Source organism: Vicia villosa, linkage group LG1 (assembly GCF_029867415.1).
Source record: "Vicia villosa cultivar HV-30 ecotype Madison, WI linkage group LG1, Vvil1.0, whole genome shotgun sequence".
Lineage (NCBI taxonomy): Eukaryota > Viridiplantae > Streptophyta > Magnoliopsida > Fabales > Fabaceae > Vicia > Vicia villosa.
This window is the reverse complement of record NC_081180.1, coordinates 26,608,641-26,668,915: the sequence shown is the minus strand read 5'-3', so window position 1 is coordinate 26,668,915 and position 60,275 is coordinate 26,608,641. Positions and strand designations below refer to the sequence as shown.

The window sequence follows — 60,275 nt, the reverse complement described above, 5'->3', positions numbered from 1 at the left end:
AAATATATGAACATATCTGAAATACGTCCTAGGACTTGAAGTTTCTAGACCAAAGACAGACATTCATCTTTGTAAAAGGAAGCACACCTTAGACCTTTTAGTAACCATAGGTCTTCTAGACTCCAAGCCCTCCACCACTCTTATGCAAAAAAAGCACTAGATTAAGTACAACCTCTGGTTTACTTTTCCAAATCCCACACCATACCTCAAACTCATTGAGAAATTAATTTATTTAACAAATACAAAACTTGACATTAGCTACTCAGTTTAATAGCTCAATTAACATATGATTGCTCTTACCACTAGTTATCATGCAACAATAATCAGAGTCTTCCAATACTTAAAAGTTGCTTCTACCTTTGGCCTTTTCCTACCTTGTGATTCCTCACTTCAAATGAAATCCTTTTGTGACTCAGATTGGGCTACCTATCTTGACACAGGAAGAGGAGTATCTGGTTTCTGCACATTCTTTGGCAGCTAACTAATCTCATGGAAATCCAGGAAACACGCAACAATATCTAGAATATCATCTAATGTATGGTATATGAGTATGAGATCAACTATTTGTTAAATGAAATGGTTGTCTTTCCTAATTGTAGACTTTAAAGTACACCTTTCGGTCTCACCTCTGTTGTATTGTTATAGTTAGTTTGCAAGACATATTTCTACCAACTCCTCATTCCATGAGAGGATAAAACACATTGAATTAGACTACCATTATGCCAGAGAATAATTATTGCACAAGTTTTTCCACTCCCTCTATATATTGTTCATCATAACAACTAGCTGACATTTTCAAAATGCCTCTTAATCCTACACCTTTCCACTAGTTCGTGTCCAAGCTTGACCTACTTGACATCAGCGGTCCAACTTGAGGGAGCCTATTAGTGTTAATTATTATTTAGTTTGTTATTTGTTTTTCTTTATTTTAGAAACGTTTTTTAGACTTTTGTATATTAGTTTATATGGACCCTTTTATACATTTCAATTAAATTTAATATAGAATGAATTCTTTATTTTTCAATATTGTGCTTTCAATAATATTTTTATTTAGAGTGTGTTTGTTTTAAGTTACGAAATTATATTCCTTATAATCATATTTCTAGGATTTTTTTAGGGATAATACTTTTATTCATGTGTTTGGCAAAAAGTTATATTTTCAAGAATGTTTATAAATTTATTTAAATTTAAAATTATAAAATAAAAATAAAAATAAATGGGAATAGTAGTGAGAGATTGTGATTAGTTGAACTTTATTTTCATGAAAAAACACATTCTTACCCTCTAAACACGTGAATAAAATTGTGTAACAACATTTTTGAAAATAAAAAATACATGAAAACAATTTTTAAAAACTTGAAAACAAACACAAAATTATTACATTATTATCACATTCTTAAAAATATATTTTTAATCCTTGAAACAAACATTCTCGGGTGAAAATAACATAAACCATTATTAAAAGTGACCGAGTTTAATTATTAATTAAATTTTCAAATGATGAGGTGCTAATATTTATTTAGACTAATAAAGCAATTACCTTTAACTCTTTTTTTTTAATTTCTTATATTGATAGTTCTCTAAGCCGATTTTGTTTCATATTCATAATTTTGTTAAACACAAATTTATTTTACACTCATGATATTACATTGTGTCTGTTTTTTATACGATAGAATGTCAGAAGAATTTACTTTCTTCGTGTCATTTTAAGCATTATATGTGGATTTTTCACAATTTTTAAATAAATAAAAATTTAATGAGTTTCAGTGATAAAATAATTATTATTTTATTAAAATATTTTTATTAATAAAACTTAGTGAAATAGCTAAAGAAATTGACGTACAATAAAAAATATTGTATTAAAAAAAGAATAAATATTGATTTTTTATTTTAAAGTTATAGTAAATAATATAAGATAATAATATTTTTCTAATAACACTCCTTAAAAATCAGGTAAAGAAAGTATTGTATGGTCTGAAACAAGAGTATTGATTAATTTTTAAAGGAGTTAGAATTCAACAAGTGTGTATTTGAACATGGAATGTATGTAAAGAAAGATACAAACAAATCAGTGATTATCCTATATTGTATGTTGATGACCAATTCATCACAGGAAGTAATGATGACTACATTGGATAATTGACGAGGAGCCTAATGATGGCGTTTGGGATGAATCATATTTCCTTGGTATTGAATTTTAGAAGACAAGAAAATGATGGTTTTTGCATCAAAGGAGGTATGAATTTGAAATTCTAAAGATGTTTGAAATGGAACATTATAATCCTGTCACAACACCCCATCTGGAAAAAAAGCTGCAAATATAAAAAAATAAAAATGAGAAAGGGGTTGCTCCAACAAAATTTAGGAGGCTCATTGAATCACTGAGATACTTGTGAAATACAAGGATATATTTAACATATAGTTTGGGAATAGTGGATAGGTTTATGGAGAAACCAAAATTGTCTCACTTAGCTACAACAAGGAGGATCCTACAAGGGAAGAAGCTGCAAATTACTTGGAGAAACACCAATCTCTTGGTGCTCAAAGAATGAACCGGATGTAGCCCTATCATCAAGTGAAGTTGAGTACATTTGCATCATCATTGCGTTTGAGGGGGTGTGTTGTAAAACTTGTAATTCAAAATATATGGTATTCGAATACAGGAGGTGGTATTCAAATACAGGAGGGTTTAATAAAGTGGCTCTCTCTTTCAAACATATTCTCTCTTCTCTCCATTATCAAATTCTTGTTAGTGTGTTTGATAATATCATTATCTGATGGTGTAGAAAATAGTGATACCCGTTGTAATCACTTTGGCTAATCAAAAGAAATTGATGTAAAAAAAGACAACCCAATAAATGAGAGAAATATTGATTTTGAAATTGATAGAATGAAATTTCATTGTCTAGAATGCATTTTATAGAGTAATTCCAAAGTAACTAACATAACCAGCTTCCACCTAATCATAACTGCCTTCGTAACTTCCTTATAACTACCTTAAACCAACTCTAACAAATCTAGAACTATATCAAAGAGCCTCTCCGCCAACCAACAGTCTCCTTATGCTGCAACCTGAGCTGCTGCAAGTCTAGCAATTGGAATTCTGCACACAAAAAAAACACAATTATTCAGTTTGGGATTGTAAAATAAAAATATCTAATTTCATAAAATTTTGAACCAAAAATCGAACCTAAAAGGAGAACACGAGACACGGTCAAGACCAATTTTAGCAAAGAATGCAACAAAAGAAGGCTCCCCACCATACTCTCCACATATTCCAAGCTGATTATCAACAGATATGAGAGATGAATTTTAACATCATAATTGACATATTGAAAATAACCAAGATGTGCAACAACTTTTTAATTTGTTTAAACTTGTATTACAAGTTACCTTCAACTTTGGTCTAGCAGCGACCTTCTCTATGCACATTTTTATTAGCTGAACCACACCTTTTTTTTTGGGAAAAAGAGGGCCAGAAGCCCAAGAAACAAAAAAACAACTACACAGACACAAGTCTGGCGGTCGGAAGACCCTTACTGTTGTCATCTAACAGACTCAATAAGTTATCTGGAGCCGAAGAGAAAAAGGTAAAAAAAATGGCCCGATACTACAACCCATATTTGCAAGCAAGTGTGCACATCTGTTCGCCTCCCTGTAGGAGTGGCATAAACTGACATCCTCAAAGTTTTGCAATAAAATCTGTATTTGACTAATGATCGTCAAACTTTCCCGAAAGTTGGAACTCCCTCTCTCAATAGCCTGAACCACCTGCATGGAATCCACATGAATTTCTACTTTTCGAAAACCCAAACGACGGAGCAGCTTGATACCTTCGAAAAGACCCCAAAGTTCTGCCATAAAACAATTACACTCTCTAAGGAATTTGGCAAAACCACCAGGCCATTCGCTAATGGTAAAATTTTAAAGGACATCTAGCTGAATTAAACTCTCATTTAATGCTTAGATAAAAAAAGAAAAAAGAAAAACACAAAATTAATGATTAAAAATAAAATAGAAAATTATTAATTTAGGTATAAGAATGATTCATAATCCAATTTTTAGTTATTAGTTGAATTTGCCAATAACAAGTAATAACCTATAAATGATAGTAATAACAAAGCAAATAAGGTATATGTATGAAGCATTTAAATTATAGCAAAGTCACTTCCATAATTTTATCCAAATTTATTTAAAATAGGTTAGGTTTTAATTGGTTGTTAGTAAATGCTGATGTGTAAAAGTTCTGCCATAAAACAATTACACTCTCCAAAGAATTTGGCAAAACCACCGAGCCATTCGCTAATGGTAAAATTTTAAAGGACATCTAGCTGAATTAAACTCTCATTTAATGCTTAAATAAAAAAAGAAAAAAGAAAAACACAAAAATTAATGATTAAAAATAAAATAAAAAATTATTAATTTAGGTATAAGAATGATTCATAATCCAATTTTTAGTTATTAGTTGAATTTGCCAATAACAAAGTAAGAACCTATAAATGATAGTAATAACAAAGCAAATAAGGTATATGTATGGACCATTTAAATTATAGCAAAGTCACTTCCATCATCTCTAATGGTGCAACTTACATTTGAGTTATTTATGGAACCCACTAAGCCACATCATATTAGAAGAATTTATTTAATTTTAACTTTAATAAAAATTTGATATGAGTCTCACTACTTTACCTCATAACTTGATTTGATTGGGTACTACAATCTTTTAGTTGTAGTACTTTACCTCATAACTTGACAATTTTTTTAAATATTTAATTATTAAATTAATGGTATAGGTGGAGAACTCAATAGAAGAAACTACCATTGGAGATGGTCTTAGTCATAGATAAATTTTTATCTACCCATTTAAAAATGCCCAACTTAATTATCAAAAACTAAGAGGTCCATTTGTCTACTATTTTATAATTACAAATTTACTTAAATATATTGAATGCATACAGTATTATTTTTTTCAATTTAGTTGAATGTTCACTCTTCCCAAATTTATATCTCTTTTCACTTGCTTGCCATAATCATTATATTATGAAATGCCAACGTTTTATTATTTTATAATAAATTTACAAAAAAATATTTTTGATATGTTTAAATGCATACAAAATATATTAAAATAAATTATTAATATATTTATCATATTTGAAATTTATTATATTTAAAAAATAAATATATATTATGAAATTATTTTATTATAAAATTGCATTATCTTTAAATTTAATATTTTTTGTAAAAAAATTAATTTAATTGAAAATAAATTAAAGACTTGAATTGATCTAAAATTTTGATTAATTAAAGATCATTAATCGATTTCATATTCATATTTATTCGAGCTAGATCGAGTATTTACATGAAACTCTAGTTTTTTTTTTAAAAAAAATAAATAAAGTAAAAATTATAATTAATAATAATAATAATAATAAAATTTATGACTATTTTAGAATTCTTCAAGGTGAAATTTGCACAACACGTTTTGAAGTTACAAAGCTAAAATTTAACACTAAATTGACATACATAATTAAGTAAATATTATAAGTTAACAAAAGAATAAATATTTTTTAATTCATATTTTTCTCAAATACAATGCTAATAGATTTACAATATCTTATGAAATAAATTATCACGATCACATATCATTAAAATTATGTTTTTTTATTTAAAAATTATTTAAAAAATATAAAAAGAAAGTATCAATCCTCTAGTTTTTTAATAAAAAAATCAAAATTTATATTTAGAAGAAATTATAAAAAAAATTAAATTATCATCATTGTCCCCACATACTGACTTGAGCATTGAAGTATTAACCTTGCTAGTCAGCCCATCTCTCATTGCATCGGAAGCACAAGTCCATTGTTACATCTCACAACCTCTAAATTCGACCAATTTTAGTTCCCCTGACGGAACACATAAGACGTTTGTGGGAAACGAAATATGATTCTAGCACTTTCCAATATTTAATACTCATCTTTCGATTCACCGAATCGAAGCTCTTAACCTAGCAAACCAGATTTCATGATATCTAACCACAAATCCTCTATTGTTCGATCTACTCTAGTATGATGTTGAAAATTGGAGTCAGTGTTCGTTCAGGGTTGGAAAGAGTTATTAAAAAGAACTTTTTTCTAGTATGATACTTGTGAATTGCGATATGGAAAGGTGGCGGTGGATCCTTGGGTGTTTGATTATTTAATTTTTGGAATTTCTATGTTTATTAGTTTATTTTACACGGCTTGGACAGTTTAATGTTAAAAATTTGAGTCGATGTTTGTCTAGAGTTGGAAAGAGTCAATTGAGAAGGGCCCTTTCTAGTGTGAAACTTGTGAATTATAATCTTGGAAGGTGATGGTGGACCTCTAGAAATACGATTGCTTGAATTTTTGAATTTATATGTTTGCTAGTCTGTTTTAAACATTGTCACTACTACAAAATAGATTTTTCGTAACACGATACTACGACGACCTTCATGTTAATTGTGGTAATAAGTCATTTTGGGCGCCTTTTTTTATGGTATTTACTAAAAGATATTTCACTACGGTCAAAGTTAAAAACCGTAGTGAAATGTACCAGGAGTAACAGGGTTTGAATCCTAGTTCCAATAATTTCATCACCACGGTTCTTTTAATCAATCGTGGTGTAAAGTTCAATCATTTCATCATGGTCTGTCTTACCAACCGTGGTTAAAGGTGATACTTATTCATATATAAGCGAAATTATCTCTCGCTTAGTACATATATAATTGTCGTTTCTCTCAAAAGAAAACACTAACATCTATTTCACTCTTCTCTCTCAAATCAAAACCCTAACATCAATGTCACTCGTCTCACCCATATTTATACCCCAAACTTATGCAACAATTTCGTCTTCTTCAAACCTATCGCAACCTTACAGGTTTGTCTTCTCCAAACTTATGTAGCGATTTCGTTTATGTTTCAAAGTCTTTTTATCTAGTACTCCCTTTGTTCCTTTTTAAGTGTCGCTTTAGAAGAAATATTTTGTTTTCATTTAAGTGTCGTTTTTATAGTTTATTGTTATAATTTATCAATTATACCCTTACTTTCTCAATAACTCCACTTCACACTTTCCATAAAATTAATTATTTTCTCAATTAGTTATAGAGAGTGTATGATTAAATTTATTTGGAAAGAGAAAATAAATAAGGGTATAATAGGAAAAATAACTCTAACGATTCACTATCTTGGTTGAAGAGCTTTTTGCTAAAACGACATTTAAAAAGAAATGGAGGGGGTATAGTTTAGGTTTTAATAGGTTGTAAGAACAAGATTGGTTCTGCATCTGGCCTTGAGTATTGATGATAACTTTACATGGCATCTTAGAGAATAATTGTATAATCTAAGGGTTTGTGTCTAGTGTGTAGCTTTTACTAAATAGGTTCTGAATCTGGTAAGAAGGTGTATGACGTCATCAGATTATGAACTAAACACTCTAGAAGAATACCTATGATTAGGGGTGACAAAACGGGCCGTGGCCCGCCGGGTCGGCCCGCGCACCCGCCTAAAAATGGAGGGTTGGGTTGGGATTTTAGGCCCGCCGCTCGCCAAAGCCCGCCCCGCCAAATCCCGCTGCCCACCTTAGCCCGCCCCGCTAATGTCCGCCACCCGCCAAAGCCCGCCCCTCCTCCAAAATTCCCTATTTTTTAGTTAATTTTAGTAATTCCAATTCTTGATGGTTTATTTTAGGGTTAATACCACTTTACCCTCTGCCATATAGGCGTGTTTTGCTTTACCCCCCTCTAAAAAAAAACTTATTGGACAAACCTTGCCAAATAAAGATTCCATCAAATTTGACCCTGATCAATTTTTTTGGCCAAGATTCTTAGAATCTTGCCTATGTGGCATTTTTGGTAGTGCTGACTGTACAACACATAAGCGATGTGGCACAGTCAACACTGCCACATGGAAATTATTTTTTTTGATTTTTTTAAATTTTTTTTTTAAAATTTTTAAATTTTTTTTTTTGTTTTTTTAATTTTTTTTAAATTTTTTTTTTACGTTTTTAAAAAATATTTGACAATACTTGCGGATTTACCTACAAATTTGATAATACCTGCGGATTTACCTACGAATTTGACAATACCTATGGATTTAAAAATACCAGCGGATTTACCTACGGATTTGACAATACCTGCGGATTTACCTACGGATTTAAAAATACCTGGGGATTTACCTTTAAAAATACTTGCGAATTTGACAATACCTGCGGATTTACCTACGAATTTAAAAATACCTGCGGATTTACCTACGGATTTGACAATACCTACGGATTTACCTACGGATTTACTTGCGGATTTACCTACGGATTTAAAATTACCTGCGGATTTACCTTTAAAAATACCTGCGGATTTACCTGCGAATTTGATAATACCTGCGGATTTAAAAATACCTGCGGATTTGTCAATACTTGCGGATTTACCTACGGATTTATATATAATAAAAATAAATTTTAAAACTAATAAAAAAACAATAAAAAAATTTTGGAAAAAATAATTAAAAAAAATTGGAAAAAATTAAAAATAAAAATTAAAAAAATAAAAAATAATAATAAAAAAAATTTGAAAAAAAAACAAAATTCCACATGGAAATTAAAAATAAAAAAAAATGCCACATGTGCATGCCACGTATGCAGATTCTCTTGGAATTTTGATCCAGGGTCAAATTTTTTGAATCTTTATTTGGCAAGGTCTGTCTAATAAGTTTTTTTTAGAGGGGAATAAAGCAAAACACGCCTATATGGCAGGGGATAAAGTGGTATTAACCCTTTATTTTATATATTTATTTGTAAATATATGTAATATTTTTTAAGTAAAATTTGTTAAAATGTTGCTTTTATAAATAATTGTTTTAAAAAATAAGTGAAAAATTTAATTAAAAGGTAAAAAAAACTTATTAATCTATTAAAAAAATGAAAAAATATAAATAAAAATAGGCGGGCAAGCCCGCCGCCCGCAAACTCGCCATTTTGGCGGGGCGGGCATAATTTTTATGCCCATTTCATTTGACGGGCATGCACACCCGGCTCGTTTTTTGGCGGGCTTAAGGCGGGGCGGGCGACGTGTAACACCCCTTACTAACCCCGCGGCAATTTAATTAAATTCATTCAGAGTACATGAAAATAAGGGTGCCAAAATTCATAATAAAATAAACATCATTCAGTCATGTCATGCATTCACTGAGGCAATCATCATCGATTAAGACTTTTCATGTTAACACAGCGGAAATTAAATCAACGGACTAAGTTCAACATCTTTAAAACTTATCCTTCAAAACATCAAACATGACTAGAGTTATAAAACATAAACTCTAAGCATCGCGTCCCCAGTGTTACAAATATCAGAGCATGACACCTGACGCTAACTAAATAACTGACTCATGAGCTAATCCTCACCGAGTCGAACAGCCGCTATCCTCAATCTGAAAATGACAACATGTAAGGGTGAGTCTCATCATAATTAACAAATGTTATAAGGTTATAAAGCAATAACACATCATAGTTGCATCGTTCACCCAATTGTTTCATAAACAGACATTCAGACAAGCTTCATCATCACAAACAATCAACCAACACATCATCAATATTTACAACACCGGAATACATCCAATCATGTTATAAAAATATGCATATGTATGAACTGACACTATGCATGTGGTACCAACATCATCAAATGGGAATAACCCATGACCGATCCAACATCATCAAGATACGGCCCTGCCAGCACAGATTCCACACAATGGGAATCATGCCCTTCACTGATCCAACACATAATCATGGATACAACATCATCAATGAATATGAATGAATGCAACATACATGAACATACTTATACCATCGTCAAGTCTAATGAGTAACATTATCAAAATACTCATTTCATCATACTTACCATCATCATCAAGCATGTTTATATGTATATGCATCATTCAATCACAATCACATCATTAATCATCAAATAGATTATTTTATAAGGTTCGTTTAGCTCGAAACGGCACATCAAACGGACCAACGGTTAAAAAGTTATGCATCTTTAAACTTTTTAAAATGTTCCAATCACTAACAGCACGCGGCGCCAACTTGGTTCGCGGCGCGAACTGAGCGTCTCAAAAATCAATGGCTCTCTGCCAAGCAGTTCGCGGCGCAAACATATGCTCGCGGCGCGAAACGAGGAAAAAGTACGCCTTCGCGGCGCCAACACTGGGACGCGACGCGAACTGAGCGTGTCAAGACTTCCTGGCTTTCTGCCCAACCGTTCGCGGCGCCAACCATGGGATGCGGCGCCAACCGGTAAATTTGAGAATCCCAAATCGCAGAAAACAACATTCTACACATCCCAATTGCCCTCAAATCATACCAGCACGAATTTCAGGAAATAGATCACACATCAACTATCTACCAAATACTATAATGTTGCCCAATCTTACTAATATACCCTTCCTTCAAATATTTTTTACACTAACAAAAGGCTATCTAAGTAATTAACAAAATAAATATTGCTCAATGCCATTTGTGTGCTTCTCATTGGACAAACTCAAAAAGTTTTGTACTTCCATTCAATCAGTTCAAATTCTACATCCCTTTCTCTCTTCTCTCTCCCGTTTTCGATCTTCTATTCTTCTCAAACCCTACAACATCGTCGTCCCCTTTCTCCTTCCATCTTCGTTTCTCATTCCTCTGCCACTCTCAAAAAGGTATGTTTTTCTCTCTTTTATTGTTATTTCGATCTTCTTATGCATTTTTCTGTGCTAGATGTTCATACCACTGACATGTAATTTGATTCGAAAAAATTAGGGTTTCTAAAAAGAAAATGATGAAGGTACACCACTTAGAGATCAAAGACATAGAACAAGAGCATGAGTTGGAAGATCAAAGTGATGGAGCACAGGGAAGAATCGAAGAAAATTTATTTTCTCTGTCTCTAGCATTTTCCAGTCTTCCCTTTTTATGTTCTTTTGATTTGAATGAATTTTCTCTAACTTTATTTTGATTGTGTTCTATCAATAGGTTTTGAATCTTATATTGGAGTAAATTTCTTGACTCAAATTTCACCAATACTGTATTATATACCCACTAGATGTTTTTTTTATAATCCAGTTTCTTCCCTTTTGATCTATAATCTGACAGTGCAAATGTTACACTTACTGGTGAGCCTTCAAGTGTTACATGAACCATGATTTTCTGTTGGTTGTGTTATATAATTGCTAGACATTAAGTTGGTGATCTCTATTTTGGGTTTTTTGTTTTAGGTTAACTTTTATGCTATGAGGTTTATTATAGGTTAACTTTGATGCAAAATCCAGAATTACTAAGTTCTACAAGAGGTTTTCAACAAACTAATAAGATCCAGAAGGTAAGTGTATTTTATGTTTTCAGCAACAGGTGGATTTTCATATTTTCATCAACACTATCAATGTTTGTTCTTTCCATCATGGTTTTAGAAAACATTCAATTCCTATTCTTTTTCATAATCAAATATTTACTGTTATGAATTTACCATTAATTTGATTTTATTGCAGTTTGAAAAAGCACTTAATCAAATTAAAGACGATTCCAAATCAAATCCTGATGCAGCCCCTCAGTATTGTAGATGTTGCAACTTTCTTAGTACATGGAAGAAGTGCAGCAGCTGCTAAAGCCTCATCAAGTGATAAAACTGCTGCCATATTAGCTATACATGTGGTTGGTGACAGGGCTTCAGTGAATGCAAAGCTGGTGAGCTTCATAAATACATACATAAACTAAAGGAGTTGACGTGGGGCCAATTATTGAAACAAATACCAAAAAGGAGTTCACTTTCTCTAACATTGCCTTGCAGCTCCAAGATGAAGTCATTGTCTTTTATGCAGAGAGATTAAGCAGCATACTGCATTTTTATTCTTCATGATATTCACTTTGTATTGCAGATCAATGGATGTTTGCGGAAACACCATTTTTCTCCCTCAATGGATGGTCAACTGGATTGCGAAGCTGATTGCAAAAATTCCAATTTGAAATAACTAGGATGTTTGCGGCGATTGCAGACCCGTTGGATCTTATGGCTATAATTAATGGCTTCTACTATGCATATAATAAGAAGTGAGATTGTGCATGGATCAGTACTACACACCTTCATGACTTACCTATTGTTATTTTCTTGTATCTCAGGATTCTAATCATGCGCAGGAACTCGAATATATGAAAGTTGTGACAAAGCAAGTAACAATATGCTAAATGGAATCAAGTTAGAGTTTGTTGGAGATTGAAGGGCTGAGATCAAATCGAAAGTGAGGTTAGTTAAATTCTGATTCTGTTAAGCTCTTTTCTAATTCTGTTATAATGGTTATGCTTTTTTCTAATTTTCTGTTAGATTTTCTCTGTTAGCAATTTTTGTTGTGATAGCAGTAGGAGTTCTGGTGTGGTGATATTTGTTGAGCCGAAATTGGGTTGGTTTTTAAATTATGCAGGGAGTTTATGGTGTGATGGTGCATGGTTTTCTTGCTGGGTGCATCAGATTTGCAGTTTGGTGCACTTCGGTTTATGCTGCGATTCTGGTGTGGAGTTATGTTGAGTTGTTCTTTTTTGTATTTACGGTGCAGGTTTGCCTTTGGTTTAATGATGCTGAACCAGATCACTTTTATGCACTATCCTTTTTCGGTTAGTTTCGTTGTGGGTCTGTTCTGTCTGCATAATTTAATTAGACGATTGGTTTGAATGAAGGGCGGTCTTGCTGCAAAATTATGCAGGTGGGCCAATTTCATTGTCCTTTTTCTGTCTGTCAAGAGATGGAAACTTATTTGTATGTTTAGGTTTGAAGTAAGAAAATTGTTCTCATACAAGATTACTTTTTTATTAGAAATAAATGAATCATATCAGTAGTGTAAAACAAAATTTAATAGAATACTTTTGCATGTTCCCCATTTTGATTTCATTGATTTTTACTTTTTATAAATTTTTTTTCAGGTAAATAGAAATAAAAATAAGAGCTGATCTAATGGATGCCCACTTGTATGCATTCAAAAGGTATATTCATCTACTATTTTACTGCTTTATATCTATATTCTAAATCTTATATTAGTTTTGATTGTATCCTGAAACATAATTTTCTTGCAGATCAGTTTTACTAGAAGTTCTAGACTAGGAGTGTGAATTTCATAGCTTAAAACATGATGTATTTCAAAAGTTTTAGATCAGTTCTTGCAGATCAGTTCTACTAGAAGTTATGGATCCGAAGTGTGAGTTTCATAGTTTAAAAACACTAGATGGTACCTTTGATAGGTTCTGCATATAATTTTAACTATTTACTCTTTCAGTGTAAAAATTTACTGTAAAACCTCTCCTCACTTTCACTTTTATTTAGATGCTGAAAGTTTACATCTGTTTTGATTTGTTCTTTTGACTTTTTAGTATGAAGTGCTATGAACTATTAGTGATTACGAGTTATTTGAATTTTTAGGTTTGGAAAATGATAAATAGTTCGAGTTTATTTTCGTAAAATGGATGCGAATGGTTTCTACTAATATATTAAGAGGCACGAAGACAATTTTTGAATCAGCAACAGTCATGTCATCGTCAAATACAACTTTGATTTATAATTTTTATAATTTTATTTGTAACATTTTTATCTCTTCAAATTTTTCATTTGAAAATAAATTGTTATCTTACAATTATCCATTTAAAAGTAAAGAGCATACAAGTGCAATAAAACTACTTTCGTGAAATTTCGTGAGAATATTGTTCGCACCATATAGCATCCCTCTTTAGGTTTTTCCATTTTTATTAAAAAAGTTATTATATGCTTTTTTGCAAATTAATTCTATAATAAATTCAATAAATATTTTGAAATTTAATTCTATAATAAATTAGTTCTAACTTTAACTATCTCACTATCATTTCAATATTATTCTTTTTCTATTATTTGTCATGATATGAATTCTGTAATGTATAAAAACAATATCTTAGTAAAATAATTTTTTTTAAAGTTCTTACTTTGTGTAAATTATTTAAATAATTTAGTTAATTTGTCAAATATTTAATCATGCTTTGCCTTTTTTAATGGAAATTCACATCTCAGTTTTTTATCACACAATTTTATCATCTTGGTTTTGTATAAATTTAATGTGTCATAAACCACCAAAATTAAAACAAATAACTCCTCATTCATTGTTATAATTAAATGTTTTAGTATAAAAATAAAAACAATATATCGTAATAAATTCAAAGGTTTATTGTGTTTTTTAATTAAATGATAATATGATTAATAAAATATATCTTGATTTTTGTCAAAATTATTTTAAAATTTTTATTGTTTATACATTTTATCATCTATTATGAACTAACAACCTTGAAATAAATACTCCTGCATTTGTGTGTAATTTAGCACTAATCAAAAACATATATTTTTAATTTATTTAATTTTTATCTAATCATATCAATTCTATTAGTTAAATATCACTAAAAAATTAATTTTTTTTTTAATTTTAATAATATTAAAATTTTATTTTATCTTATTAAATTAAATTAAATAAAACTCAATAGTCATACAAACAATTAACTTTTTATTTTACGGGTCATTATGAATTCAATATTTATTTTATTTTAATCAAATAATACATATATTTTATTGTATCGAGTAAATTTACCCGTACAAAGTGCTTCAACTTTTTTGATAGCACAAAAAATACATAATTTTTCAAGTAATGCATCTAAAACTAACTAAAATATATACTGCTAAAGAGAATTTCATCATCAATTCGATCACGGGTCATTATCGCCACAATATCTTTTTTATTTAATCATCAAAATATTTGTAAATAGTTAATGTTATTAAATATATTGAATTTATCACGTTGTTGATTTGTTACATATTTATTTTTAAATATTTCTAATTATTAGTGATTTTATAATAACAATTATATATCACCAACAAATGAACTTACCCGTGTTGACCTATCTTAAACTTTTTTTGTGGATCATTTTTCATACTACTAATATCTTATTAGTAAAAAAAAAAATTTAAATGGTTAATTTCTATTTTATATATGCAATTTGATCAAACTTCTTTAGTTCATATTTTTCGTATCGTTCAAAAAATATTACATCACAAATAATACACCCGGGCGACAGCACGGGTCTCTGACTAGTACCACACAAAATGCACATCAGAATACACTAACTAAGCATCAATTAAGACCATAACAACACACATCATAGATTCAACAAAGGGATCACACATCACCCAATTGACTCAATCCCTAAACCTATCATATGACTCAATTGATTACGAATCCCACATCTATTATATGTTACTAACCCCTAACCCGATAATAGATGCTAATTAGATAAGTCCCCCCTTACCTTAGCCAAATTCTTGAATTCTTCCTCTTTCTCTGCTTCTGCACTTTCACGTTCTTGCTCTCTTCTCCTCTTTTGCTCTTTTCTGTTCTATTTCCAATTTTCCTCTTTTCCTTCTTTCTATGAAAACAACATAATTTTAGTAAAAAAGGCCTCATGACTAACACCCCTCCTTTTACTAAACACTACCTCGGCCCAATTCTATTATTTTCCATAATTTTCAGAGAAATGCCAAATAATTCCAATAAAATAATTTAAATTCTAATTAAATTAATTTAAGGAAAATTACGGATGTTAAACGACGGGCAGGGCGGGCGGCCCGTTTTGCCACCCTTACCTATGATGTGTTACAAAGGAAGTCAAGATTTTGGAATGCTTCTTCTGCAACAGTGCTAAGGAACGTTAGTACAAGAGCTTCTGATCATGACTTTTGCAAGGAAGCTTTGGAGGCCTTCTAAAGCTTTGGATGCTGAACACAAGGTTTAGTAGAGCAGGTTCTGAAGACCAAGTGTTGAAGACTCTGAAGACAAGGTTATGCTGAACAAGTTCTGAAGACTCAAAGACTTCTATTAAAAAGACTCAAGTTGTGATCCTTCTACAACATGCTTCAATCAACATACAATCAGAAGCCTCTAAAGACATAGAAGACAAAGATCAAGAATGGCTTGCGTGTGTTGGTGAGCATAAAAGTACAAACCTAAATTGTGACCTCTACTCTCATAGGGTGGCGTAATGACAGTCCTATCTGTACTTGTTATATACCATTCCCACCTATGAGTTGTGATATGAAAAGGTGATGTGGACCTCCAAAAGTTTGATTGTTGAAATTTTCGAACTTCTATGTTAATTAGTTTGTGTTACAAGTTATGGACGGTCTGATGTTGAAAATTCGAGTCGATGTTCGTCCATGGTTGAAAATAGTTAGTTAAAAGGACCTTTTTGTAAGTGCATGCATACCTCACAAAAGTGTTTTGAATGATGGAAAATACTCAAAGATGGGAAGCCTCACACAAAACAATTGAAGAAATCACAAAGTCATTGTTTGGTACCTTTTGGTCAGCTTAGGTTGACTCACAACAAGCACATGTCATCGCATAGAGTCAAGAATGGCAATCTTGCTTCTCTAGCTAGTTTAGGTCGACTCACAGAAAGCATAGATCGACACATAAAGTGAAGAAAAGCAAGCCTACATCTCTGCCTAGTTTAGATCGACTCACTGGTTTCACCAGGTCGACCTCCAATGGGTTGAACAGCCAGTCTACCTCACTGCATGATTTAGGTCGACTCAAGGTTTCCACCAGGTTGGCCTATCAAACTTTGTATGACGCATAATATGTATGGTTCGACGCACACTGAACCATGAACCAGTTGAAACTCACTGCATATGAACCTCAACTATTCAGCTATAACTCCATGCATCATTTAGGTTGACACATCACTCGCATCAAATAAAATTTTGGGCATCTGATTGTGGTTTCAGCTCATCAACTCACACACTCACATATATATACTTGTTTTTTCATAATTTATGAAGCAACATTTGAAAGATACACAAGTCTTCTCATCTTCATTCTTTTTCCTACTCATAACACAACTACACATAATCATTTTTGTGTTGCAGGTACATATTCAAGTCTGATAACGTCCATGGATAGGAATTGAGTATTCCTTTGAGTAAAGATTGTGGGAGTTTCTTTGTATAAAATCTTTAGGATTTTGTCCTCCAAGATTAAGGTGATTTGGAGGTTTTTTACAAGAGGCTTTGCTAAGGATTCAGCCGAGTGAAGGTCTTGAAGAACAGGGGTTCGTTCAAGTAAGTCACAGTAACCGGAGGATCAAAGAAAGCTCTTGGGTATTGAGTCGACTGGATCTTGCTTAAGATCAAGGCGAGAGAAGATAAAGAATCAACATATATTGAATTTGTTTTGTTCATTGCTTTAATCATCTCTTGTAAGAACATTTGCAAAGTAATAATAAAAACTATCCCAATTCCTGTTTGAAATTGGGGGAAGACGTAATCGTAGCGAGGACGAATGACGAACTGTCTAAACAAATCCTTGTGTTCCTTTTTCTCTATTTTCTCTATTGCTTGCTACTAATCTTGGTTCATAATTGTTAATTTGAAAATTGATCCAAGAGTAAAATTATGATACGAAATCATTTGACATAAGAGAATTGTAATAGTTGATTGCAATTGGGTTTCTCAATTTACGACTCTTGGATTGCTTTAACAAGTTAATAGCTCACACCACGTGTTTGTTGTTTTTTTTAGTTCAATAAAATTGATGCACAGTAACTGTTTGATAAATTGCCTTAGCCAATTTATCCCACTATCCTCTAATTGGAAGTAGCCAATCAAGCATATCATATTCAAACGCACAAAGTTTTTTAAAATTATTTGATTCCTCCTAACTCTTAAGCATATCAATATTCTTCACATTTTATAGCATATCAGATCCTACCAATAGCGGTTTGGAATAGATGAGAGTAGATTCCAAGACGCTTCCGATAATAAGAAGTTTTAAAAACACTGTAGAAAATTCTGTTGATCTATTCACCCCTCATGATCACTAGCTTATCGTCTAAAAAGTGGAATTAAGAGTTTTGGTTTATCCTACCAATAGAGGTTTGGAATAGACGAGAGTCAATTCTAAGACGCTTCCGATAATCATAAGTTTTAAAAACACCGCAGAAAATTCTCGTGATCTATTCACCCCCTCTAGATCACTAGCATATCGTCTAACAAGTGGTGTAATACGGTGAACTGACTTTTTTAATAATGTCGCGGTAAGCAAGAGTCGCCACCGACTTTTATTTTATCCAATTTAAAGAAAGGCTAAAAGAACAGGAAAGACCTTTTGAAAGATTTTGAGTTCGGGGGGTAAGTTATACAAAGGGAAGGTGTAAGGCACCCTTTGCATCCATGGTTATCCATGGGCTCTTAATTGCTTAGCTCACTTTGTTTGTTTGATTTGTTTGAAAAGCGGTGTGCGAATAGTAAAAGGTTTCGTTAAGGACTTTAGCTTATAAATAAGCGTAGCCTTGTTTGAAATTATTTTGAAATATGAGGTGTGAAAAGTAAACTTTGAAGAAGAACTTTAGCTTGTAAATAAGCGTAGTCTTTTTGAAAAGTATTTGAAAATTAATGGGAAAATAGTTTGATTTTGAATTTTGAATTTGAATGGAGCAAGCAATTACTAGCAACTTACCCTAAGTTTAAAAATTTGTTCTTTTAGCTTTTCGAGGCGAAAGGATCTATCCATGCCATAAGAGGGCAGGAAGCCTTTCAATTGGATGTTTAAGGGTCATCGAGTAATCGTTCGCCATAAGACTGTCCCATGCCATAAAGAGGGCAGGTAGTCTAAGGGAAGGATATAATAGTCATTAATCTTTTTAGGCATCATGCGAGGATACCTTAGCAATTGGGACAATCATCATATAAGGCAACATCGAGGGACAAACTTGATGATGATAATGAACTTAGGGCAACATTTGTTTTGCTTTAGGTATCCTCGGAATCGAGGGACTTGACTATTTAGTACACTTAGAGGCAGCAAGGCAACAGGCAACAGAAGAGGTTACCCTAAAGGTGAGTGTGTGCAGCAATCACGTGGTTAACTTCGATTACATTTATCTTGTAATTAGGTGATCTATGTTCAGTTCATGGTTTGCACTCCCTAAATTACTAACCACGCAGTAAATATAATATAACAGTTTTAAGTGCCTTCAAGGCCAAACAATACAACCAGGGAACAGTTACATAATAATACGGGGAAGGGAACAATGAAACCAGCGGATCCCTTAATAGGGTTTGACATAAGTAATAATAAAGACAGAGTTTAGGGTTACCAACGTAGCTTTGGCAGTCTGACAAACTTTTATCTTTGATGGATGAAGGTTGATGGGCAGAGGCTAGCCTTGAGGCATGAAGCATTGACACTGACCAGATTGTGATGAATCCTAAAAGATGGGCATAAAGAAAAAGGATGCAGTGAGTGTATGGCTGACTCATTGATATTTAAAAGTAAATCATAATTTATTTTATAGGACAAAAATAATATTTAAAATAATAATCAAATTAGGGACTTAGCTTTTGATCTGGCGTGGCGCGTAGGCGGACGAACCCTGATGGTAACCCTGAAAAGAATTGACATGAAGAAGAGAAATGTTAGTGCATTAACTGATTTAAACGTTAATTGATTATAAACCCTAAAAAGTTTACGAACCCTAAAGGGTTATTTAAGAAAACTTATTGTGACCCAAAAGGTTTATAAGGCCTAACAATGCGTTAGTGGAGAACACCTGCCTGAAGATTTTAAGGTTTATAAATGAATCAAGGTTAACAAAAACTTTAATTATTAATTTTCAATTAATTAATTAATTAAAAATATATACAAAAATAAATTTTTTTATTGTTTTAAAAATAATTATTGATAAAATTAAAAAACGAGTTTTCGATTAAAATAAATAACTATGAAATTATTATATATAAAAACTAATTTGGTTAAATAAATAAAAATAAATAAAACAAAAAAATTATACTAATAATAAAAAAAGAAAGGAATATATATAAAAAATTTCATGCAATTAAAATAAAAACAAAAAAAGAAACTTAGCTCAGATTGGGTGTTGTGCGCTCTTGAGAGTACATGGTGAAAAAGTGGCCAGCAAAATTGTTTGGCCAAAACAAGGTTAATGGCCAAAGGAAGTACCTGCAAACAAGGATAGTAATAATGTTAATAATAATGATAATAATAATAATAATAATAATAATAATAATAATAATAATAATAATAATAATAATAATAAGGGTTAGTAATGATAATAGTTACAATAATAAAATAAAAAATATTATAAAATAGGTTTGACCTCATATAATCTAAATTTTCCCAAAAAATAAAGAAAGGTTCAGAAAGTTAGATTATGGCTAAAAGGGCAAAAATTCTCAAAAGTAAAAAAAATAATTATGATTGTAAAAACATAAATTTAAACTAAAATGTAGCAACAATGACCAAAACAATGATTAAAAAAAAACAAGCATCATGTATCATCGTTGGCCAAAAAAATTGTAATTCTAGATAAAGTATTTGAAAAAGGTTTTTTAAAAAAAGAGAGTTGAAAGAAAATGTTTCGAAACATAAAGAGGATGTCAAAAACATAAGAATTTTGATAAAAGGTGGCCTCAAGTATCATCATTAGCCAAAAACTAAAGTTAGTATAAAAACATACATCAAGGGCCTCATATGATAATCATTGGCCAAAAGGTTTTGAAAACAAAAGGTTTATTTTTAGTTTTGATAAAAAGATTTAGAAAAAGATTTTTTCTTTAAAAAAGAAGAAGATGAGGCCTCATACGAAATCATTGGCCAAGAACTAAGCAAAAGAAGAACAAAAGATATTGAAGAAACTTGGTGAATTGTTTTGTAGGTAGGAATTAGGAATGAAGAATAAGGTTGAAGGTGTTAAAAAAAATAAGGGTTTAGTTGTGAGAGAGTAAATTGAGAAATTTGTAATTGTTAGTTTTATTTATATATCATGAATTAGGTTAGAAAAAATAATTATAGTAAAACTATGGACCAAATCAAAGCCCAAAAATCAATTTGTTTTAATTTTAATAAAAAATTAAATCAAACTAATTTAATAAAATTGACTTGTTCTCTAAAAAAGTGCTAAAAATAGGACAAATAAGATTAAAAACTTTTTTTTTTGGATTTTTTTGAATATTTTATGATTTTTGATGATTTTTGACTAGAAAATACATAAAAGTGAAAATTTGACTATTTTAAAAAATGCATATTTAAATAGTGCGAAAATTAAAAATAAAATGATAAAAAAAATGATTTTTTGTGATTTTTTTAATAAAAATAAAATTAAAACTATAGTTAGAAAAAAAAGAAAAAAAAGTGTTAGAAGTGGGATTTGAACCCGAGACTTTGTACTTGCAAGCCTTACCTCCTTACCAACTATGTTATATTATTTGTTTGAAATAAAAGTCAATTGGAAGTGTATGAAGCATGAGAAAGCATTTTGCTATTTATTAAAATATAAATAATTTAAGAGTAAATTATTATATTTTAAAATAGACTTTAAATTGAATATTTATAAAATTCAAGACGTCAATGTGAATGACCTCAAAATTTTATAAAAAAAATCCAATTTTAAAATAATTTGAATATTTGAATATTGTGGGCAAATTTTGGGGTATGACAGCTGCCCCTGTTCAATCTTCTTAAACCTGAAGATATAGAGTGGTTTGTGTGCCAGTCGGTATCTGAAGGTGGAAGATGATTGAACACTAGAATACCAAGAAATTTGCCCTAGCTGAAGTAGGGACTTTTGTCGGAGATGGGCTTGAAGATGCCATCCAGGTGTTTGAAGTGTTTGAGAAGTGTTGTTTGTGTTTTGATCGTGTCATTACCGTTCGTAGTAGATGAATTAGATCTTTGAGAGTTTGATCGTGTCAGCACCGTTCGTAGTAACTGAATTAGACTTAGGAAATATTTGATCGTGTCCACATCGTTCGTGATGATGGAATTAGATCTCTTTAAAGGTTGATCGTCTCGGTACTGTTCGTAGTAACCGAATTAGATATTTTGTCGTGTCAGTACCGTTCGTAGTAGCTGAATTAGACTGGGAAAGTCAGTGATCGTGTCTACACCGTTCGTGATGATAGAATTAGATCTCTGAGAGTTGATCGTGTCAGTACCGTTCGTAGTAACCGAATTAGATCTTAGAAGCAGTTGATCGTGTCCACACCGTTTGTGATGATGGAATTAGATCTTGAGGAGATAATCGCGTCTACATCGTTCGTGATGGTAGAATTAGATTCTCTTGTCGTGTCAGCACCGTTCGTAGTAACTGAATTAGACTTAGTTGGTCATTGATCGTGTCTACACCGTTCGTGATGATAGAATTAGATCTCTGAGCGTTGACCATGTCAGTACCGTTCGTAGTAACCGAATTAGATCTTTTGTCGTGTCAGTACTGTTCGTAGTAGCTGAATTAGACTTTGAAAGTGATCGTGTCATTACCGTTCGTGGTAAATGAATTAGATCTTCGAGCGTTGATCGTGTCAGTACCATTCGTAGTAGCTGAATTAGATCTTGGAAAGTTGGAGATTTCGTTCATTTGTCGGTACCTGTATTCTGAAAAAGGTAAGGTTAATCTTTATGCAATGTCATGATGCATGAGTTATGTAATGAATCCCTCAAAATAAATGAGAGCTTTTGCATGTTATGTATGAGGTAATGTATGCAGTGTATGAATATGTTTATGACATATGATATGTGAATATGATTTATGTTGTCTTCGATTAAGAAAGTAGATCTTTATGTCCTTGTAATTGTACTGTCTGATCTTGTCTTGAAGATGCTCAGCTGGGAATTTATGATTGGAGATGATCAGTGACTTGATGTTCCCTGATTGGTGATAAAGATATTGATAAATCATGTTGGAGGAGAGCGACAGTGTTGAAGATGTAAACTCTGTTGGGCAGCCATGTCTTTATCGGGAGCGTTTGAAGATATCTTCTTAATGATTACTCTGTGGGGATATGATCTTGTGAACCCGGCTTTGTGGGGAGACATGGGTGAAAGTTGCCCCTAGCATTATAGTACCTGCTATTCCTGGATTTAGGACATGTCACTGAATGTTGATCAAGATGTCAAACTGGACTTGCATAGGTTTGCCCCCGCTAGTAAGAGCTTTGGAAAGATTCGCCTCACGAGGACTTTATGAGATGTGCGCTATGGGCGACATGCCCTTAGTAATCGTAAACTCAGGATGATGCCCCTGATTATTTTGGCATCCTGAGAGATTCTCAGAATCTTGACTTGATTGCCTCAGTTTGATCAAGAACATAGCTTGAAACCCACTTGAGGTGTATGCCTTTGATTGTTTGGCTTTTGAGATATTCTTGGAATCTTGACTTGATTGCCCCAGATTGATTGGAAAAAACGTATCATGCCCCTTGTATACGTAAGAGACATTGCTTCTTGGAGTAATATTGTCTGTCGGGATAACTTTCAGTCATTAGTTTTACCCTGTGCAAGTTCTTTCTGATGCTAACATTTGAAATTATATAGCAGAATATGCTTAATAATGAATTCATGAGATGCAATGCATATGTCTGTCTTGAGTTTGTTGAAAAACATTAAAACTGGATATGTAAAAGCATGATGTTTATAAAAACGTGATGTTTGTAAAAAACGAAGTGTCAACTCAGCATTTGTGGTAAACCTTAAGGAGTCAGGATACCTTTTTTGTGACAGTATGCTTTCGAACTAACCATGCTTCAGTTAGGACTTTTAAGGGTTGTAACGTGGCTTGGTTCACGGTTTAAGAAACGAAGGATAAAGGCTCAAAATTTGATTGTACCCACCCCTCTTCGTGATGATCTTCGATCCTAAGCTCAGTTAATTCAACTTATGCATTCAGGTTCCAAGAGACTTTTGGATTTGCACCTTTGATAATGATGATGGTTCACAAGCAAGGAAAGCTTTTGAGATGGCAGTCGCTTCTTCCTTTGGTAGTCACAACATTGTGTTGTATATTGACTTCTCTTTTTTCATCTTTTTGATATCCCTAACTTTTGCCTGAACTGTTTATTTCGGAGCTTACAGTCAGCGGGATGCCTTGATTTTGCCTAAGTCGTCTTTTGATTTTTGACTTAGCAGGCTTTTCTTTGTATATATATTTTTCATTTTTTCTTTTGAAGATATTGACTGTCTTGTTTGATGATTGACGAACCATCATTGTCTTTTGATTGACATCTCCAACACTTCTTTGATGTGTGCGGATGACCGTTTGTGATTGAAGCCTTTGTTGAAAGGTGTACTGAATGATTCTCTTAAACTAGAATGCACAGCCAAATTAACTGAGAACTACCATGCCCCAGGTTATGATCAAGGGTTTTAATTAGTACAAGAAATAAACTTCTACTTCTTAGGCTCAAAGGGGTTGACGAGGGATTAACATCCTTATATCTCCACTGTTTAGGAATTGAAACAATGCCTGTACATCGTCAGCATAGTCCGCTCAAAAGCATACTGTATGAGGTTGCGGTATCGTTTTCGTCATCCTCCCTCAAAAGGTATACAACTTTAGCCAGAGTTGAGTATCATAAAACATATGCAAAGTAAAGACGTAATTTAAAATGAGCGATAACGAAATAATTTATTCAAGACAAATATATGCAATGCACTGATGGTGATTATTAAAACAGATAATGTCTATCATAATTCGAATGTTTAAACAAACAGAGAAGAAACATGCAAATGAAAGTAGATCTAATGATCCAAAAGTTCGTTCGTCGAGATGTCAATCAATCTTGTCATGACTAGGCATAGGAGCGGTGATCACCACAGGGGTTTCAAGAGGGTTGGATTTGATTTCTCCGTCATTGATCAGATCTTGTATCTTATTCTTTAATGTCCAGCAATCGTTTATGTAATGTCCAAGACTGTTGGAATGGCACGCGCACCTCGCATTGGGTTTATAGTAGGTGTTAGAATTCTTAGGAGCATCCCTCAGAATAATCAATCTGATTTTCAACAGATGTTGTAATGCTTGAGCCAACGATATATTGATCTTGGTGAATTGACGCTTAGGTGCATCTGGCTTGCGTTGTTGTTGTGGAACTGGTGTAGGACATCAGAACGAGTTATTCATGAAACCATATCTGAAGAGGAATGCCAGAACGGGTCGTACATTAGACCATATCTAGAAGTAGGAAATCAGAACGAGTTATTCATTAAACCATATCTGAAGAGAACATCAGAACGAGCCATACACTAGACCATATCTGATGGAGGGTGTCAGAACGAATCGTACATTAGACCATATCTGATAGAGAATACCGGAACGGGTCGTACATTAGACCATATCTGGAAGTTGGAAATCAGAACGAGTTATTCATTAAACCATATCTGAAGAGAACATCAGAACGAGCCATACATTAGACCATGTCTGATGAAGGGTGTCAGAACGAGTCGAACATTAGACCATATCTGATAGAGAATACCGGAACGGGTCGTACATTAGACCATATCTGATAGAGAATGCTTGCTTGTTAGAGTCGATGAGTTATTCGACGAAGTTTTGGAATGTAAAAGGGCTTGTCAGAATGAATCTCCAGCTCGATTATATTTGAGACGAATGATTGTCGAGGCGGAACCTGAAAACAAAGTTAGAAATATGCAATGTCATGAATGCAAATGAAATGTTTTCAAGGATCTTTAAGGAATTTAGTTAGCAGCATTGGAGAGTGATTCGGTCGCATATTTGTTTGAAGAATTACGACTTTTGTCTTTGAACATCCTTCTTTGAGAATCAAGCTCACCATATCGAGTGGGTCATCGCCTCTGATTCAGGATACATGGCTAGAGGAAAATAAATCCTCTTGCCCCTTTGATGGGTACGGTGTCTTTGAATTGGAAGGTACGTGGCCAAAGGAAAGTAAATCTTCTTGCCCCTAGTTAGGAATTCCGTCCTTGATAAGAGATTGTGCACTTTGAATCCCTAAGATCCTTGAAAGGGTTAGTTTACAGGTGATGTTATGATGTTATGATGTCATGCAGATGCAATGCATTAAGTAAGGCATAAGGTCATAAGGACGAGACGTCCTACAGGAAAACCCTGCGAGGAAATAAAAGGTTAGAGCATAAGGTAACGAGGACGAGATGTCCTACAAGCAAATCTTGCAAGGAAATAGAAAGGTAGAGCATATGGTAATAAGGACGAAATGTCCTACAAGCAAATCCTGCAAGGAAACCAAAAGGTTAGATAACAAGCAAGTCACACAAGAGTCCTTAAGTTTAAAGGCTTGCATGAAGTATGACCAGGTGACTACCCTTCCCCCAAAGGTACTTCTAGGGATAAGGATGATATCAGCAACGGGTTCTACCAGGTGACCCAGAATTGTCAGCCCTTCTAAAGCACCCTCGAACATGGTACATGCATACCACGCAATGATACTTTGAGAAAGAACCTATCTGAGTTGTAGTATCGGGTAACGACTATGCCCTTAACATGCATCAAGAGTAGTCCTCCCACTACGTTCCTAAAGGCCAAGATGGGTTGAAGGTGACTAAAGGTCCCTGAGCTCCGACGCACCCAAAGATACATGCGTAAACCTCTCTCATGCAAAAGAGGTACACAATAACCAATGGAGGCCTAACTCAAGCGCGAACTTCATTTTGACCAATCCCAAGCATGCACAAGGGAGGTCTCCATGACTATGCCGCTCCTATCTTAAGGTGCACTCGAATCCGGGTATAGGATTTATCTTCCATTCAATACCCAAAACAATCTTGGAAAATAAAGCAAACAAACAAACAATAAAGTGATCCTAAACTCTAAGGTAACCCCTCTTTTATTCGAAAGCATCCCCAGCAGAGTCGCCAGTTCTGTAATACGGTGAACTGACTTTTTTAATAATGTCGCGGTAAGCAAGAGTCGCCACCGACTTTTATTTTATCCAATTTAAAGAAAGGCTAAAAGAACAGGAAAGACCTTTTGAAAGATTTTGAGTTCGGGGGGTAAGTTATACAAAGGGAAGGTGTAAGGCACCCTTTGCATCCATGGTTATCCATGGGCTCTTAATTGCTTAGCTCACTTTGTTTGTTTGATTTGTTTGAAAAGCGGTGTGCGAATAGTAAAAGGTTTCGTTAAGGACTTTAGCTTATAAATAAGCGTAGCCTTGTTTGAAATTATTTTGAAATATGAGGTGTGAAAAGTAAACTTTGAAGAAGAACTTTAGCTTGTAAATAAGCGTAGTCTTTTTGAAAAGTATTTGAAAATTAATGGGAAAATAGTTTGATTTTGAATTTTGAATTTGAATGGAGCAAGCAATTACTAGCAACTTACCCTAAGTTTAAAAATTTGTTCTTTTAGCTTTTCGAGGCGAAAGGATCTATCCATGCCATAAGAGGGCAGGAAGCCTTTCAATTGGATGTTTAAGGGTCATCGAGTAATCGTTCGCCATAAGACTGTCCCATGCCATAAAGAGGGCAGGTAGTCTAAGGGAAGGATATAATAGTCATTAATCTTTTTAGGCATCATGCGAGGATACCTTAGCAATTGGGACAATCATCATATAAGGCAACATCGAGGGACAAACTTGATGATGATAATGAACTTAGGGCAACATTTGTTTTGCTTTAGGTATCCTCGGAATCGAGGGACTTGACTATTTAGTACACTTAGAGGCAGCAAGGCAACAGGCAACAGAAGAGGTTACCCTAAAGGTGAGTGTGTGCAGCAATCACGTGGTTAACTTCGATTACATTTATCTTGTAATTAGGTGATCTATGTTCAGTTCATGGTTTGCACTCCCTAAATTACTAACCACGCAGTAAATATAATATAACAGTTTTAAGTGCCTTCAAGGCCAAACAATACAACCAGGGAACAGTTACATAATAATACGGGGAAGGGAACAATGAAACCAGCGGATCCCTTAATAGGGTTTGACATAAGTAATAATAAAGACAGAGTTTAGGGTTACCAACGTAGCTTTGGCAGTCTGACAAACTTTTATCTTTGATGGATGAAGGTTGATGGGCAGAGGCTAGCCTTGAGGCATGAAGCATTGACACTGACCAGATTGTGATGAATCCTAAAAGATGGGCATAAAGAAAAAGGATGCAGTGAGTGTATGGCTGACTCATTGATATTTAAAAGTAAATCATAATTTATTTTATAGGACAAAAATAATATTTAAAATAATAATCAAATTAGGGACTTAGCTTTTGATCTGGCGTGGCGCGTAGGCGGACGAACCCTGATGGTAACCCTGAAAAGAATTGACATGAAGAAGAGAAATGTTAGTGCATTAACTGATTTAAACGTTAATTGATTATAAACCCTAAAAAGTTTACGAACCCTAAAGGGTTATTTAAGAAAACTTATTGTGACCCAAAAGGTTTATAAGGCCTAACAATGCGTTAGTGGAGAACACCTGCCTGAAGATTTTAAGGTTTATAAATGAATCAAGGTTAACAAAAACTTTAATTATTAATTTTCAATTAATTAATTAATTAAAAATATATACAAAAATAAATTTTTTTATTGTTTTAAAAATAATTATTGATAAAATTAAAAAACGAGTTTTCGATTAAAATAAATAACTATGAAATTATTATATATAAAAACTAATTTGGTTAAATAAATAAAAATAAATAAAACAAAAAAATTATACTAATAATAAAAAAAGAAAGGAATATATATAAAAAATTTCATGCAATTAAAATAAAAACAAAAAAAGAAACTTAGCTCAGATTGGGTGTTGTGCGCTCTTGAGAGTACATGGTGAAAAAGTGGCCAGCAAAATTGTTTGGCCAAAACAAGGTTAATGGCCAAAGGAAGTACCTGCAAACAAGGATAGTAATAATGTTAATAATAATGATAATAATAATAATAATAATAATAATAATAATAATAATAATAATAATAATAATAATAATAATAAGGGTTAGTAATGATAATAGTTACAATAATAAAATAAAAAATATTATAAAATAGGTTTGACCTCATATAATCTAAATTTTCCCAAAAAATAAAGAAAGGTTCAGAAAGTTAGATTATGGCTAAAAGGGCAAAAATTCTCAAAAGTAAAAAAAATAATTATGATTGTAAAAACATAAATTTAAACTAAAATGTAGCAACAATGACCAAAACAATGATTAAAAAAAAACAAGCATCATGTATCATCGTTGGCCAAAAAAATTGTAATTCTAGATAAAGTATTTGAAAAAGGTTTTTTAAAAAAAGAGAGTTGAAAGAAAATGTTTCGAAACATAAAGAGGATGTCAAAAACATAAGAATTTTGATAAAAGGTGGCCTCAAGTATCATCATTAGCCAAAAACTAAAGTTAGTATAAAAACATACATCAAGGGCCTCATATGATAATCATTGGCCAAAAGGTTTTGAAAACAAAAGGTTTATTTTTAGTTTTGATAAAAAGATTTAGAAAAAGATTTTTTCTTTAAAAAAGAAGAAGATGAGGCCTCATACGAAATCATTGGCCAAGAACTAAGCAAAAGAAGAACAAAAGATATTGAAGAAACTTGGTGAATTGTTTTGTAGGTAGGAATTAGGAATGAAGAATAAGGTTGAAGGTGTTAAAAAAAATAAGGGTTTAGTTGTGAGAGAGTAAATTGAGAAATTTGTAATTGTTAGTTTTATTTATATATCATGAATTAGGTTAGAAAAAATAATTATAGTAAAACTATGGACCAAATCAAAGCCCAAAAATCAATTTGTTTTAATTTTAATAAAAAATTAAATCAAACTAATTTAATAAAATTGACTTGTTCTCTAAAAAAGTGCTAAAAATAGGACAAATAAGATTAAAAACTTTTTTTTTTGGATTTTTTTGAATATTTTATGATTTTTGATGATTTTTGACTAGAAAATACATAAAAGTGAAAATTTGACTATTTTAAAAAATGCATATTTAAATAGTGCGAAAATTAAAAATAAAATGATAAAAAAAATGATTTTTTGTGATTTTTTTAATAAAAATAAAATTAAAACTATAGTTAGAAAAAAAAGAAAAAAAAGTGTTAGAAGTGGGATTTGAACCCGAGACTTTGTACTTGCAAGCCTTACCTCCTTACCAACTATGTTATATTATTTGTTTGAAATAAAAGTCAATTGGAAGTGTATGAAGCATGAGAAAGCATTTTGCTATTTATTAAAATATAAATAATTTAAGAGTAAATTATTATATTTTAAAATAGACTTTAAATTGAATATTTATAAAATTCAAGACGTCAATGTGAATGACCTCAAAATTTTATAAAAAAAATCCAATTTTAAAATAATTTGAATATTTGAATATTGTGGGCAAATTTTGGGGTATGACAAGTGGCATCAAGAAATCAGGTTTATCCTTGCTTCGAAATACACTTATTAGAATAATGGCTTCCGAACCTACAGGGCCACATAATAGAGCTCCAGTTTTCAATGGTGAAAATTATGGCTATTGGAAGGATTGTATGCGCATTCATATCAATTCAATTGATAGAAGGGTATGGAAAGCCATCCAAGACGGTTCGTGCCAAATAACGTTGACCAACAAGGATGGTGTTACTATTCCTAAACCCGAAGAAACTTGGGACGCGGAAGATGAGAAAAAGTAATCGTATGATTGGAAAGCGAGAAATATTCTAGTAGCCTCCTTAGGGATGGATGAATATTACCACGTTTCACATTGTACGACAGCTAAAGCTATATGTGACCCATTATAAGTTACTCATGAGGGCACAAATGATGTCAAACTAGCTAGAATCAATACTTTAAATCAAGAGTTTGAACTCTTTTATATGAAACATAGTGAAACCATATCCAATATGAAAAAGATATTCTCACATCTTCTAAGTCGTTTGAATGCGCTTGAAAAGCCCATTCCAAATGAGACGACAACTAACAAAATTTTGAGATGTTTGAACAGGGAATGGCAACCTAAAGTCACGACTATAAAGGAAGCTAACAACTTTGCTACTTTAGATATCACAACATTTTTTTGGAAGCTTGAAGAGCATGAATAACATCTCTTGATCCTATAAGAGCATGAGAAACGAGTAAAGAAGGAGAAAAATAAAGATAAGGAGGTAGAGAAGAAGTCCATTGCTCTAAAGGCTTCAACCTCCAAGACCTCAAACAAATAGCAATATGAATGTGACTCTAGTGATTACAGGAAATCAGATGATGAAGAGATGGTATTGTTTGTTAAAAGATACGATAAGTACATAATAAATAACGGTGCCAAACATTCAGACAACAACTTAACTAACTATCGAAAGCAATCTAAACAAGTTCAACAAGATGACAACAAGAAAGGGAAAAGCCAAGGACTATGTTTCAATTGTGGAAAGTCCGGGTGTTATAAACCGGATTGTCCATCACTCGAGAAGGATATAAGCAACAGTTAAGGTAAAAAGTATAACAAGCCTCGTAGAGCCTATATAGCTTGGGAAAGTGATGAGTCCTCAAATGATGATAGCTCAAGCAATGAAGAAGAACAGCCAAACCTATGTCTCATGACTCATCAATACAAGAAAAAGAAATATGTAAGTCACTTGAAACCCGAACTTGTAGATAATTTATCTCATTCTTAATTAAAGTTGGCCTTTAATAATCTTCATATAGATGCTATTGAAGCTTTTAAAATATTAGCCTCGAATAAGAAAATATTTTCATATCTTGGATCTAAGGTTGAACAAATCGAAAAGAATATGGAAGCCTTAAAACAATCTATGTTAGATATCCAAAGGGATGAGGCTGACGATAAACAATCATCATGGTTTGGTTGTGAGACTTGCCACATTTGGCAAAAAAGAAGTGAAAACCATCAAGGCCAATTTAGACAAGGCTCTTCAGCCTAAAATAACTTTGGTCGTTGATCCGACTAAGTTCAAAAAGTCGCTTACTCCTTTATATAAAAAGTACACTTTTGTTCCAAAGGAACCTATTAGGAAAAATAAATATGGACTTCGCTAAGCGAACCTTAGGGGGTCTGCTGATGGTGGTTCAAATTTAAAACTTAACCAAGAAGAAAATAGTAAGTTCGCTTAGCGAACACATGCGGCATAATTAGCTATAAAAGGAACCAAGTGTTTTGTAGAAAGGCATTTAGTTTAAGTTTTCATATCTCAATTATAATAGTTAATATAGTGAATCCCAAGGGTTATTATTAGGAACTTAGGGGAGGGAATCAAAGAATCGAGTTGGATACACATCAAAGATTGAGAAATTGTCCTTGATGTTCATTCATCTCCAACTCTTTCTTTTTGTACAAGCAACCATAAAAATGGCTAGCTAAACTCCCCTCTCTTGCTAGGGATTGGATCACTCTTTTGAAAACATATGTATATTTATCGATTAGAATTTTAATATAAGCATGCTATTATGATTATCGATATTATCTTGTTCTCAACGGTGCATCTTATGAATTTAAACTGTTAATGAAAATTGCATTTGGCTTCATGAAATGAAGATGACTGATCACTTAAACACTAATTTCTAGACATAGAATTAGGTTTAAGATCCATTTTAAAGTACTAGAGTCTTAACACCATCGGTTTGGTTACTCGATTGAGACATCATCGATTAAACAAACCGAAGGAAATCTTGGAAATTTTGTGTAGACATACACAATGTGTTTTTGGAAAGTACATGGAGGTATGAATAATAACATGCTTATGTGGAAATAATCGGTATATTGCATAAGGGAGTGGTAGAGTAGAACCAATCCCTGCAAGATCACTTTTATATTAACACTTTCACTTATTATAAAATCGTTTCAATTATGTTCTATTACTTTAATCAAAACAATAAAATTATAACTTTCTATTACTTTGAAAAGATTTCATTAATTTAATCGGTAGTAATATCGCTCTAGTCTCTGTGGATACGATAAATATTTTCTTTTGATAAACTACGACAATTCTCTCAGAGCATACATTGAGAGGTTCAACAAAGAAGCTTCCCAGGTCTCTTTGACCGACAATATGAAAAAGTATCTTCTCAAGCGCGGGCTGCACCCTCACAACGACTTTGCCAAAACTGTTGGCATCGAGACTCCCATCACCCTGGATGCCTTCCTCCTTAAGGCCCAGGTTTACATTCAATACAGGGAAAATGAGGCGGCTAACACTGCCCGGGACTCCATGCACCAGGAGAGTGAGAAGTCCTCGAGATCCGAAGACCCCTCGACACCCCGTTGGGGAGGAGACAAGAAAAAAAATGACAGGTCCCGTGACTCCTGAGATTACAAGGGGCCAGCTAGTCGTTTCCACGACTACACTCCACTGGTCGCCTCCTGAGAAAAGATATTATCTGAATGTGCCAACACAGAATTCCAGCAGACCATGGTTCGTTTTCCTTGGCAAACGCCAACCTAGCCCAACACGGAAAAATCCAAATACTTCCGGTTCCAGAAGAGCCATGGGCACACTACAGAAGACTGCATCCATCTGAAGGATTCCATTAGATCATGATCAAAGATGGTCACCTCAAGCAATATATTAAGAAGAGAGACGATGCTCGGAGCAACGACTTGGGGGCTTCTGTTCCAGACTGGCCCAATGGCTAGACACGACTCAATCCACTTCTGCACTCTACTACTTAACGAAACTTTAACTTCTTTTTTTATATGGTCATTTCTCCGAACCGATTTTATTTCATATTCATAATTTTTGTAAACAAATATTTATTTTAGACTCTTGATATTATTTATGGTGGTAACTTTAAACACTTTATTATGTCTATTTTTTTTATATGATGATAATGTCTCAAGAATTTACTTTCTTCGATGCATTTCATTTGGGTTTTTCACAATTCTTAAATAAATATATTTTAATAAACTTCAGTGATAAAATAATTATTATTTAATAAAAATATTTGTATTAATAAAAGTTAGTGAAATAGTTAGAGAAATTGACATACAATATATGTTTGAAATAGATGTTTCAATCGAGAGAACCGAGGCTGGAATCGTGAACGGAATCACTTTCCTTAAAGTATTTCAAGCACTCCCGAAATGTCTTAGAGTTTTGATGCAGGAATACCCAGGATAATTCAGCCTTATCGAGTTTGCGCAAGACCGGCGAAAACTCGAATGCAGCGAAGAACGATCTGGAATTATTCAGAGGATTTTCGGAATTTGTGATGTGATTTCTGAATGCGGAATCATCTTTATATAGGCCACGAAAATGTTAGTTTCAAAGGTTGCGACCCTTAATGAAACAATATATTTTCAAAAGTTATAGCACCCGGCCGAAGGCCGGCCGTCGCCCGCCGGAGCCGCCTCATTAACGCCGCGAATAGCCCGATCGCTCCGATGCGACGTGCCTAAGTGCTCAAGTGCCGTCTACAAGCCGCCACTAGCGCCTCTACGCCCACGCCCCCGGACCCGGACCCGGAGTCGGAGCCGGAGCCGGTGTCGCCGGTGGCGACACCGGCGAGTGGTTGTAGGATTGGGACAAGTGGCAATAATGCTTGGGACCACCACATTGTCAATGTGGCACTTTATCCTCTTTTGTCCTTTTGTTGAGTTAATGTCATTAATTCTTTTATAAGGACTTTGAAAATGAGTGAATCTTTCAATGTGGGACTTTATTACATGCATTTATTAGCATTTACTCATTTTCACCATTTGTCATTTTAGAACACACTTGTAATCATTATACCATTAATAATTACAACAATCCCCCACTTGTTCTAATAATGAAAATTCCAATTCCAGAATATAGAAGATAAAAGTGTTAATACAGTTAGGTATCTTTCGATTTGAACTTAACCTTAGTAAAGACAACGCAAAGTCTAATCGGAACGTTAGGTAGCTATGCTTTGAACCATTATCCCATGTGATCAGACCGGCATTGCTATACACACACTTTTAAGGTTTTCTTCGCCTACATATCTCGCCTAGCACTATTTATGGCCATGTGCTTTTCCTGTTTTCATGAATTTTTCATGAGAGAAACTCCAACTCTCACTTTGAGACGGCACCATCTCGAAATTCACATAGGTGAAGTTTTATCTCTATATCCTCGATATAGTACTTCATTAAGAGTTTCCTTAAAACTCAACCCTCAATTATGTAATAGTCAACATTATCACGAAATGTTGCACCAACTTCCAAATCAACGACTTGTTGTTACCCATTGAATCTTAGGTTAAGATGTATTAACTTCAGATTGGGTTGCTATCATTGTCGGAACCCTTATTCAAGGAGTTTTAATCTCATACCTTTCGAGGTAGACTTTACTAAATCTCTGGCCAGTGGTTTAGTAAAAGGATCAGCCAAATTGTAGCTTGTTTGTATATATGTCAGTGAAATAATCCCATCCTTTATCATTTTTCTCACGAGAGAATGTCTAAGACTTATGTGTCTAGACTTTCCATTGTATACTTCACTGAAAGCTCTAGCCAGGGTGGCTTGACTATCACAATGTATCAACACCTTTGAAACATTTTCTTTAGCTAATGGAACCTCTAATAAGAGATCCCTCAGCCATTCTGCTTCTTGTCCAGCAGATGCAAGAGCCACAAACTCTGATTCCATGGTTGAGAGAGTAATGCATGTTTGTTTCTTGCTCTTCCAAGAAATCGCACCTCCAGCTAATGTGAATATCCACCCAGTTGTAGATTTATAATCTCCAACACTTGATATCCAACTTGCGTCGGTATATCCTTCTAGTATGGCAGGAAACTTACCATAATGAAGGCCAAGGTTTTTAGTTTTTGACAAATATCCAAAAATCCTTGTTATTGCCTTCCAATGTTCATCATTTGGATTGCTAGTAAATCTATTCATTTTACTAACAGCAAATGCTATGTCTGGTCTAGTACATTGCATTAAGTACATTAGACATCCAATTGCACTTGCATATTCCAATTGTGCCATGGATCTACCATTGTTCTTTTGAAGTTTGACACTAGGATCGAACGGAGTGTGTACTTCCCTGAAGTTAAGGTGTTTGAACTTTTCCAACATTTTTTCAATGTAATGTGTTTGATTAAGTTCATAACCCCCACTATTTCATCTTACTTTGATCCCTAATATAGTGTCAACTAATCCAAGATCTTTCATCTTGAATGTGGAAGTTAGAAAACCTTTTGTTTCTAAGATTCCATTCATCTCATTGCTAATAATCAACATGTCATCAACATATAAACATAGAAAGATAATAGCATTTCCACACACCTTTGTGTACAAGCATTTGTCACAAGAATTTGGGATGAACCCATTTGAAAGTATGGCAGTGTCAAATTTTTGGTGCCATTGTTTTGGTGCCTGTTTTAAACCATATAAAGATTTGACAAGTTTACATACCTTTTGTTCATTTCCATGAAGTGTGTAGCCTTCTGGTTGCTCCATATAAATTTCCTCGTCGAGATCACCATTTAGGAATGCTGTTTTAACGTCCATTTGATGTACAATAAGGTTGTTCAAGGAGGCTAGTGCAAACAGAATTCTAATCGTCGTAGTTTTTGCTACTGGTGCATATGTATCAAAATAATCAATACCTTCCTTTTGTCTAAATCCTTTTGCAACTAGTCTGGCCTTGTAGGTGTTTAATGTACCATCGCTGTGATACTTCTTCCTAAACACCCATTTGCATCCAATGGGTCTTGATCCCTTCGGAAGATCGACTAGTTCCCAAGTGTGATTTGACATAATTGAATCCATTTCATCTTGGATAGCATCCTTCCAAAAAGAAGCGTCTCTAGAAGTCATTGCTTCTTTATATGTTTTAGGATCATCTTCAATTTGAAGAATAATAGGAATTTAATGAACATCATTCTTATTATTTCCTTCAATTAGATAAACGGAAATAAGTTGAGAATCGATTTCATCTGGTCCTAGACCTTTATTCCTACGTGCCCTTTTGGTTCTTCTTGGTTCGGGTTGTGTTTCAACAATCCGCGTCGAATCATTGTCACCAGATTCTTTGATCGTGGGATTCTCTGGTTCCTTATTCTTTGTGATAAGATTTTCGAAGAATTCCACATCTCTAGATTCGACAATTACATTAGACTCTAAATTTAGTAGTCTATATGCTTTGCTATTTTGTGCATATCCTATGAAAGCACATCTGATCCCTCGAGGACCTAGTTTTGTTCTTTTGGGGTCCATATTTTTATAATATGCCACGCACCCCCACACTCTAAAGTAATCAATATTTGGTGACCTTCCTTTCCATTTTTCATATGGAGAAATTCCAGTTGTTTTTAATGGAATTCTATTCATTATGTGACATGCGGATAATAATGCTTCGCCGCACAAATTAAATGGCAACTCTGAATGCATCAACATAGCATTAATCATTTCTTGATATGTTCTATTTTTTCTTTCGGCCATGCCATTTTGTTGTGGTGTGCGAGGCGCAGAACATTCATGTATAATGCCATATTCTTCACAATATGCATCAAATTCTGCCGAGAAGTATTCACCGCCTCTATCACTTCTAAGTATTTTTATGGTAGCACTTAATTGATTTTCGACTTCCGCTTTATATGTTTTAAAAGCATTAAAGGCATCGTCTTTATGCTTTAAGAGGTATACATGTGTGAATCTAGAACAATCATCAATGAATGTTATAAAATAACGATTTCCCCCACGGGTTAACATTCCATTGAATTCACACAAGTCAGAGTGCACAAGATCAAGAACATTTGTTTTTCTTTCAACACTTTTGAAAGGTTTCTTAATCATTTTAGACTTAACACATATTTCGCATTTTCCGAAATCATGAATGTTACATGATATCAATCCAGATTTAATTAGTCTATTCATAGTACTAATACCAATATGTGCTAATCTAGAGTGCCATAATGAAATAGATTCAAGCATATAAGCAGAATTAGAAATTTCATTAATAATATTATCAGTAGTACATAGTTTGATCATTCCCTCAGCGGAATATCCTTTTCCTACAAATATACCATTACGGGTCAATATTAACTTGCCCGATTCATACACAGATTTAATGCCAGGTTTTCCCAACAAGTCCCCACTAACGAGGTTCCTATTCATATCGGGAACATGAAGAACATTGATAAGAGTGACTTTCTTTCCAGAGGTGAAGTTGAGTTCGACGGATCCTGTTCCAACGACTCTTGATCGGACCTCATTGCCCATTTGCACCTCCTGTCCATCATTGACTTCGGTATAGGTTTTGAATGTCGCTTTATCATAAGACACATGTACAGTTGCACATGTATCATACCACCATCCTTGGACTTTTCCTTTGATAGCCATAATTTCGCTTACAGTAGCGATTATGCCGTCATTTGTATGAACAGCATTAACCTCATTTTTGGGCCTGTTGTGCCTGCAATCTCGAGCATAATGTCCGGGTTTGCCACATGCATAACATCCATTTTTAGTACCCCTTTGTCCGCCAGAGTTTTTGAACCTGTTATGATCTTTCTTTGGACCAAGATGATTTTTTGTACCATCATATTTTTTCTTTCCTTTTGCAGCAACAGCATTTGCCTTTGCAAATCCGGAGGACTCGGTCTTTTCACGATCCTTCGTTTCTTCCTCGATTCGAAGGTGTTTCTGGAGTTTCTCCAACGAGAGATCCTCGGAACTATGCAGCAATTTCTTTCTGTATCCTTTCCATGAAGGTGGCAATTTTGCTATGATTGCACCGACTTGGAAATCCTCAGGGACATCAATTTTTACGGCCTTAATTTTATTCACGAGAACCTGTAACTCGTGTACTTGTGCAAGAATAGGCTTTGAATCCAACATTTTAAAGTCAAAGTATTTAGATATTAAGAACTTTTTCGTACCTTCTTCTTCGGCTTTAAATTTGAATTCAAGTGCCTTCCAAATTTCCTTTGCAGATGCGGTATCAGTGTAGAGATCATAGAGACGATCGGTTAATGTGTTCAGAATGTGTCCACGGCACAGCAATTCATCTTCCTTACGTTTCTTTCTCTCCTTCTTTATTTCATCGGTGTCATCTGGAGTGGGTTCTGGAATTTCCTCCAAGTCAGGATCCAAGACATATTGAATTTTCAGAGTAGTCAGGAGAAAAGTCATTTTGTCTGCCCAACGGGTATAGTTTGTTCCATCAAAGCGATCTAGTTTCACAAGATCCTGGTTCATGAGTTTGATGCTTGAAATAGAAGCGTCGGTAGCCATGGTTTGATAATACTTTAAGATTGTTTGAAATAGATGTTTCAATCGAGAGAACCGAGGCTGGAATCGTGAACGGAATCACTTTCCTTAAAGTATTTCAAGCACTCCCGAAATGTCTTAGAGTTTTGATGCAGGAATACCCAGGATAATTCAGCCTTATCGAGTTTGCGCAAGACCGGCAAAAACTCGAATGCAGCGAAGAACAATCTGGAATTATTCAGAGGATTTTCGAAATTTGTGATGTGATTTCTGAATGCGGAATCATCTTTATATAGGCCACGAAAATGTTAGTTTCAAAGGTTGCGACCCTTAATGAAACAATATATTTTCAAAAGTTATGACTGTTGCACATAGACAGATTCATGCACCATTTGCATGGTATTCTGCATGGTTTCGTGAACAGTTGCCTCCTTTCCGATTCAAAATTCAAATCACGTACACTGAGCAAAATATAGCACCCGGCCGAAGGCCGGCCGTCGCCCGCCGGAGCCGCCTCATTAACGCCGCGAATAGCTCAAGTGCTCAAGTGCTCAAGTGCCGTCTACAAGCCGCCACGCCTCTACGCCCACGGACCCGGAGTCGGAGCCGGTGTCGACACCGGCGAGTGGTTGTAGGATTGGGACAAGTGGCAATAATGTTTGGGACCACCACATTTGTCAATGTGGCACTTTATCCTCTTTTGTCCTTTTGTTGAGTTAATGTCATTAATTCTTTTATAAGGACTTTGAAAATGAGTGAATCTTTCAATGTGGGACTTTATTACATGCATTTATTAGCATTTACTCATTTTCACCATTTATCATTTTAGAACACACTTGTAATCATTATACCATTAATAATTACAACAATATATAAATTTTCATTAAAAAAAATAATAAATATTGATTTGTTATTTTAAATTTATAGTAAATAATATGAAATAATAATATTTATTTTTCTAATAACAGTCCTTAAAAATCAAGTTACACTCCAAAATGTCTAAAATATCTTTAAATTAAAATCAGATTTCTTTTTTACTGTCATCATACTCTTGTTTACATAAAACTCTCTAAATTATAAAATTTAAATTCTCACATGCAATTTATCATCCTTTAATGATTATTTGTGATTAGTGTAACTATGTGATTGTTTTTGAATTTTGTTTTTTTTTATCATTTTCTACAATTTTGGTTTTCATAGTTTTTGAAGTCTGGGCAAACTCAATTCACAATACAAACTCGATTTACACAAGTTTATTTTTGGAAATTCAGTGCACTTAAATTTTAACAAAGTCAATTCACAAATTTCCATATTTTAAATTTACCTACACTTCCACAAACTCAGTTTAAATACATTGCCTCAAATTTAATTTACTTAAATTAACTTTTTATATGTACATGAACTTTAATAAATAGTTTTATATAAATTCAATTCATGTAAAGTTTAAAGGTAAAATTTTAAAGCACACCTAGGTGAATTGAACTCTCATTTAATACTTAGATAAAAAAACACAAAAATTAATGATTAAAAGTAAAATAGAAAATTATTAATTTAGGTATGAGAATGATTGATAATCCAATTTTCAATTATTAGTTGAATTTGCCAATAAAAAAAAAAGATAAAGCTAACATGTGCCCCAAGGGCACATGTTAAGAAAACTTTTTATGAAAACAATGTACAATTTTTAAGTAAAAATTTCTACATTTAGCTCTTAACATGTGCCCGTGCCTGAGGGCACATGTTAGCATGACCCAAAAAAAAAAAATACATACATACATGTACCTATTAATATTAATGATAATAACAAAGCAAATAAGGATATGTATGAACCATTTAGCTTATAACAAATTGACTTCCATAATTTTATCCAAATTTCTAACTTTGCGGATAAGAATTCATCACTTTAAATCCATTTTTAAAAAATTAAAATAGGTTATATTTTAATTGGTGGTTATCAGATGCTGATGTGTTATAGATAAAATAATTCTGATGTGTTCCTTACGTTGGATAGTCAAAGATGGGAGAGAGAATAGGTAAGAGAAACAAAGTATAAAATGAGAGTGTTTGTAGGAAATGAAATGAAAGCAACACCTGTCTAGATCACAGTTCATACATTTTCATTGTCTCGATAAATAAACAATTGTGTTTGTTCCTGGTTTTGCACTTGACAATCTCAAATACAAACTTGTTTATATTTACGGTGCCTTGCTCCTCACTTTGTCACTTTGTCTCCTTCATGATAGTTGATATGGTCCAGACAATTAACTTGAAAAAGTCTTTCGTTCAAGCTAACATGGTGATGGTTCTTTTTTTTTTTACTATACCTTCATTTCTCTTATTCTTTCTTTTCGATTACGTTGTATCTTTTGTTATTGTTTACATGCATACGTTGGAAAAGATTTTTAAGAGTGTGTGCAATGTAAATATGATTTTTGTTAAACTGATGTGTTTGTTTTGTTTTATCAGAGGGTGTTCACTTTTGGCAAAGGTAAGAGTGAAGGCAACAAGGGCATGAAGTCCTTGGTAAGCATTCTTTATCTTTTTAAATTGATTGATTTCTCTCATGCAGATTCATATTTGCATGGTTGTCAAAATCGAGAGTTTGAAATGGATCAAAAATGTTACAAACTAATAACAATAGCTAGATCTTGATTTGTACAAAAACATAGATGGGTAAAAATAAAAATGGACCATTGATCTGGTTATTATAGATCATGATGTTAACTTGTAATTTTATTTGTTTCTTTGCATGGGAAAGCTCTAAGCACATTATTTTTCATGTTACAACTAATTTTTGTTTGTTTATGTATGTTCATTGTAGTTGGGAGGAAAGGGAGCCAACTTAGCTGAAATGGCGACGATTGGTTTATCGGTGCCCTCTGGACTCACTATATCAACAGAAGCATGTCACCAGTATCAACAAAATGTAAAGAATTTGCCAGATGGTCTGTGGGATGAGATAATTAAAGGCTTGAAATTTGTGGAGAATGAAATGGGAGCCTCTGTTGGAAATCCTTCAAAGCCTCTCCTCCTCTCCGTGCGATCTGGCGCGGCGGTATGATTTTTTTTCTTTTTTGTTTGGATTGAATTATTTGAACTTATCTATGTGAATGAGTACTTGTGAGATCAAACTTCTCATGTTTTTCTTACATGTATCAGATTTCAATGCCTGGAATGATGGACACAGTTCTCAATCTTGGATTGAATGATGAAGTGGTTGTTGGGCTGGCTTCCAAAAATGGAGAGCGGTTTGCTTATGATTCGTACCGACGTTTCCTGGACATGTTTGGAGATGTTGTAAGTACTTAGTTCTTTTATATCATATGCACCAAATTGCATCTTGTCGAAAATCGTAATCCACACACCCCCTTGATCAATGCAATCTCAACCTATTAGTATCTTCCATTGCTTTTGTTGAAATTTGTTTTGAATGATCTATTTAGGTAATGGACATTCCACACTCCTTGTTTGAGGAGAAGATAGAAAAACTGAAGTTGTCAAAAGGAGTTAAACATGACACTGATTTAACAGCCAGTGATCTCAAAGATCTGGTTGAGCAGTACAAGAATGTCTACATTCAAGCTAAGGGAGAAAAGTTTCCCTCGGGTACTAAGTTCAACACAGTCAAATTCTTCATGCTTTGTTGTATTATTATGTATTAATATTAATATTATTAATTTATTATTGTTTTCATCTTTGATTTACCAATGCAGATCCAATGAAGCAACTAGAATTAGCTGTAAAAGCTGTTTTCAATTCTTGGGACAGTCCAAGGGCTAATAAGTACAGGAGCATTAATCAGATAACTGGGCTAATGGGCACCGCGGTGAATATTCAATCCATGGTGTTTGGAAACATGGGGAATACTTCAGGAACTGGTGTCTTGTTCACTAGAAATCCGAGCACTGGTGAAAAGAAACTTTATGGGGAGTTTCTTGTTAATGCTCAGGTTATATATGATTATTTACTATCTGTTATTTTACATTTATCTTATTTATTATTTGTGTTGATGTTTTTACAAAACTGTTTATAATAGGGAGAGGATGTTGTTGGTGGAATCAGAACACCTCAAGATATAGAGACCATGAAAACTTGCATGCCAGATGCTTATAAGGAACTTGTGGAGAATTGTGAAATTCTTGAGAAACATTACAAGGATATGATGGTAAAACTTTCAACCTCTTGAGATTTGTTTAACTGTTTTTTTCTTCATTTTGATTTGCCGATAGAGTGGTATTTAGGTCTTCTGAAATTGATATGTATATTGTAGGACATTGAGTTTACTGTTCAAGAAAATAAGTTGTGGATGTTGCAATGTCGAACTGGAAAACGTACTGGTAGAGGTGCAATCAAAATAGCTGTAGACATGGTCAATGAGGGCCTTGTTGATACTCGTCATGCAATCAAGATGGTTGAGCCACAACATCTTAATCAGCTTCTACATCCACAGGTATATATTTTTTCCATTAACTTGTCATTATCGAAAGTAAGGTGCTCAAGAGTTATTGATTTGTTTAAGTTATTTGTTTAGTTTAAGGATCCATCTAAGTACAAGGACAAAGTGGTTGCCACTGGCTTGCCTGCTTCCCCTGGAGCTGCAGTTGGGCAAGTTGTGTTCAACACTGAAGATGCTGAAGAATGGCATGCACAAGGAAAGAGTGTCATCTTGGTATTCTTTTTCATTATCTCTTTCTTTCCCTGAGTGTATTGTTGTAGTATCAAATATGAGTTTAAAAAATTATACATTGAATGAAAATGTGAGCCTTGAATTGCATTGATAAAGGTGAGGATAGAGACAAGTCCGGAGGATGTTGGAGGCATGCATTCAGCTGTTGGTATCTTGACTGCAAGAGGAGGTATGACATCTCATGCTGCTGTTGTAGCCCGTGGATGGGGAAAGTGTTGTGTGTCTGGTTGCTCAACTATTCAAGTAAATGATGAGGAAAAGGTAATTTTAGAGAGACTATACATTTGTGACATAACGTTCGAAATAATTCTATATAATCTTCATTTATGGTGATGATAGGTGCTTGTAATTGGAGGTAATAAAATATCAGAAGGCGAATGGATCTCATTGAATGGATGCACAGGTGAGGTCATACTGGGAAAGCAGCCACTTGCTCCTCCGGCTCTAAGCGATGATTTGGAGACTTTCATGTCTTGGGCTGATGAAATAAGAAATCTGAAGGTGCTATTGCGTTTTCTTTATTAGATGCATAAGTCTTGAGTTGAATCAAATCATATAATTCTTGTTAGCTGATTTCACTCATATCATTGTTGCTTATCAGGTTTTCGCTAATGCTGACTCCCCTGAAGATGCAATAGCAGCTAGAAAAAATGGTGCACAAGGAATTGGACTTTGCAGGACTGAACACATGGTACAGATTATCCTCATGAAACTTGAAATCATCTTTTTTTTTATCATTTGACATAGGGTAGTACAAATTATGATTTTGTGCATGTTTTTGTGTGTTTTAGTTTTTTGCTTCTGATGAGAGGATTAAGGCTGTGAGAAAGATGATTATGGCCATTACTCAAGAACAAAGGAAAGCTGCACTTGACTTGCTGTTGCCTTATCAAAGATCAGATTTTGAAGGAATTTTCCGTGCAATGGACGGTTTCCCTGTAACCATCCGATTGTTGGACCCTCCACTACATGAATTTCTTCCTAAGGGTGACATGGGGGAAATTATTAGTGAACTAACTTCTCAGACAGGCGTGAAAAAGGAAGAAATACTCACAAAGATCGAAAGACTCTCAGAAGTTAATCCCATGCTTGGTTTCCGTGGCTGCAGGTTTGTCCTCTTCTTATGATTGTTGTGTATGATGTTTAGTGTTGAAATTCTAAGTTCATTATTTATAGTAATTTCTCATGATAGACAATTTGAATTATGTATACAGGTTGGGTATATCATATCCTGAATTGACTGAGATGCAGGCGCGAGCAATTTTTCAAGCTGCTGTTTCAGTGAAAAGCAATGGTATTGCAGTTTATCCTGAGATAATGGTTCCACTTATTGGTACACCGCAGGCACGGTCCTTTTCTTACTCTAAGTTATTTTTTCCAATAATCCTATCATACATACATCGAAATTTTGAGGAAAAGTCACAATGCTCAATGCTCTTTAACTGGCAGGAATTAAAACATCAAGTGAATCTCATAAGGGATGTTGCTGAGAAAGTGTTCTCTGAGATGGGCTCTTCTGTAAGCTATAAGGTTGGAACTATGATTGAAGTTCCAAGAGCTGCATTAGTAGCAGATGAGGTAATAGTTATCGATATTTACTTCTATAGAAAAAAATAGTGTCATTTTTATATACTTTTTTAATATTTTAATCCTTTTGTGTAGATTGCAAATGAAGCTGAGTTCTTTTCATTTGGAACCAATGACCTCACCCAAATGACATTTGGCTACAGTAGAGATGATGTTGGCAAATTTCTTCCAATATACCTAGCTGCTGGGATTTTGCAGCATGATCCATTTGAGGTTAGTTGCATAGGCATAGTCTTGTGATGTGTAGAAACAACACATACAAATGATGTTTGCTTAATTCGAGTTATTGACAACAATTGCAGGTGATTGACCAGAAGGGTGTGGGTCAGCTAATAAAAATGTGCATAGAGAAGGGTCGTGCTGCTAGACCAAACTTAAAGGTAACTCGTAATACAAGCTTCAACAAATTAAAAAATTATTGCACATCTTGGTTATTCTCAATATGTCAATTATGGTGTTATTGCTCATCTCTCATATCTGTTGATTATCAGCTTGGAATATGTGGAGAGCATGGAGGGGAGCCTACTTCTGTTGCATTCTTTGCTAAAATTGGTCTTGACTATGTCTCATGTTCTCCTTTTAGGTTCGATTTTTGGCTTAAAATTTTATGAAATGAGATGTTTCTATTTTACACAGGCAAACTGAATAATTGGGGTTTTTTTGTGTGCAGAATCCCAATTGCAAGACTTGCAGCAGCTCAGGTTGCAGCATAAGGAGACAAACTGAATAATTGAGGTTTTTTTGTGTGCAGAATTCCAATTGCAAGACTTGCAGCAGCTCAGGTTGCAGCATAAGGAGACTGTTGGTTGGCGGAGAGACTCTTAGATATAGTTATAGATTTGTTAGAATTGGTTTAAGGTAGTTAGAAGGCAGTATGAAGGCAGTTATGATTAGGTGGAAGTTGGTTATGTTAGTTACTTTGGAATTTGGAATCACTCTATCAAATGCATTCTAGACAATGAAATTTCATTCTATCAATTTCAAAATCAATATTTCTCTCATTTTATTCTTCTCTTTATTGGACTGTCATTTTTTACATCAATTTATTTTGATTACCCAAAGTGATTACAACTGGTATCATTGTTTTCCACACCAGCATATATTGATATTATCAAATGTTTTGCAGCTTCCGCTGTTTGCTTTCAATACAATCGGCTATTTTATATAATCTCCTAATCATGAAATTATTAAGCTTTTTAAGTACACATTTACCAATTTGTTGTATTGGTGCTCTCTGAAGTTTTTTATCTACGCAAGACACATTAACAATATTGTTATAAAAAGAAGACTTTTGGTTAGGATTTATGTGGTTAATTCACTTACGATTAAGTGTTTTAAACATATATGTGTTCTTGTTGTTATTGAGGCATTTGAAGAAGTAGGACATGCCCTTCACTTTTATGATACTCTTAATTATATGACAGTCAATATTGTGAGCATGGATTGGCTTGATGATGTTTTGGTAGTATTTAGAGACATGTATTGGTATTCTTTTTTCCCAATAGAAGCATCACGTGACAGTATAACATTATTAGGAATTCACAATTCATATGACAATGAATCTGGAAAAAGTCAACTTCTGGCCAATTATCATGATGCAATTCACAAACTACTCATTGTTGTAGGTAATGTTCACAAGCCATTTGCATATTTCTGGTCCTCAAGCTCACATTTACAATGTTATTTACAAGAGTTGGCTGATATAAGTGAAATGAATGATAATGTTGATTCTTTGAATGGATTTGAAATTCTTTTGCACACTGGAGTGGTATTTTTCATAATGGTTGTAGATATATTTTGGCAAATATTTACTGCTATTTTTATGAAAATGCAATGGACAAAAGATTTGGTTTTATTTCTAAGGCTAGTGCGGCGGCTTGTGTGGATCAACAACAACAATGCTCTGTTCCTTTGATTTATCCTTTGTGGATTGGAAACAAATTAAACTTTCAACAGTTGATATCCTCCTATCATTTGGCACTGACCAAGTTTGATTTAAAACAAGATCAACGTGTCTTGCTAGTGGTAAATTTGAAATCTTTCATGAAGCTCAAGACGTGGCCAGTTGAATTAAACTACAAATTCATGTTTTTGGCGCGGGTTTTTGGATATGCTGGGATTTACTATAGCTCTTCAACACTTGCTACAACCATGCTCAATCTTATTCCTGATTTTACCTTCATACTTGTCATTCTATTTAGAATGAAACAATTAGATTGGAAAAGCTATAGTAGCCTAGCAAAATCATTGGGAACAATAGTATCAATTGTCGGTGCTTTTATTGCGACTTTGTACAAGGGTGCTGCACTTTTGAAGGGACCATCATCACCTGCAAACTTATCTCATCGGCTAGCTTTTTCACAGGATACTAGTTGGATGACCGGAGGATCATTTTTAGTAGCTGATTGCATGGTGGCTTCAGCATTTCTAACATTACAAGCTTAAATTCTTAAGAAATATCCAGCAGGGTTGATTGTTGTGTTCTTTTATTCTTTCTTTTTTGCCATTCTATCTGTTGTGACCTATTTGGTTGTGGAAAGAGACATCAATGCTTCGAGCTTGGAATCTAAGCTAAGGTTATTATCAATTTTATACTCCAGAGTGTTTGGCTCTGCATTTCAAGTTGGTGTGACTACTTAGTGTTTGCACCAGACAGGACCAGGCACATGTGATTATTCATCCTTGAGGACAAGGATGTTTGAAGGGAGGGTATTGTTACAGGAATTAAGTATTAGATTATTAGTTTATTTTAAATAGTAGTTTACTTTATGTATTTTACTCTTTTAGCCTTGATAATTGGATTTAAAGGCATTGTGCCTCGTTTGAAAAGGAATCAATCAACATTCAATAAATTATCTTCTTCCCTCGAATTCTATGCTATGCTCACTTAATCTCTCATTTGTATCAGATTCTATTCTAAATCATTAGAATCCTTACTTTGAGACTTGGATTTTATCGGTTTGTCCCTAGAATCCATTTTCCCGTCTCATTATATTGTCGGAACAAAGAAACACAATAACACACACTTTGATAATGGAGAGAAGAGAGAATATGATTGAAAGAGAGAGCCAATTTATTAAACCATCTTGTATTCAAATACCATATTTCTTGAATTACAAGTTTTACCACACACCTCCTTAATTCAAGTTTTCTAATGTCTCCAAGCCCATTAGATTCATCAATCTCTTGAATGTCTCAGTTGTTACACTTTTGATTAGCTAATCACTCATTTGATCTTCACTCTTGAAATGTTATAACTTCAATCTTCCTTCACTTACCTTCTCCCTCAACTAATGAAATCTCATCTTTATGTGCTTACTTCTCCCATGAACAATGAGCTTTTTGGCAAAGTATATTGCAGACACATAGTCAATCTTCAATGTCACTTCATCACACTTCTCATTGCATAGTACTTATATCAGTCCATCAATCATACAACTTGATAAACACATCTGATGTTTTAATTTACTCAATTTCACATTATGATAGGGTTACAACTGATTCATTTTTGAGCACCAATAGACTGGTGTTTCTGCATACAGAAATAGGTGTCATGTAGTTGATTTTCTTTCTTCTTTATCACCACACCAATTAGAATCAATGTATCCAAGTAATTTGCAGCTTCTTCCCTTGTCAAGTGTTTTAAACAAGATGTCACAATCCATTAATCCTTTGATCTACCTAAGGATCCTACTTACTGCAGCTAAGTGAGGCACTTTTGGTTTCTCCAAAACCTATCCACTATTCCCACATTAAATGCTAAGTATATTCTTGTATTGCAAAAGTACCTCAATGATTCACTGAGCCTCCTAAATTGTGTTGGATCAACCCCTTTCTCATCATCTTATTTTGATAGTTGCAGCCTTAGTTCTACAGGTGTTGTGGAGGGATTATAATGTTCCATTTGAAATTTCTTTAAAATTTCAACTTCATACCTCCTTTGATGCAAAAACCATCATTGGCTTGTCTTTTGAAATTTAATACCAGGGAAGTATTGATGTTTCCAATATCTTTCATCCTAAACTCCTTCATTAGTTCAATCATCAATTCTCCAACGTAATCATCACTACTTTATGTGATAAGTAGGTCATCAACATAAAGATATAGGATGATCACTCATTTGCTTGTATCTTTCTTTTCATACACTCCATGTTCAAATACAAACTTGTTGAATTCTAACTCCTTTAGAAGGTAATCAATACTCTTGTTTTAGACCATACAATATTTTCTTTAGTTTGTAGACTTTTGATTCTGGACATTTGACAACAAATTGAGGACACGTGCTACTTACACTTCTTCTTCTTCTTCTTCTTCTTCTTCTTCTTCTTCTTCTTCTTCTTCTTCTTCTTCTTCTCCTTCTAATGGACCATAAAAAATACTGATTTGACACCAATTTAAGAGATGGATCAGTGGTTGCTATTTGCAATTGCAACAACTAGTCTAACGGTCTCAAATCTGGCCACACGAGCAAGCACTTATCCAAAGTCTATGCCTTATCTTCATAGAAATCCCTTGGCCACTAATCTTATTGTGTGCTTATTCACTTCACCGTTGTGGTTTGTCTTGACCTTGAATACCCATTTGACATCAATTTCCTTCTTTATTTGAGGTAGATCAACTAACTCCCATGTCTTATTATTCTCAATTGACTTAATCTCTTCTTCCATTGCACATATCCATTGTGGATCACTTAATGCTTCCTCTAAATTTGTAGACTGAAATTCAACAATAAGTGCAAAAAGGAAATAGTCACCATTATCAATTACTTCATTATTTAGAAAGATTTCACAATCTTGTAGTCTAACAGACAAGCCTTTTGCCTTATTGATCTACTGATGTTTCAATCCTCTTGGCCTCTTATTGTTGCTACTTTTGATTCTTCAAGCATTTCTTGTATTGTACTAGGATTATGGTATTCGACTACATTAGGCTTGTATTCGACCACCATTTGTTCCTAGTCTTTCATTTCATCAAAAATTACATCCCTAATGATCATTGTCTTCTAGTTTGCAACATCATTGATCTTGTAACCACATGTTGAGTTATACCCCGTTGGACATGTGATTTCACACACAAGAGGGGGGTGAATTGTGTGTTTCAGAAAATTTTGATTTTGAAAATTTTTTAGAATTAATTTCAGAGTTTAAAATCATTTTAGAAAAGCTTTGAAAGTTAGCAGCGGAAAATAAAGTTCAGAAAGTAAAATGCAGAAACTAAAAGTTAAGGGAAGAGAGAATACACCAAGAATTATACAGGTTCAGTAAAAAATGACTTAGTTCTAATCTCAAGATTTGATCTTGAGAGTATTCAATAAAACTTAAGAGTTTTTCGTAGGTTGAACTCTCAAACCATCCTATACAAGGAAAATGAAGTTTGTGGCTAACTTCCAACCAAACAGCAAACAAGGAGAGAAGCATCGAGTCTTCCTTCCAAACGACGAATTGAAGTGATTAGTCATCTTTCTACAAGAAACTTGGAGCGGATAGTCTTCAGGCTTCTTGAATCTGGGAGAGCTTTTAACATCAGGGTGAGCTCACGAACCAAACGGTGGTTTTATATCGGGCTAACTAAGAACGTAGAAGATTTTATACCAGACTGATCTCTAACCTTAATAAGCTTTTAATTCTGGGCTGAGCTTGAATCAAATTAATACTTTTGAACGGACTGAGTCTTCGAACCTAACCGGCAACTTAGTAACTAAATCTCCAAAATCAAGTTTTTAATAGGTTAATTTTGAACCCAACAATAATCCCTATATGGATGAATTGTTCAACCAAGGTAAAATCAAAATTTTCCTGGTGAACTTACAAATTTACTTTTACAGAATTACAATTGTGTCACTTGCAAAAACGACTTTCTCGAAAGCGTTGCAGCTAAACTAATGAGAGAAAATAAACATAATTATTTTTATAGAGAAAGCGAAGAGTGAGGAATGAAAGTTCATGTTTCTGAATGTGAAAATATGTGTGAAAGGAGCTCTAATTATAGGTTAGAGGTTGGCGCAAAAAAAAGAAATTTTTTATGGCCAAATTTGATGGGCCAATCAATTGTTATAATGCTCCAATCGATTGGTTGGAGTAAAAAAATTGATTTACAAGTTTGAAAAAGGAAAGAAAATATGTATAACCATTACCTATCATTTTGATGTTGTCTTAATCGCTTAGAGCATATTTTTGCATTAACCAAATTGATTGGCTAGAGCAAAAATGTGCCCAAAACTTTTCTGACAGCTCTTAACTAATCTAACACAACTTCAGGGCATTTTTAGAAGTATACTTTACGATAACGTATTATGCTTTTAAAATGTACATTCACTCAGACATGTTAGGGTGGGCTTTCACACAATTCAAGTCTTGTTAGATATTTCACTCTTGTAGATACTTTCTTGAGCTATATTTTGGGATTAGGTTTTGAGTTATATTCCATTTAGATACCATAATCATATAATCAAGCTTGTCAAGCCCTATTGATATGGTTACACCTTTAACCACTTTTTACTTGACTTTAGTTATCATCAAAGACTAGTTTTCATTATCATAAGCATGCTCGTCTTTAATAGTTATCATCATCAAAATCATGTTCATCTTCAATAGTTGTCATCATAAAAAATGTGTCCATCTTCAATGGAAATTCCTCTGATATATAACCTGAAAAACATGGTTCCACTCCACATACCCTACTAGTATCATTTTCTCTCATTTATTATCAAGTTTTGTTATGAGTTGATCAAGGATGTGTTTGTAGGCAATTGATTTAAACACCTTCAAATGGCTCACACTTGGTTTAATTCCTGGCCAAGGATTCTCAGGGGTGACATTTTTCAACTTCTTAGTTGGACACCTATTCAATAAGTATGTGACAGTGGACACAACTTCTCCCCATTACTCTTTTTGCAAGTACTTGTCTTTTAGCATGCTTATTACCATGTTTATGATTTACCTATTTTTCCTCTAAGCAATTCCATTATATTGAGTAGTATTGGGTGGATCTACTTCATGAACAACACCTTCTTGGTCACAATATTTGCCAAAATTATTTGAGACATATTTATCTCCACCATCTGTACTCAATGTTTTTTTACCACCGTGGACTTGAACTCCTTGAATACTTCAAAGACTTCATTTTTTTCTCATGATCAAGTATATCCATAGATTCCTACTAAAATCATCAATAAACGTGACAAAGTATTTGTTACCTCCTATTGAATCCACTTACATAAGTCCACGTACATCATAATACACCATCTTAAGTTGACACTTGATATTACATCATGCATCTTTGCTGAAGTTGCCTCTATGATGTTTAGCCTAAACACACTCTTCGCACACTTCTGATGGTATATGGATATTTGATAAGCCTGTAACCATATCATTCCTTTGCATGAAATTGAGATCTCTGAAGTTGAGATGCCCAAATCTATCGTGCCAAATCCATTCCTTTCTACTACCAGATGTTGCCAAGCACCTATTCTCCATCACACTGAGCTCAATCTTGAAGGTTATATTATTTGACATATGGGCCTTTAGAATCAAATATTCCTTTGAATCTAAAACTCTCAACACTTTGTCTTCCATGTGAATCTTGTAATTCTCTTCAAGCAATTGATTTATGCTTAAAAGATTACACTTGATTCTAGAAATCTATAGCATATCAAAAATTAGAGAATGTTCATCATTCTTTCTCCTGATTAATACATTGTTAATCCCCTTTGCTACTAGTGTGTTATCATTTGCAAACTTCACCTTATTCTTCATGTTTTAATTGATCTTTTTAAACTGATCCTTCTTTCCAATCATGTGAGTTTAGCACGATGAGTCAAGGTACCATTTATCACTGCATTCAACATCTTCTCTGGTGGTTATAATAACATTCTCTTTAGCATGTGATCAAATATATAATTTTTATATTCGACTACAGAATGCTTGTATTGGACTACAGATTTCTTCAGCAATAATCACCATTAACAAGGTGTTTTCGTCATCATTTTATTGTCTAGCAAGTTTTGCTGCATCTTCTTATGAATCTTTCTTGTTGTCATAATATTGATCAGCAAAGTGCCTAAATTTTTGGCAATTGTAGCATTGGACATCGTCTTGTCAAATCTCTTATTTTCATATGTTCATCTATAGCTTCCACCACATCTATAGTCATTGTTAGACCCACGCAATTGTTATTACTACTTTCACCTTTTTGAGATGTTGCTTTGTTGGGATTTTGAGAATCCCTACCACCATTGTTGTGACAGTTTTATTTGCATCTATTTCCAAACCACTTAACCTTTTTCTCTTGTCTTTGTTGAATTGTGCTTGCAGTGCAAACTCCATCTTTGTCTTATTAATTGTTCTTTCATCCATTCTTTGTTCATGTGCTTCAAGAGATCTTTGCAATTCCTCTTTGCTAATCTTCGAGAGATCTTTGAACTCTTCAATTGCCACAACCACATTATCAAATCTTGATGTTAAAGATCTCAAAATTTTCTCAACCACATTTCATTCACTAAATGATTATCAACATGTTTTGATCTGATTCACCGATCTTTTGATTCTTATACTTTCTTTCTCCTCCATTTGTATCAACTTCATTTGTATTTAGTGAGTTTGTAACTTCACCACCTTTTCCTTCTTTACTCATGCATACAATTTCTCAAGAATTTCTCATGCTTGCTTTAAAGATTCACAATCTCCAACCTTCTCGAAGTTATCTGCATCAACACACCGATGTATCAAATATAAAGCTTTGTCGTCATTTTTCTTCTCTTATTTATGTGCAACCTTTTCTGTTGCAGTTGCATCATTTTCATTTGGTTTCATACCATTCTTAATCACTTCAATATCATCTTAATAATCAAACACTATCTTTATCTGCTTGCACCACTTGTTATGATTCTTCACATCAAGAATCAGAAAGTTTTCGGGAATTCATTCTTTTGAGATTGATATCATCATTCACTAGATCAACGACTATGCTCTTGATGTCAAATCTTAAAAAAAAAACATAATCACACTTTGATAATGGAGAGAAGAGAGAATATGATTGACTGATAGAGCCACTTTATTAAACCCTTCAAAGAGGGTATACATAGAACATTGCAAACAAGACTCAACTAATCAAGTCAGCTGAAAAACAAAAACATCACCCTGGTATTTGAATACCACCTTCCTATATTCAAATACCATATTACTTGAATGACAAGTTTTACAACACATATGAAATAGGAAATTCTTAGTTCCGAGATTATATATTCTTATACCAAAGTGTAAATAATTTACATCAACATATCTAGTATCTCGGCCGTGTCTTATCTTTTTTTGAATGGCGTGTCTTTATCATCTGATTTTAGTATCTAGTTGAATATGTTGGTGGCAATTGCAACATAGTTTGATGAGAAATATAACATTACCATAGTGATCACAAGAAATAGATATTGTTATCATCTTGGTGCATTAGTCCCATATTGATAACACTAAACCAACATGGAAATGAAATGTAATATAAGGATCCAAGAGCTACATTTTTTTTAAAACTACTATATAATTTAGTGTAAGTAAATTGTTTATGATACCATTGTACTTCAAAATATTATTAATGAATTTAGAATAAATAGTTGTAGCATACAATAGTAATTTTGATATGCACCATGATGGGATGAGGATTACTTCAAGCTTAGGTATAACAAAGAATAAACTATCCTTATTTTTTTATTAAAGAATAATGTGTGTTTTCCACTTTAAGATTGATACCATAAATTTTGTGAAGAACTTTTCTTTTTTGAAAAAGTCTATTTTAACTAGTTTTATTTTGTACGTGTGGTTGGTTATAGAACCTGTTATTAAGACTTTTCTCTTTTGATAAGTCTTATGACTAAGCCTTAATTGTATGTGTTGTTTGTTGCTTACTGTTATTAATATAGCGATAGTTGAGTCAGAGGTTTTGAAAGGTAAACGTTGAACACACATATTCAACCTATGACCCTGGAGATACACTTTTATTAAGGATGAAATTGGATTTTCATTGGATAATGTCATTTTCAACTTTAAAGAAAAATAAATAAATCTAAACAGCTGTGAAATAAAAGAGAATTTATGAAAGAAATACTACATAGCAATAGATGTTTACCTATATCTATTACTATTGGAACTACTATAACTAATCTTCAAGACACTATTCATTTTGTAAACAAAATTAAGAACAAGATAAAGTCACATTTTATTTTAAAACAAGGACATGTTCATGATTTTTTATAGAACCTTAATTTATGACTTTATTTTATATCTTAGGTTTGAAGTTGAAAAATCAATTGATAAAAAAAATTTAAAATTCATAAGGTTCAATTTGTTTTGAATTGCTTCATGTAAAAGAAAACTTTTAGTTGAGTTTGATTAAATGTAATTTAAAAGTAATCCGTTCTTTCAATATTTAGCAGCATAATTATATTTAATATTAAATAAAATCAACATTATATGCATAATACACTAAAATTTGACACTATAAAACAACAATAATCAATTACCTCTCTAGACATACATTTTCGTATCCATCTGTCCCTTCTTTTTAATATTCACGCGCTTGAACATATTAATTGTAATATTACTTTCATTAATTTTATTTTAAATTATTTATAAAATAATAAAAAAGTAATAACATAAAGAATAAAGATACATAAAGAAAAGTTACAGATTTAAAATAAAAATTGAAAAGTATTTTGATCGGCCAAAAGCCTATTGATTAAGAAGTTCACTTCACTTGATCCCAAGTATAAAATCAATTCACATGCTAACCATTTTTTACTGCACCTTAAAATTATAAATTGACTTAGACGTTGAAATGCTAACCATGCAAATCCATCTCATGTCACTGCAAAGGATTTCAGAGTCATCGTTCAAAATCATCAATTCTCCAACTACATTTTCTGGTTCCCGAACGAAACAGTGGTGCCATCTATGGGACTTGAAATCTAATCTATGATTTATCAATTTGTAACCTTCTTAGGTCACCAATTCAAGAGCAAATTGACTTCTAATTTCTATATTTTTTCGCAAATTCACTGAAATTCTGGCACAACATGAAAGAACATATATTGTATACGATGTCAGGACTTCCAGAATGTTAAACACAATGCCAAATGCAATGTTAAGACATTGTAATAAAAAGAACAATAAACTAGTTGAGGTAATATACAGGAAATAAATAACACAAGACAATTGTTAACCCAGTTTGGTGCAACGTAACCTACATCTGTTCCATTCCACATCGGATCATATCATAAAGGCCGATCAATGATACTTAAGGATTTTTCCGACTCCTTCAGTGCTCGACAAAGCCTTATGGACAAATGTTCTAGACCAAACAAAGGTCCAATTGACCAAGGCTCGATCCATCTCAAATCCACTCCACTTGACCCAAAATTACAACACGTTAAAAACAAGGTAAAATATCTCATCTCCACTTTTCACTACACTCTTTTTGAATCTTAAATTGACTTGGACATTTGGGTGTTAACCATGTAAGTTCACTTCACGCCACTGTAAAGGAGATAAGAATCGTCATTCAAAATCATCAGTTTTCCAACTTCATTAATTTCTGATTTTTAAATCAAAAAATATATATTTAAAAGAAAAATGTTACCCAAAAAATCATATTTTCCTTTTATACTATTATATTGCTAAAAATGAAATAATGTATTTAACTAATAAATTTGACCCATAAATAAAAAATCAACAAAAATAAAAATTAATATTATACTTCCTAGTATTTATAAAAAAACTTTACTTTTTAAATTTATTAAAAAACAATGTATTTGATTTATATATTGTCTTGATACATTAGTTATTTATTTAATATACTATTAAATACATTAGTTATTTATTTAATATACTATTTAAAAAGTAAATTATTTTATAAATAAAATTTTATGTATACACAATTTAAAATTTAATTGGAATCGTGAGGTTTTCATAAATGGATATAGAAACTATTGTGCACGTGATCCTGCCTCCTTCATCTAGGAAATATAGCTCGCTCCAAAATTGTTAAGGTAATTTTTGTTCCTTTTCTGTTCTCTGTTCTGATTTATAGTCGAGATTGCTGGAGAGTTTTATTGTGCACTTTTTATGCTTTAATCAATCGTGAAGTTAGAAAAATTATGAAGTCTGAACAAAAATTTAAAAACCGTAAATTTATATTATATTCTATATAATATCATGTAACTTCTGTTTTTTTCACCTAATATATTGTGCACCGTGCACCTTTTAATTACTATTAAAAAAGTTAAAAAAAAATAAAATAAAAATAAAACTTGCTTTCATGTGTATTTCATATTTGTCATTTATGTGGTTTTTATTTAGTCAATTTGGAAGTTCACACTTCTATATTTAATTTTGAATAATAATGTAAGTCATTTAACAAAAAAAATATTTGAAAAGAGTGCAAGTTATCAACTAAGCTGATTCAATAAAACAATATTAATATATTACTTCTTTGTCTCAAAATAATTGTCATTTTATAATACCAATGCAACATTTTTTAGTATTATTTTTCACTATATACTCATATTTATTAATTTTCACTTTATTCAACTATTCTAGAATATTAATTATAATTAATAAAGATATTTTAATAAATAATCCTACTTTTATCAAACGCCTCTAATTTTTTTTGATAAAAAAAAACAATGCAATTTGTTAAATAAGACATTTTTATATAAATGGAGGGGAGGGAGTATAACCTAGTTGTCACTATTTTTTTTTCGAAACTCCAAATAAATCAAGTTGTAGACATTATATCATATATCATATATGCATATTTTAAATTTCACACAGCTTGAGAAGGTTCAAGGTTCAACTGAATAATCCAAAACATGACACCCTTAAACAAACTAAAGTTCAAATTGAAACTTTTGAAGAATATTTATAAATTTATATAGTCACAATAAATCGAAAGCTCAAAACCTTACTAAAGCAATCATAAAAAATAAAATAAAAATGAAAAACACAAGAATTTGAATATACCAAAATAGTGAAATCAATCGTTTTTGAATGGTTTGTGATTGTGTTTTACACAAGAATTACTGTAACCATCACAAACTCTAAACCCTAGAAAAACCTAAACATTATGAGTTGGATTTTGCGGAGATCCCTCTGTATCATTAGATATTCTAGAGGATTCATGAGAATCATCTGTAGTAACAGGATATCCAATTCCATGTCTATGTTGTGGAAATATCACAAAAATCCAACCAACAAACACACCTATAACCGGAGGCAAAACCTGCAGAAGACGCTGCTGAGTTGACTCAAAAGAAGGATAAAAACAGTGGACAGTATTCGTATCAAGAAGTCCAAGTAATGCAAAAATAAGCAAAGACAAAGCAGCATGCACAAAGTCACTACCCCTAAGCCTATACTTCGATAAATCAACCGAACTCGTCAACGACGACTCCGGCGAAGGCCATAATCCTTTCGTTGTTACGACGCCGTAGTGTCTCTTCTTATCAGTTCCTGTGTAACTGTCTGTGAAAGTTGAAAAGAAACAGTTGAAACCGCATGTGAGAAGTAGAATTGAGGTAAGGTACTTGTTGCTGGTTTTGCAGTGACCACTGTTGGTGAGAACAGGGTTTAAGAATTGGAACAAGAAAACTGTCCCTGTTGGGAGCAGTTTTATGAGGCTTCCAATTCCACCGGTGCTACTTTTTTTTATGTTACTTATTGTTGCTGTTGTTTCTGTGTTAAAGGTTTGCGAAGTAACCGTTTCATTTTCATTTTTTTGAGCCATGTTAATAAAAGATAGACTAAGCTATAGGTAAAGGTTTCTTTTGGTTTGGTTTGTTTGTTTTTTTCTATCGCTATGAGTTGGTTGGTTAGATTGGATTTATAGAAGAGGAAAAAGAGATAGGAAGCAACTTCGTCGTAAATGACTATTACTATTGATTGGACTAGGTTTAAGTCTTAGTCTAATTAAGATAGAATGATTTTGAGGCTGCTAGTAAATGACGATGACTTTTGAAATATCTTCACAACGCTACCTTAAAAAATGGCCATTTGTACTAGTGATCTATGCCATGCATGTTGAACAAGTCCAGAATGATTACTAGTAAAAAGTCTAAAAAAACATTCTTACCAATTAATAAAAGTTCAACAAGAAGAACAAGTTAATACACACACAAGTTAGTACACACACGGGAGAGAATTATTTGAATAGTATTATAGTAGATAATTTATGGTTATATATTACGTAATATTTTTTCTCAAATAATATCCTGAATCTCATTTTTCCTCACTAATATCTCTTATATATTCTTTATCATCTTCAAGAAACTCTATAGAAAAACATGCATCTCTAAAGTTTAAGTATTGTGTGTCACCATTTTTACATATGTTCTCATAATATGTTTGATATTTCACAATAGTTAACATCTTTTTCAAGTAGAATAGTTATCCGCTAATAGGCGGAATCCAAATTAAACGGACAATTGTAAATTCTTTATTTCTTTACTGCCATGAACTTTCTGTTTTTTTATATACAAACTTTGTCACAAATTGTCTGTATGTCAGGTTATTAGCTTAAACATACAAGTTTGTATTTATTCGTATAAGAAAAATAGTCTAAGTATTATTTTGTACATAGCCAGTTGGTTAGCTTAGCTCAACTTATCTTTTGTGTATCGTATACGTGTATATATAGTAGCTCTCAGCTACCTTACTGAGTAATGAAAAAGTTTACACTACTCTATTATCAGTTGGCTCTCTTTCTTGCTTTTTTCTACGTTTCACCTTCAATATTGTGTAAAGATCTTCATCATCAACGTACTATCAGAGTTTAATAAGCTCTGGTAGTCATTGTTATCTTCTTCTTGCGTTCCTTATTTCTCTGCAATTTGTTGAAGATTCATTCTAGATCTTCCTTTCTTCTGCAGTCGTTTTGTTTCATCCTTATCGCTTTCTTGAACATCGTTGCTTATATCTGCTTCGTTTTGTTCATCCATGGCATACAAGAGCTTCATTGATTTCTCCATGAAT

At 33.2% G+C, this 60,275-nt stretch overlaps 3 protein-coding genes and 1 long non-coding RNA gene across 6 annotated transcripts; 3 read left to right on the top strand and 1 right to left on the bottom strand.

Moving 5' to 3' along the window:
• Positions 1-10,423: 10,423 nt before the first annotated feature.
• Positions 10,424-13,362, top strand: LOC131603330 (uncharacterized). Of its 2 annotated transcripts, none has more exons than XR_009284306.1 (7): positions 10,424-10,706; positions 10,807-11,365; positions 11,532-11,727; positions 11,919-12,090; positions 12,178-12,283; positions 12,591-13,014; positions 13,105-13,362. It is a non-coding gene; the product is annotated as an uncharacterized LOC131603330 (long non-coding RNA). The 2 variants fall into 2 exon arrangements; XR_009284305.1 differs by having other exon boundaries at positions 12,459-13,014.
• Positions 13,363-41,055: 27,693 nt separating this feature from the next.
• LOC131631970 (pyruvate, phosphate dikinase, chloroplastic-like) lies at positions 41,056-46,262 on the top strand. Of its 2 annotated transcripts, none has more exons than XM_058902741.1 (19): positions 41,056-41,283; positions 41,454-41,510; positions 41,809-42,042; positions 42,147-42,284; positions 42,431-42,593; positions 42,701-42,936; positions 43,024-43,152; positions 43,258-43,437; positions 43,519-43,656; positions 43,771-43,935; positions 44,014-44,175; positions 44,276-44,365; positions 44,466-44,782; positions 44,889-45,018; positions 45,124-45,252; positions 45,337-45,474; positions 45,564-45,641; positions 45,753-45,844; positions 46,013-46,262. In XM_058902741.1, the coding sequence occupies exons 1-19, from the start codon at positions 41,224-41,226 to the stop codon at positions 46,053-46,055; spliced, it is 2,679 nt and encodes an 892-aa protein (XP_058758724.1). In that variant the 5' UTR covers positions 41,056-41,223; the 3' UTR covers positions 46,056-46,262. The 2 variants fall into 2 exon arrangements, with proteins under 2 accessions (XP_058758724.1, XP_058758718.1); XM_058902735.1 differs by having other exon boundaries at positions 45,932-46,262.
• A 149-nt stretch (positions 46,263-46,411) lies between these two features.
• On the top strand, positions 46,412-47,963 carry LOC131631983 (WAT1-related protein At3g28050-like). The gene has a single exon (XM_058902751.1). The coding sequence runs from the start codon at positions 47,095-47,097 to the stop codon at positions 47,704-47,706; it is 612 nt and encodes a 203-aa protein (XP_058758734.1). The 5' UTR covers positions 46,412-47,094; the 3' UTR covers positions 47,707-47,963.
• A 10,172-nt stretch (positions 47,964-58,135) lies between these two features.
• LOC131603320 (protein DMP2-like) lies at positions 58,136-59,189 on the bottom strand. Its single transcript, XM_058875621.1, has one exon. It carries the CDS (start codon positions 59,029-59,031, stop codon positions 58,363-58,365), a length of 669 nt encoding a protein of 222 aa, XP_058731604.1. The 5' UTR covers positions 59,032-59,189; the 3' UTR covers positions 58,136-58,362.
• Positions 59,190-60,275: the final 1,086 nt, after the last annotated feature.

Excerpts from the sequence above, each read along its gene's own strand:
- LOC131631970 (XM_058902741.1), top strand. The coding sequence starts at position 41,224 with ATGATAGTTGATATGGTCCAGACAATTAACTTGAAAAAGTCTTTCGTT. Across the intron at positions 42,594-42,700 it reads GGGAGAAAAGTTTCCCTCGG|ATCCAATGAAGCAACTAGAA; the intron begins GTACTAAGTTCA and ends TTACCAATGCAG. Across the intron at positions 45,019-45,123 it reads CACTTATTGGTACACCGCAG|GAATTAAAACATCAAGTGAA; the intron begins GCACGGTCCTTT and ends TTTAACTGGCAG.
- LOC131631983 (XM_058902751.1), top strand. The coding sequence starts at position 47,095 with ATGGACAAAAGATTTGGTTTTATTTCTAAGGCTAGTGCGGCGGCTTGT.
- LOC131603320 (XM_058875621.1), bottom strand. The coding sequence starts at position 59,031 with ATGGCTCAAAAAAATGAAAATGAAACGGTTACTTCGCAAACCTTTAAC.